The 60,948-nt window shown below is 45.6% G+C and overlaps 1 protein-coding gene across 1 annotated transcript; it reads right to left on the reverse strand.

Annotated features, from left to right (window-relative positions):
* Positions 1-17,587: 17,587 nt before the first annotated feature.
* LOC121817884 (liprin-alpha-1-like) lies at positions 17,588-60,684 on the reverse strand. The gene is made up of 7 exons (XM_042240411.2): positions 60,495-60,684; positions 28,742-28,965; positions 26,749-26,971; positions 21,818-21,898; positions 21,029-21,180; positions 20,015-20,187; positions 17,588-18,732 (listed from the first exon to the last, which is right to left on the reverse strand). Exons 3-7 carry the CDS (start codon positions 26,755-26,757, stop codon positions 18,677-18,679), a joined length of 471 nt encoding a protein of 156 aa, XP_042096345.1. The 5' UTR covers positions 26,758-26,971; positions 28,742-28,965; positions 60,495-60,684; the 3' UTR covers positions 17,588-18,676.
* Positions 60,685-60,948: the final 264 nt, after the last annotated feature.

Below are 60,948 nucleotides of genomic sequence, written 5' to 3' on the forward strand. Positions count from 1 at the left end.
AGAGGGGCTCCACTGACCCCAAGACCACACAGACCACTACAATTCAGACTGGCCTTCAGCCTCCCCCTCGACCTGGCAGGCACACGGTACGGGAGAACCCAGAATCCAAGCCTGCCTTCTCAAGGCCCAGGACGTCTGAGAAGCTTTCCAAAAGATAAACCTAACAACAAAGTGGATAAAGACATTCTTAAATGACACACAGACCACTGACCTAGAGCCACTGGGGAGAAGGAAGAAAAAAGGGAAGCCACCAGGCTTTGGAGTGTCCCTCTGGGAAAAAGGCAGATGGCACCCCAAGGCCATCTGTTAGCCTGACTCCACGGAAGCCACCCAGTCATTCAATCAACTGGATAAAATGTAAAATTGATGTTATATGTATTTTGCCACAATTTGCGTGCACGCGGGGCCGTCCACGTGGTGAACTTGCTCAAGGTGAACCACACGTTCTTCTATTTTTCTTTGCAGAAATTCAAAAACCCTGGGCTACGTATCCCCTACTACATACTGAGTGTGTAGCACCCAGAACAGTGCCCAGCACTCGTGAGAGGCATGTAGTAGACATGTGTAGCTATGAGGGTGTATGTCAGACACGGAAGCAGTAGGTACCCGTGATTAAAATACTGGACACACTGCTCTCTGCTTTGGAAGATGGGAGACATTAATGGGCTTAGCGTTTCTGCATCAAGGACTGACTCAGTAGCTCAGTCCACGTGCCCCAGTGATTCCTCCAGCCAGTGTTTCCCTTCTTGTGGGGCCCCCGCCCACCCTCCACGCAGCACCTGCACAGCGTCTTACAGGGTAAACTGCTGGGGTCAATGCTGCGCACTAAGGCCAAAACGCCCTGGCCAGCAGGGCCCACAGCCATGCTAATGAAATGAAACACAACCCTGACGCTTTGCCAGGTGAGGGCCAATCCGACGGGCCCAGCTGCGGGCTGCTCTCACCTCAGGCCACTCTCCTTCCAGGACTTGGGCGGAGGCCAAGTTCTTCCTTGTCTTGGCCTGTGCCTTGGGGTTGCAGCACTGGAATAACGCCCACAGGTGGGCCCTTCGGTGACCCATCCTCGCTGATGGGGGCAGCCCTCCACTCGGGGGCAACCATTGTTTCACGGTAGGATACCTCAGGTCCCGAGCTAGCACCACCGATCTCTCACTACGACCACCACTATTCACACTACGACCACCGCTCTCACACACACCGCTCTCACACTAGGACCACTGCTCTCACACTATGACCACCCGCACCGCTGTCTCAAGGAGAAATGGCACCAAGGCTCTGCCTCCAGCACGTCTCCCAGGAGCCCAGAACCGGAACCCGCTCAGTCACAAGGGGCTCCGTGGTAACAGGGGGGCTGGGTTCAGGCCCAACATCAAGGGTGCAGAGAGGGGGGAGGGGCTGCCAGAAAGACGACAGGGGAGTGTGGGGTGCGGGAGAAGGAAGGCTGTGCCCACGGCTCAGGCCCCCTGTAAAACATGACCCTACAAGATACTGGGTCACAGTCGAACTGACCAGTATAAACTGCTTCAGAAACCACCACCCCTGGTTATGAGCACGTCTTCTAAGTGGGCTTCTGCCCCCTCTAACCCCCAAACAACCCTCCAGGGAGGCTACTGAAAGGCATCCCTGAAGTCAAGGGTGTCGCCAGATCCCACCCGGCTGAGGAGGACTCACCACGCTAGCTGCCCCTCACTCTCACTCTAAGCTCAGTCCTCCCTGTCAGACTCCCTCACTCGAGCTCAGCAAGGGCTTGACCAACCTCACTCCAGGCCCTTAAAATGAACCCACAGTGGGTACAGGGGTTCATTCAACCTGCTGCGAACTCGTCCTCTGAACTTTGCTCATGGTCTGCCAGATGACTCTGCCCCGAGGGGGCTGCACGGTGGAGGTTCAGGGGTGTCCCTGCCTCCAGCCACGACAGCCAGTGCCTCCCAGACCCCGCCAGATGCTGCCCCACCCTCCGCCCCCGAGTCTCCCACCCCTCTCCTGACCCCACTCCCACCCTTGAGGCTCTCCACTCACCGGGGCACAGGCCCCACTGCTCCTGGCTCAGCTCGGACGTCTGCTGTCACTTGAGGACCTCAAGTCCCCAGGGTGCTTGGGGTCCTATATCCACCCATCTCAGCGATTACACACTCTGGGAGAGACAGAGTGCAATTTGGGGTCCCGCCCACAGTTCACCCTGAACACGTTCTCTGTTTTGGGCTTTATCTACTGGAGTTCTCTGAGATGTGTTTTTAAAACCTCAACTGTTGCTTTTAAAAAGACCGTAAAGTCACTGTGCTCAATTTCAAGAATAAAATCTTCAGTTTCAAGCTTAAAGTGAAACTGGAGGGAAGACTAAAAGCAGTCATTTTTTCAAACTGAAAAAGAAAACCCACATGTGACCATGTCCCAGAACACAGGTCACGTCACCCCTCCCTCCTCAGCCTTCTCCTCCACCACCAGCAGCCCGTCATCACAAGGTCTGCCCTGGGCCGGCAGGGGCAAGGGAAGAGGGCAGACCGGCCCCTCTGTCTCCAGACCGCGTGGGCCGCTTGCTCCACCTCCTTCCCAAGTTCACGTGGCACTGAACCAGCCCGGGCAAGCTGGGGGTTCTGATCAGAAACACAACCGTGGGTACCAAGCAAGGACCCCTGGTTCTTGTTTTCCCTGGTATCAAATAACCTTGATCAATACAATTACTGGGCCTGTTACATGTGGCTTCAGATGACAGAAGACCCCCAGGGTGTCCCCACTTCCAGTGACAGACGCAAGCAGCTGGTAGTTCAGCCTACCAAGAGCTAGAAAAGTGAAATACGGTTTAAAAGAGGTTCTTAGGCAGCCACAATCCAAGACTTCAAACAAAAGGGAAGCCCAGTGAGGGAGCTGGAGACTGAGAGGGCCGCTCCTTCCCTCCGGGCATCTGAGCAAAGCCCACTCTGCGAAGAAAAGGCAGGGAAAAAGTCAAGCAGAGGGGGCTGGCTAACACAGCTTTGGACGGTTCCTTGGGCTGGGGTGACAAAAATTCGAGTACTTGCCTGACGAGTCAGTCCGGATGTCAGAAAACGTACCCAACACTCTGCCCAAACCAGCTGAGTGCTGAGTATCAGTCACCTCATGGTGACTCAGGAGACAGACGGTGGGCTTCAGGACCTGCCGAGAAGGGGGGGCCCTGGGAGGCACCCCAGGCTTCCAGACCGAGATGCTGGAAAGCTCCTCCCAGGGGTCAGGGTAGAAGGTGGCTGAAGGCTGCTGAGACTGAGCTTACAAGGACCCCCCCAGCCTCAGGTCCCTCAGGCCCTGAGTGAACAGACAGCTCTGTCCACACTGGAGGTCTGCATCAGAGGAAACTCTGGAGAAGACAGCATCACTCAGAACCTCTAGGGTTTTCCAAACATAATGTCCAACATGCAACCAAAAAAGCACAAGAGGGTGTAACAACAAACAGGACCAAGAGAAAACGAACTGAACCAGATCCAGAGGCATCAGGCGTATATCAGCATATCAGAGAATGCTAGAGGTATCAGATGCAAACCTCACCAGTTCAAAACATATACTGGACAAAAGGAAACATTTCTGAGAATCAAAACTGACTCTAGAACTTTACAATAACAGTGACTGAATGTAAGAAGTCAGTCTCTGGGCTTAACATCAGATTGGACGTAGCTGAAGAGAGGATCAGTGAACTGAAGGATGGATCGGTTAAAACATATATATATATATGTATATATATATAGGAGGGAAAAAGTATAGAATATATTGAAGGAGCCTGTCGTTACACTACGTTGTTAAAAACTGTCAATGGGGACCCTCATGGTGGAGAAAAGACAGAAAGGGGAATAAGAAATGCCTCCAGGGTTTGAAACTAAAGAGCCTCTTAATGAAAGTGAAAGGGGAGAGTGAAAAATCTGGCACAAAACTCAACATTCAAAACATGAATATCATGGCATCCGGCCCCATCACTTCGTGGCAAATAAATGGGGAAAAATGGAAACAGTGACAAACTTTATTTTCTTGGGCTCCAAAACTACTGCAGATGGTGAAATTAAAAGATCCTTGCTCCTTGGAAGGAAAGCTATGACAAACCTAGACAGCATATTAAAAAGGAGACATATAACTTTGCCAAAAAAGGTTCATTTAGTCAGAGCTATGGTTTTTCCAGTAGTCATGTATGGATGTGAGAGTTGGCCCATGAAGGCTGAATGCCAAAGAATCAATGCTTCTGAACCGGGGAGTGGGAGAAGACTCTTGAGAGCCCCATGGACTTCTAGGAGATCCAATCAGTCAATCCTAACACAAATCAGTCCTGAATATTCATTGGAAAGACTGATGCTAAAGCTCCAATACTTTGGCCACCTGATGCGAAGGACTGACTCATTAGAAAAGAACCTGATGATGGGGAAGACTGAAGGCAGGAGGAGAAGGGGACGACAGAGGATGAGCTGGTTGGATGGCATCACCGACTCGATGGACATGAGCTTGAGCAAGCTCCAGGAGTTGATGATGGACAGGGAAGCCTGGCATGCTGCAATCAGTGGGGTCCCAAGGGGTCAGACACTGAGCGACTGAACTGACTGACAGGGACAGTGGCAAAAGTTGGTTCAAGAATCAGACCATTGACTCAAAAATGAAAACCACACATTGGTTTCAGCAGCTCTGCAACAAGAAAATGTTCAAGCACTCAGAGGAAAAAAGGTGTGGCTTTTAATGGCACAACAACACTGAGACCTGACTTTCCCAGAACAAGGAAGTCAGAAGATCATGGACTGGCATCTGTAAAATGCTGAAAAGCAAATAACCCCCAACCTGGAATTCTACACCCAACAAAAACACTCTTCAAACGTGAAAGCAAAAGAAAGACTTTTAGGGCAAATGGAAATGACACAACTCATCACCCACACACATGAACTAAAAAAAAATATTAAGGCAGTGCTTTGGGAAAAAGAAAAGTAGTCTCTGACGGAAATATAAAAAACAAGTAAAGACCAACAGTGAGGTAACTGTGAGGGTGAATATTAACTCTACAAAACAATGATGTTAACGCCAAAAATATATCTAACAGTTTAAAGGAGAACAGTGACAAGGAGGAAACAGCCATGTCAGGGAGGCGGTAAGAGTACTAAGTTAGGCTTGAATGTAAAACACACGCCGTGTCTGCGAATGTGAACCCAACAACCTGGCAGAGGAGCCCAGAACTAGAGAAACACCTCATACTTCTCAAAGAAGGCAAGAGCAAAGAACACAGACTAGGTGGGCCAAACAGAAAACACACAGCAACTGGGTGTCTACACACTGAATATCAGCATTATAAACAGAGCAAATACTCTCATTAAAAGATAAAGTGTCAAACTGATTCCAGTGAAAACTATACGCTATACATAGAGGCCCATGTTAAGATGGAAGGTCTTTTAGACAGGTGAAAGTAAAAGATACCCAGGCCAACCAGGACAAAAACTGACGTGGCAACATCACTGTCAAATAGTGTCTAAAGAAAGAAGCATCTCTAGCAATAAAAAGGAGCATCTCATACTGATACAAGTGCAGTCTAGCAAGAAGATGAGGATTCTAAATTGGAGTGTACCTTGCCATGGGCGGAGTTCCTCACACGTGATCAAGTGTACCTAATAACATGACCTCAAAATATCAATACATAAAACTGAGAGAAACAGAAAAGGAGTAACAGCCGAGTTCATAATCCCAATGGGAGACATTAAAGACACATCTCTCGTGGAACCAGGCCCCCTGGTACGTAGTCACCTGCAGCCATGAAGTACTTGAAATGCGGCTGGCTCTACAATGAGATGCGCTGCAAGCCTGAAACACACACTGGATATTAAAGACTTAGCATGAAAAAAAGAACGTGAACTATTTCATTAGGGTTTATCATATTGATTGCACACTGAAATGATAATATTTGGGGTGTGTTAAAATAAAATGTATTACAGGTAATTTCACCTACTTCTGCTTTTACTCAGCGTGGCTACCGGAGTCTGAATTACATGAGTGACAAACCTGATGTAACTGATACACTCGGAACATTGCGTTCCCATGGATACATATTCTTTTAAAGAGCCCAAGGAACGTATAACAAAAAGAATATGCATTGGGCCATTAGGAAAGCTCGAATTGTTTCAAAGGACTGAAACAATGCAGGGTATACCTAGGGATTGCAATGGGCTGACGGTTTATGGGCCCTCAAACTTCACCCCACACGTGGTGATGATCCTAGGAGGCAGGCACTCTGGGAGGAGAGGGGTCAGGCCAGGAGGGAATGGGCTCCCATGCCGCGAGGACAGGGAGAAGCAGCAGGCAGTCTAGGAACCAGGAAACAGGCCTCACCAGACGTGGCACCTGCTGGTGATCTTGGGACTCCCCAGCCTCCAGGCCTACAATAAACAACTCAAAAAGACGAAGACGGGGCTCTTCATGGAACTAAGCTAGAAATCAGAAAAGGGTCACTAGAAAAACCTCCCCAAACATTGGGAAGTTAAATCACATACTGCTTGGAAGAATTTCATGAGTAATAATTTAAGAAAACAATGAAAATGAGAAAATACTTTTCCATAAAAACAATGAAAAGCTGGCTTCTTCAAACTTGTGGGATGCAGGAAACTGTGTTTGAAAAGCTGGCTTCTTCAAACTTGTGGGATGCAGCGAACTGTGTTTAGAGGGTAACTTGAAGCCTTAAGCACATATACTGGAAAAGAAGGAAGGCTAAAAGTCAATTAAGCCTCTATCCCTACAAACCAGAAAAAAGGCAAAGCAAACGAAACACAAGGCAGATGGGAAAAAATGGAGCAGAAAATAAGGAAACAGAAAGCAAATATGAATTTTGTTAAAAACAAAGCCAAAAGTTGGCTCTTTGGAAGGACTGATAAAACTGATAAACCCCTAGAGAGACTTATTAAGAAAAAGAGACAAAGCACAAATCACCAGCATCGAGGAGTTTTAAAAGGGGACACAACACATCTTGCAGATAAGAAAGATATTATGAACCATAGTTCACTTACTAACTGGAGAGTCTGCTCGCCTCAATAAATTCCTAGCAGGGGGGAAATGCTTTATTGAAATAGACCCAAGAAGACATACAAAATCAGAAAAGTTTATTTGCAGGAAAAAAATTACATCTGAAATTAAAAGCCTCCCCACAATGAAACCAACTGGTTTTGCCAATCAATTCTTCCAAAAATCTAGGGAAGAAAGTAATCTCACAGGAATTCTCGGGGTAAACAAGGAACACTCTCCAACCTTGTTTTATAAGACTAGCATAACCTTGACACTAAAACCAACCAGGAAGAAGTACAAGAAAGGAAAATTACAGACTCTGAGTATGATGAAATAATCCTAAATAAAACGCTAGCAAATATGTCCAACAGAAGGAGAATACATCGAGATCAGGTGGGGTTGTTTTAGAATCACAGAATTTTTAACAGTTCAACCATGACATAAAAGAAAAATCACCTGTTTCAAAATCTGCAGAAAATAAACTTAAGAAAATTTAATGTAATAATTTTACTTCATGACTAAGAAAAAACTCTCACTAAACTAACACAAAAGAATTTACATATTTTGATTAAAATATCTACAAAAAAGCTAATATCCTCTGTGATGGTGAAATACTGAAGGCTTTTCCTCTGATAATGGGACAGAGACAAGGATACTTATTCTCATTACTTCTGTTCACCACTGGACTGGAGATCCTAGTCCGTACAATAAGGCAAGAAAAAGGAAAGGGTTATCACAGATGCAAAGGGGGGAAAAAAAGCACTTATTTGCAGACATAATTGTGTATACCTAAGAAAATACAACTAGAATGATTTGAAGTAAATGGATTTACCAAGGGAATATAGAAAAGTCAATTCTATCTCTATCTATTAGGAATTTATAATGGCACTGAAAATATCAAAATATCTAATTAAACGTGCAAGACATACAGTAAACTACAAACTTCTAAGATAAATTAAAGAAGATCTTAAAAAATGGAGAGCTATCTATATTGTGTTCATGGATTATAAGCACAACATAAAAGGCACACACACACAGAGTTAACCGTGTGAGGCGATGCATCTGTTGGGCAATTATTCCATGACGTCTACGGGCATCAAGTCATCAGAGTGTAGACTTCAAATACACAAACGGTGTCCGTCAGTGACCCCTCAGTGAAGCTGGGGGTCTAAAATCAGCGCCTGGCACCTGGTAGCTGGCAGGTGAGGGAACCAGGGTTCACGTGCAGGCTGTACACACTCTTCATCACAGGTGAGACCGGAAGCAACCCAGCAACTCTCCATTTTTCTTTCCTGTTTTGCGCTGTTCCCCTTGCCATTTGTGTCTAACAGATTCCCAGCATCGAGTGAGCAGCGTCAATGCAGCAATGATGTTTCCCCATCTAAGGCAGGAGCGTGTCACACCAGCAGACTTCCCAATCGCCCTGAGATAACTGGGGTGCCCCATCACAACAGAAAGCAAAGAAACACGGCATTCCCCCAGAGAGAGCTGCCCGAAGACAGGGGGAACTAGGTCCACCAGACGTCTCAAGGGGAACCCCGAGGCATGGAGCCCACGCTGCGCCCCTCAGCTTGAGGCCACACTTGCCTTTCCCCCATTCTGGGGGTCCTGGCAGAAGAAAGCCACGCCATGGGAAGGGGTGGTGTGGCCGGCCCGGGGGACTCAGGGCAGGACTGACTCGGGTCTGCACTGAGCTCCACATCCAGTCACCACCCTTGGAGTGTACAAAGCTCTTGGGATCATTGTAGGTTTTTGGCAAAAAGCAATGGAGCCAAACTCACTAAGGAAGCCTTTTAAGGAAAAAACCTCACTGAGGATTCCCTCAGCACCAGCCTCAGCCCCTAGTGAGATGCAGACTCCTGGTCATCCATGGCTGTGCCCACAACCCACCAGCTCCAGGGAAAGACTCTGCCTTCTCTTCTCTGTGCACGATGAACCTGCACACAGTGGGCCTTCAGAACCTCAGGAGACTCACCCCACCCCCACTATAGCCAGAACCCTCCCCAGGCATTAAAACAGCTGGGGAGTCACTTTGGCCCAAGCCCTGGTTACAGATCCCTGGAGCCCACTACAGCCTCAACAGCGTGATTAGTCAGGTCCCTTTATGCACAGATTCCTGCCTCTCAGATCCGAGCTTGGATTCATGGTCAGCTGTGTCCCTCCCGTGGCAGCCAGGTGGGCCGCAATGCAGACAAAGGAGCTCAGGAGCTGAGTGTCAAGGGAAGCATTGAAAGGACAGCGATGGATGCGACCTGTTGCAAACTGAAGGAGGGTCCCTGCATGTCTCAGAAACGGCCTCTGGTGCGCAGGTGTGGAGGAGGGCCCCCACGGTGCAAAGGAAAGAGAGGTACTCAGGGACAAAGGCTCCTGGCCTCTCCGGTAGCAGCTGCAGGTGGTAGCTCGTGAACAGTGGACAGCCAATGTGGTCACATGAGCGTGACGCTTATTCCCTCACAAAGACAGAGAAAGGGGGCAGGGTGTGGGAGTACCCGGAGGGTGTGGTGGGAGGATGAAGGGAGGTGTCCCTCCTCTCTTCAGTCAAATTGCTTTTGTGAGTCTCAGAGCTGCCCAAAGGCAGTTACCAAGTCAGGTCCCCACAGTATCCAGTGTGCGCTGGTGCCTTAGCCCATGTCACATGGACAAGCCGCACCATAGGCCTTCCCTGAGTTCTAACAGAAGGATCTGGGGGTTTTGTCTAGGTACACGCTCCCTTGCTGTAGCTGTGTTACCCCCTTCTTTGAGCCCCCGTTTTGTCCTCTAGATAAAGGACATCGATTGCTACCTTAGCAGGTTGCCAGCTTAATCCCATGAAGACTAATTAGGGTAATCCTGCAATGAAGAGCTGGCCTTAAGAGATACTGGGCTTCCCTGATAGCTCCACTGGTAATGAATTTTCCTGCCATGAGGAGACCCGGTTTGATTCCTGGGTGGGGAATGCTGACCCGCTACAGAAGGGACAGGCTACCCACTTCAGTATTCTTGGACTTCTCTTGTGGCTCAGCTGGTAAAGAATCTGCCTGCAATGCGGGAAACCTGGGTTCAGTCCCTGGACTGGGAAGATCCCCTGGAGAAGGGAAAGGCTACCCACTCCAGTATTCTGGCCTGCAGAATTCCATGGACTGTATAGCCCATGGGGTTGCCAAGAGTTAGACACGACTGAGAGACTTTCACTTCACTTTCAAGAGATATGACCTGAATCCAGATTAAACTGGAGTCGCCCAGTGTCATCTGGCATTTCTTCCCTGATGCCAGCAAAACCCACACAGGAGCATTTCCAGGGTCTCCAGGTAGCCAGCTGGACAGAAAATCCAGCGTGGTTCACACAAGCTGACAGACAAGCAGGGGAGGACTCACAGGCAGACGGCCTCCCTCCGGTCTCAGGGGGAGCTCCGGGACCACAGCAGGAACCGGCACTCTCAGCCCCTGGGCTCAGCAGCGCCCTCCTTCTCAGGCCGGCGGCTCTGCCCTAAGGGGCGTGGGAAGGTCACTAACTGCCCCAGGCTGACCTCACGCCCCCTCCCAGGGCGGCAGCCTGACCTCACACGACCCCACCCCTTCCGGCAGACCCAGCCCTCCTCTTCCCTGGATTCCAGCGTGAGGCCCGGCCCTGGGCCCCGATTGGTCAACGGCCCAGTCCTGAGCCACTCACGGTGGCCAGGGAGGATGGAGCACACCGATTGGCCAGGTCCAGGTCATGTGACCTTACTCTCCAGGGTACGTGCGAGCTGCTCACCCTGTGTCAGGGGTAGAGATAGTGTGATGCCCCCAGAGCAGGGCTGGGAGTCCAGTCCACGTGTCCGTGTGCTCAGTGTCCTGGGACGTGAATGCACATCCTCTCTACACACTGCTTTGTCCTCTGCAGACGAACTATTCATGACCCAGCTCTTCCCTTCCCAAGTGCTGTTTCACACACCCACATTCAAGGGAGCAAGACCTCCTGTTTGAAGGTAGGTTTGGAGATCCTCTCTTAACCTCTGGGCTTGTTTCTTGTATTGCTACTGCTGCTACTGCTAAGTCACTTCAGTCGTGTCTGACTCTGTGCGACCCCATAGACGGCAGCCCACCAGGCTCCCCCGTCCCTGGGATTTTCCAGGCAAGAACACTGGAGTGGGGTGCCATTGCCTTCTCCGGTTTCTTGTATTATGTTAGAATGTATTCAGTCTAAAAACCCCCACGAGCACCACTATATGCTTCTTTGCCTATTCAGGACTCTTAGCTGTTCTGAGGGAGAAGGCAATGGCAACCCACTCCAGTACTCTTGCCTGGAAAGTCCCATGGGTGGAAGAGCCTGATAGGCTGCAGTCCATGGGGTTTCAGAGAGTCGGACAGGACTGAGCGACTTCCTTTTCACTTTTCTCTTTCATGCATTGGAGAAGGAAATGGCAACCCACTCCAGTGTTCTTGCCTGGAGAATCCCAGGGACAGGGGAGCCTGATGGGCCTGGTGGGTCTATGGGGTCGCACAGAGTCAGACACGACTGAAGCAACTTAGCAGCCCCAGCTGTTGTGAGGGCATGGCCCAGGGGCCTCCCAAAGGGAATGAATTTTGTCCAAGGAAGCACCTGAGAGGCTGAATCACTGAATCACTGTACACCTTAAACAAACAAATTATTGTAAATCAACAATACCTCAATTTAACGCAAAGATAGTCCCTCATCAAAAATTGTTCCAAATTTTGTAAAGTTTTTCCTTCAATTGTTGGTTTTTAGTATGTGTCTAACTGGTTTGGTGGTGTTTTTTGTGAGGTAGGGATCCAACTGACCTTCCCACATGGATACCAAATTATCCCAATGGGACGATTCCTTTGTCCTTGAATAATTGAATATTTTTAATTTAATTACTGAAATTATTAAATTAAATTATCAATTTAATTATTAAATATTTAATAGCTTTATTACATTATTTTAAATTAATTTATTTTGTTGAGTATATTAATTAAATTATTTATTAAATATTACATTAATATTTAATTTAAATAATATTTCCATTATTGTGCTTGATTTATTCATATTTTCCATTTCTTCCCGGTTCACTCTTAGAAGATTGTACTTTTCTAAGAATTTGTCCATTTGTTCCAGGATACCCATTTTATTGTCATGCAGTTATTTCTAATTGTCTCTTATGACCCTTTCTCTTTCTGTGTTGTCTGTTGTAACGTCTCCTTTTTCATTTCAAGTTGCTTTGTGTCTTCTCCCTGTTTTTCTTGATGAGTCTGGCTAATGATTTGTCAATTTTGTTTATGTTCTCCAAGAGATATCTTATTCCTTTATTGATCTTTGGTAGTGTTTCCTTCATTTCTGTTTATTTCTGCTCTGCTCTTTATGATTTCTTTCCTTCTGCTAACTTTGGAGGTTTTGTGGCCATTTTCTTCTTTTTCTAGGTTCTTTAGGTGTTAGATTAGGTGTTTATTTGATGTTCTTTTCATTTCTTGAGGTAGGCTTCTTGTATTGCTATAAACTTCCCTCTTAGCATTGATTTATTGCATCACATAGGTTTTGGGTTGTCATTTATTCATTGCCATTTGTTTTTAGGTATTTTTAAATGTCCTCTTTGATTTCTTCAGTGACCTGTTTGATTTCTCCATGTGTTTGTGTTTTTTACAACTTTTCCTATAAATGATCCCTATTTCTTTGGAAGGAATGATGCTAAAGCTGAAACACCAGTACTTCGGCCACCTCATGCGAAGAGTTGACTCATTGGAAAAGACGCTGATACTGGGAGGGATTGGGGGCAGGAGGAGAAGGGGATGACAGAGGCTGAGATGGCTGGATGGCATCACTGACTGTATGGACGTGAGTCTGAGTGAACTCCGGGAGTTGGTGATGGACAGGGAGGCCTGGCGTGCTGCGATTCTTGGGGTGGCAAAGAGTCGGACACGACTGAGCGACTGAACTGAACTGAGCTGAATCATGTATCAGTGTGATCAGAAAAGATGCTTGGTGTGATTTCAGTTTCTTAAATTTGGCAAGGCTTGATTTGTGACCCGAGATGTGATCCATTCCCTAGAGTGTTTCATGTGCACTTGAGAAAAAAAAAAAAAATGTATCCTGCTGTTTGGTGGTGGAATATGCTAAAGATATCAAAAGGTCCATCTAGTCTAGTGTGTGATTTAAGGCTTTTGTTTCTATATTCATTTTCTCTGTGGATGATCTGTCCCTTGGTATAAGTGGGGTGTTAAAGTCCCCCAGTATTATTTTCTTCCTGTCGCTTTCCCGTTCTATGGTTGTCTGTGTTTGTCTCCCGTATTCAGGTGCTCCTGTGTTGGATGCGTGTGTCTTATTATTGCAATATTTTCTTCCTGGATTGATCTCTGTATCATTATGTAGTGTCCCTCTTTGTCTCTTGTAATAGTCTTTATTTAAAAGTCTATTTTATCTGATATGAGAATTGCTACTCCAGCTTTCTTTTGATTTCCATTTGCATAGAATCCCTTTTTCCAGGCCCTCAGTTTTAGTCTGTGTGTGTCCCTAGCTCTGAGGTGGATGTATTATCAACAACATTTATATGGGGCTTGTTTTTGTTTCCATTCAGCCAGTCTGTGTTTCAGTTGGACCATTTAATCCATTTATAGGTAAGGGAATTATTGATATGCATGATACTATTATTATTTACTTTATTTTTTTGTTTTTTTTTCCCCATGTCTATTCACTCCCTTCTATTTCCTGCCTACAGAGCATCCTTTAATATTTGTTGTAAAGCTACTTTGGTGGTGCTGAATTTTTTAACTTTTGCTTATTTGTAAAGGTACTGAGTTCTTTGCTTCTGAGTGAGGTCGTAGCTGGTTGGAGTAATCTTGCTGGTAAGTGTTTCCCTTTCATAACTTTATCATGCCACACCCTTCTGGCCTGCAGCGTTTCTTCGGGAAGATCAGCTGTTAAACTCATGGGGATTCCCTTGTTATTTGTGGCTTTTCCCTTTCTGCTTTTAATATTTTCTCTTTTTGCTGAGTTTTTCTTAGTTTGATTAGTATATGTCTTGGCATGTTTCTCCTTTGGTTTACCCTGTGTCGGACTCTCTGTGCTCTTGGACCTGGGTGTGTTTCCTTCCACAATGTTGGGAAATGTTCAGCCATTGTTTCTTCAAGTGAGAGTTTATCTTTCTCTCTCTTCTCCTTGAATTCCTATAATGTGAATGTTAGTCTGCTTGATATCATCCACGAAATGCCTTAAACTATCCTCAATTTTTTGGCTTATTTTTTTCTTTTTGGAGCTCAGATCAGGTGATTTCCACTACTCTGTATTTCTTTTTCTTCTTTTAAATATAAATGTATTTATTTTCATTGGAGGCTGACTGCTTTACAGTGCTGTAGTGGTTCTGCCGCACATTGACATGAATCCGCCGTGGGTGCACTGTGCTCCGCATCCTGACCCCCCGCCCCCTCCCTCCCCGCCCCTCCCTCTGGGTCAGCCGGTGCACCAGCAGGCACTGCTCTGTGTGTCAGCTTACTGATCTGTCCTCTGAATCATCCAATCTGTTGACTCATCTGCTGTATTTTTCATGTCAGTTATTGTATTCTTCCATTATAATCAGTTCTGTTTTATACTTATTGCCTCTTTGTGCAGTTCTCACTCCATTCTGTCATGCTTCCCCTGATAGAAGTAAATGTCTTTTATTCGTTTATTTACTGGGTCCACTGGGTCTTGCTGTGTCATCGGCTTTCTCTAGTTGCATAGAGTGGGGGCTGCCCTCAGTTTTGGTGCATGGGCTTCCCATCGTTCTGGCTTCTCTTGTGGTGGAGCACAGGCTCTAGGGTGCATGAGTTCAACAGCTGTGACCTGCAGCTTTACTTGCCCTGCAGCCTGGGATCTTAGTTCCCAGACCACGGGTTGAACCCTTGTTGGCTACATTGTCAGGAAAATCTTAACAAATGAACCAGCAGGGAAGACCCAGTAAATATCTTTATGACCCTTACTTTGCAGTCATTTGATGTAGATTACTTATCTCCATCTTGTTTAGTTCTTTTCCTGAGTTTATGTCTTAGCTGTTCCTTTAGCCTAGATTCTTTGTCTCTTTATTTTGCCTTTTTGTTTTATGCATTAATATCAGGTAGATGAACTATGTCTCCATGTTGAATAAGTGGATTTTTGTAGAGTGTCTCCTATGCAGCCCAAAGGAACAGTTCCCCCAGGTCACCAGAGACAGGAAATCCAGGGTGTCTCCTGTGCAGGCTGAGTGTGGTGTCCTGTTAGATATACCCGCATTGCTTTGGGCATGCTGGTGGGTCTGGCTGGCCCCCAGTGCAGCTGAATGTGAGCCCCACCTCAACAGTTGCAGATGTACTTCTGGCTGGAGCTGACCTGGAGTGGGAATCACCTTGAGGGGATGCAAGTCACAGCTGAGTCCACCCACTGTGAGTGGTAGGAAAGGAGGCTATTGTGGGGGAATCCACGCCTTTGGGGTGAAGCCATTTTGGAGGAGCATTGTGGGCATGGCTGGGCTGGATATGTCTGTTCCACAGGGAATACAGAGACATAGCAGGGCAAGCAGTGCTAGCAAGGTAAGTGGGGAATGTCAGAAAAGGCTCCTGCTAGCACTGGGATAGCTGGCTACAGGGAGGAGCTTTTTAAATGTCATCAGTGATTTCATCCCTGGAGAAAGTTTCAAGAAATCCTTGACCCTTTGGCTCCTGTCCTAAAATTAGTACATACTTCTCTTTCCCATGTGACCTGTGGCTACATTGAGCGTCATTACTGACAACATTCAGCTTCAGTAAGTTTGGCACTAACCTGTTAAGCATCTGGTCTTGGCTTACCACAGCCCCCTGCTCTCTCCCAGACGTAGCTCTGCTGGTTTCAAACCGAGATATGGGGACTCGTCTTCCTCATTAGGGTCACCAGGGCTCAGGTGCTCAGCATGTCCTCCCAGGGAAGATACCAAGTTGGTGATGTCCCCTCCTAATTCTGGGTCACCCATCAGGAGTATGGGTCCTGACTAGACTCCATCTCTCCCTTCCAATGCATCTCCATATTGTTTTTTCTTTACATCCTTAGTTGTGGAAGAGCTAGTCTGCTAATTTTCAGGTTGGCATCTGGGTTTTCCGTGTGAGGAAGCTCTCAGAATAGAATAGAATAAGTGTCTCAAAAAGAGCCGTTTCAGTTTCTGTGGAAGCTCTCTCCTTGTGTAAGTCAGTGGTTCTCAGAGTGTCATCACTAGACCAGTGTGTTGGCATCACCTGGGAAGTGGTTAAAACTGGAGATTCTCAAGGTCCACCCTGATCTACTGTATGAGACACTCGGAATCATTCCTCCAAGCCTTACACATGCTCAACACTAAATCAACCTGAAACACATCTTGCCCAAGGTTCTGGGACCACTGTGCCCCTTAGCTTTAACCAGCTGCTACTGTTTTGCAATTCTGAGGAATTTTAGGAATTTGGGGGGCATGTTTCACCACTCTCACTTGGAAGGTACTAAGGAATATCTAATAAGTTGGACACGATACTTCTCTCTCGTCACTCACTGTGAGAGTTCTTAGTACATAAAGTAAAACTAAAGGACAATTTGATTGGTTAAGAAAATCCTACATCAGGTTGGAAAGGTGCAGATGCCGCATTAAGATCAAGGTCTTGTACAAGGTTCATGGGAGTACAGGATGTACGGATATTTTGTAAACTTCATGGAAAAGAAACAAGGGAGGGGCAGAGTAGCCACTGGGCTTCAGTGACCCCCTACTGCTTAGCTGGGCACCTTCGTGCAGGTGTGATCACCACTGGACCCTGGGAAGAGCGCTTCACCCCTTGAACTGTGAGGCTCCCCGGCAGGCTGGCCTGGGACCTCCTGGGCACCCTCACCTTCTGCTGCTTCCTGAACTGGCCACGTTTTCTCCCTCTGCCTTCATCTCCTCCGCCTTCATCTCCTCCTCTCTTGTGGGGTTGCCAGTACCTTGTGGTCTGTGCTGGGCCAAGGAAGACTCACCTTTGCCCTTCCGAACTCTACTGGCCGCCTGATGGCACATCATCCTCCCGTGATCGTGACTCTGCCCTGATGGGAGAGCGCTGTGTTCACTCACCACTGATGTACTCTCTTTCAGCTAAAGAAGGAATCTGTTCTAATCATGCCTTGTAGGTGGCTGGATTTACCAAACAGAAATACAGGAATCCCAGTTAAATCTGAATTTTAGGCAAACAGTGAAAACTTTTTTTTTTCTTTTTTTCTTTTTAGTAAAAGTCCATCTCCTGCAATACTTGGGATGTACTTAGACTAAAAACTATTCACTGAAAACCAAATTTAACTAGATGTCTTGTGTTTTACCTGACAGGCTTACTCCCAAGGTAAAGGGGTTCCCATTTTAGCTTCCCATCCTAGGAGTGGCACTTTGTCTTAGAAAGGAATGTATTTAGTCCCTGAGGCGGACCCGAATGATGCACTAGGGAGTGTGCGAGTGCACACTTGTGTGTGGGAGCTGTTCATGTTATGTTATCAACAGCCTATTATTCATATATCCATAGAAACAAAAATGTAGCAAGGGGAGGTGGGAGGGAGAGTCAAGAGGGACTGGACATACGTAACCTACGGGTAATTCAGGCTGATGTATGGCAGAAATCGAGCGATACTGCACAAAATTATCTTTAAGTTAAAAAGAACATAGCATGGTGGTGAGGAAAGTATGAAAAAAAGATTTCTCATAGAGATTTATCCTCACCGCCATGTACATCTGGGAGCAGACTGTCCACCATCATCAGACCTTCCCCCAGCATCAGGCCTTTCCCAAGCATCACGCCCTCCTCCAGCGTCAGACACCTCCTCAGCATCAGGCCTTAGTCCAGCACCAGACCCTAGTCCAGCATCAGGCTCTAGTCCACCGTCACATCCTAGTCCACCCTCAGACCCTCCCGCACCCTCCGACCCTTCCCCAGTATCAGGCCCCTCATCTCCAGTATGAGGTGTGGGAGCCCCACTTGTCTGATGCTCCTGAACACACTCAGGCAGCCCCAGAGCAGCAGGACAATAGCTCTTGCAGGAGGTGCATCTTTAGGAATCACCTGCGGAGCAGCAGCAGCTGGGGTTTGTCCAGGCCAAGGAGAGGCAAAGAGAGGCACTTGTGCAGGAGGCACTGGAGGCTGTGGGCACGTTCCCCAGCTCTGCTTCCTCCCCATGCGGGCTTTGCTCTCCTGCTCCCACGGTGCTGTCCTTCCAGATTCAAGGTCTCCTTGACATCTCAAGCCTAAGTCCTGAGTCGCGTCCCAGTCCAGCGTGGCAGAGGGCTGGGAACACCCAAGCTCAAGGGCTGAAAGGATCCCAGGGCGAGAGCCGGGCCCCAGTGGGTGGCAGGGCAGGGGATGAGGGTGGCAGGGCAGGGGATGAGGGTGGCCGCCCACAGAGGGCCCGAGCAGCACTGGAAGGAGAGCAGTGATGCCTTGGCTCACACGGGGACGCTGCCCGGCCTGGCACTCAGAGATGTTACCGCCAGCAGCTCTAGGGACGTGGGAAGCCCAGTAAGGGACACCACGCCACCCGGGCCATGTGGGTGGGCACTGCTGACCATGGCCTCGGTTTTCAATCCGGTTCCAACTGCCCCTCCAAGGGCGGACGAGCCCCTCTTCCAAATGGCACAGGTGTTTCCTTTATGTGGGTGACCGCATTCCTGCCTGTCTCTGTGGGCGCTGTTGTCGCTCATCCTGTGTCTTTGTCTTTACAACCTGTGCTTGCTGCTCTCCCAGTTTACCTTGGGAGCAGCCCGGATTTTCTGCACTTCTAGTTGTCAGCGTCCACTGGGGCTTTCCAGGTGGTGCCAGGGGTAAAGATCCTGCCTGCCAATGCAACAGATAACAAGAGATGTGGGTTCGATCCCTGGGTCGACAAGATGCCCTGAGGAGGGCATGGCAACCCACTCCAGTATTCTTGCCTGGAGAATCCCATGGACACAGGAGCTAGTGGGCTACAGTCCCCGGGGTCGCAAAGAGTCAGACACGCCTGAAGCAGGGGAGCACACACTCAGGTTTTAGTTCAGTTGCTCAGTTTTGTCCGACTCTGCCACTCCGTGGACTGCAGCACTCCAGGCTTTCCTGTCCTTCACTAGCTCCTGGAGTTTGCTCCAACTCATGTCCATTGAATCATCATGCCACAGAACCGTCTCATTGCTGCTGCATCCACCAGAGAGGTGGCTGGGGCTCGGGAAAGTGCCTGGGCCCGCTGTATGGATGTGAACCAGCCCTCACCGCTCCCTGACTGCGTGACCGAAACTGCGTCCTCCTCTGTAAGTTGGGAGGGGGCAGCACCTGCTTGGTAAGGGGCACACACAGCATCAGTATAGAATCAATGCACCATCCATCTCAGCATTGTATTTATTAATATAGGGATAGCATTTAATAACCTGCTCCTCTTCTCTCTTGCCACTTAACTGTGCTCCAGACCACATCTGCTCCACTTACCCCTGTAAACCCCACACCCAGCACAAACAAGACTCAACACGTTTCTGGCTGAAGAGGCAGGAATATACTGTCCTCAAGGAGATGAAGCCAAGTGAGAGGAGGGCCTAATGATAACTCTGTGTGATGAGGGGACCCCAGGAGGACCTGCGTGGCTGTGGGGTGGGATTGGGGGCATGAGAAGAACCCATGATGAGCTCCTGGGGAAGGTGGCAGGAAGGAGGGCAGGCTGTTCATTGTGGGGTGTCCACAGATTGTATTTCACCCCTGACTGATGAGCACTTAGGCCGTTTCCAAACACGTGTCACTGTTAGGAGGAAACAATCATTGCCCAGCTCCTACTCAATCAATTTCGTAGAATATGTTTCTAGCATTGGAGTACAATCATCTGCTGTATTCATTCCATGCTCCGTTCATCCACCCATCCAACCAGCCATCTCTTCATCCATCCACCCACTCACTAATCCATCCCTCCATCCATCCATCCATCCACTCATTAACTCATCTGATCATCTCAGACCCACTGAGAAGACAGACACCTCCTCCGCTCCGGCTCCCAGGAGGACCCCCAGTGTGAGTGACAGGAGCCTCGTAGGGACAATGGGGGAGACACAGAAGGGACATGCCTGCAAGCCCTCCTCCCTCTGAACAGTGAAGCACCCACCTGGTGCTAACGCCTCTTTGCTGGGGCGTTCAGGCCGGCCCTTTTCCTTCCTATTAAACCAGCGGCGGATGGAGGACGTGATGCCCTTCTCCTTCGGGGCTTTCTGCAGTGAGTCCTGCCTGCTGGTGCTGCTGCTGCGATTGTTCTCGGGGCTGTCCTCAGAGCCTGTCGAGCTTTGGGGAGAGAAAACGACCTTAACGGGCACCCTCATGGAAACACACACCCCTCCACAAGAGCTACTGAGAGAAACGAGCACCCAGCAACACCCGCGCCTCAACCTCGCAGCAGACGGTGGAGTCTCCTTCACCAAACACGCTTCACACGAGCAGTGCAGGCTCCCGGACACAGACAACAGCTCCAGGAAGCTGAGATTCCCTGCCTCGAGCTCTCCCCTGAGGAGGGCTTCACTCCAGGCCAGCTGGTGCAGAGGGCGCCCCGACCCTCCCTCAGGGTCTTTGCTCGGCAGGTGACAACACTCCAGGAGAAGGCGAGCTCCCCTGCTCTGGGCGGTTTCCCCCGCCTCCTGCAGGGTGGCGGGCCCTGGCCGTGGCAGGAGAGTGACGGTCACCATGCAGGGCTGCTGGTCAGGTGACCACACATGCCCTCGATCGCGTGCTGCCTGGCTCAGGACTGGAGCTCAGGTGGTGGTCTAAGTGAGGACAGTGTCAGTCACAGGAGGGGACAGAGTCTCCTGAGAGGAAACCCCTGAGGAAAAGGGAGGGACCCTCAAGAGCGAACCCGAGATGTATGGGGCTGTCACCGTCAGGAACGTGCCCCAGGCCAGGCAGACCTCTCTCAAGAGCAGGAAGAAAGCTCCCACAGGAGTCAATCTCCAGAGAAGGACATTTTCTAAAATCACTGAGGTCACTGAGCTCTTCTTCCCCAGCACCTGAAGTTCACCACTAAAAACAGGCACTGAACCCAATGGTATTCCTTTAAAATCATCCTTGCAACTCTCTCAAGACAAGAGGTGCAGGGCTCCTGAAACTGACAACGTGCACACAGGCCGCTTACTTGTGGGCGTCCCTGATGTCCTCTTGGTTGGCTGTGCGCAGCGACCCCGTGTGCAGGCGGTCCAGCCGAAGGGACCGCGGCGTGGCGGGGGTAGAGGTTTTAGATTTGATAGCAGTCTCGGCATCTCCTACCTCTTCCCGTAAAGCTGGCAGCTGAGGGAGTGACGCAAGTGTAACATTGACTAACAATAGAGTGTTTTGAAAATGGCAATCACAGGATTTACATCATAGCCAGAATCTTATCTGAAAATCTATTAGCTATGCTTTCCCACAATTAAAAAAAAAAAAAAAAAAACCTTGTTCTAGCTTAATGCCACCTTAAGGACTGTCTCGTTCAAGACAAGCGGGGCTATGGGGCAGAGAGAGCATTTGACTGAGTGCAGAGACCCTGGACGGGAGCCTCCCTGCAGCCGGGTTCCGCCCTCCCTGGAATCCAGCGACCGGATGGCCCTTCCACGCAGGACAGCAGAGCGACGCCAGCCCGTGAACCCTGCATCGCATGAACTGCCCTGATGAAAGGACTGTCCTCATCGCCAGATGCTGCTCAGAAGCACCACAGCGAGAGTACGAAACCTCTCAGCAAAGCCGTCCAGACCTTTCTGTTTGAAGGAGAAAAAGATACAGCTTGTGCCACCACCCAAGATCATTTGGAGAGATGATGCAGGTTACTGGATACCATGACAACAAGAGAGACACAGAAAAGGTACCTACACCTCCACGTGAACACCACGCGCCTGGATCACATTTCTCGGTAACAGACAGACTGGGGGCTACCCACTGAAGTACTTACACGCAGTTCGAGGGTCATGCGCTCAGAGCGGTTTCCATAAAGCACCCCCAGGTCTTCACTACGAGATGGTCCTGTATCACCCTAGAGGGTCGGAGGTTCAAAACGGAGGAGATATATGGGTACCTATGGCTGATTCATGTTGGGGTTTGACAGAAAATTCTGTAAAGCAATTAACTTTCAATTAACAAATAAACTAATATAAACACAAAAAGAAGGTGATCTCTCCTGGACTTCCAGCTTTTCTGCTGGTCCTGGGTGTGAGGACAGGAAGGACAGTGTAGGGAACAGATTAACCCCTCAGGGTCCAGACAGGTCTCACTGATACATCTGGGTGTGTGATTAAGCCAGGGGAAGTTTTAGGAGATATGCATGGCATATATTTTTATAAACAATGAGTGCGTTGTTTTAACCAACTAACCTGTGCCTTTTCAGTGGGATTCTGTAAAGTATACTGGTCCCATGCAGCTCCACAGGAGCTTGGTGACAACAAAGTGACTTACTACAAAACACAGCTGAACTCATTTAACAGCAACTGGATAAACTGGGCACCCTCCCCTGCGCTCTAACAAGAACCCTCCGACACCAGAAGGCTACAGAGCCTAGAAATTATCCACATGGAATTGAACAGGGATCAATCTCAAATTCAAATTAAAATAAGCATTTCTAAAGATCAGAAAACAACGAACAGAGCAGGGAAGTGACGCACCTGGGCTGACTATGGACTCAGTGGAGACAAATACCTGCCTCAAGGTCAGGGACCACGCCAGCCCCTTACCCCGGGCCTCCTCCTGAGCAAGGCCTCTGGGTCCGCAGCCTGGCCGCCCTCCGCCAGGATGGGAGCTGCCGCACTGGTGCCCACGTGGCCAGGATGGGCAGCACCGTGTCCACTTAACAGGAGGGCAAAGCAGGCCACAGAGTGGGCGAGTGCCACACCCAGGTCATCAACCCCAGGGGGACCGTGCTGCTCTGCTGTGCCCAGCAGAAGGGCTCCTGGGCACTGAGTGGCCTGAACTGGATCGCGGCCACCCCAGTCCTGCAGAAAGGCCCAGGAGTGCTCGGTCAGCGGGCTGGGAGCAGGAGAGGGACAAGGCAGGCCAGCCCGTGGGGCAGTGGACTCCAACTACAGGGGCTCATCCAAGTGACCCGAGGGGAGAGGCAGCAAGTTCCCTCCTGAGGCTCCCTCCATCAGGGATGCCGTGATGGACACAAGAGCCTCTGGAGGAAAGCGGGCTGGACGGCACCACAGTTAAGTGTCCAGGCTCTGATCAGACCAGTCCACACCGTGCGGCTTGGTATGAGTGCCTGGGCAGGGTGCCCGGCCTCGCTAAGCCTCAGTGTCCATGTCTCCTGAACGGGGATAGCAGCAGCCTGGACCTCACCTGGGGAAGGGATGACAGACACGGAAAGCACCTGCCCGGCGCACAGAGTCTCCTCCACACTGCGACCCACCATCATTAAACTGGCTTCCCGCAAATCTAACATCTATGGCTCTCATTCAGTCATTTCTTATAAGAAAACACTAAGCGGAAATGCCATGGTGCTCCAGAGGTTAAGACTTGGCACGTTCACTGCTGGGACACTGGTCTGATCCCTCGCTGGGGAACTAAGATCCCATAAGCTGTGCAGCATGGCCAAAAAAAATAAGTAAAGAAAATTTAAAAATAATAAATAATACTCTATTATAAACAACCATGAGATGATCAGAAGGCAAACAAGTGGGAGAAAGGCAAACTGTTCCAATTGTCCCAACGAATGACCTATTTCCAACAGAACCATCAACACAGTTTAAGTGGTAGGTGAGTTTCATTACTTCCATTAAAACGTTAGTTATTCACCAGGACATAACCACACGGTGTTCATTCACGTTAAACCAAAACGACTCTTTAATACTTCACAGAGAAAGAAAGGCCTGCTCAGTTACTAAATAGTTTACCTTTCGACGCCGCTTCCTTAAATCATGAGGCTGATAGATGCATGCAAAGAAATGAAGAGAAACCAGATTCACTGCGACTTTGAAGCTAAAATTTCAAGCATCCGAATAGGCAAATACAGGAAAGCAAAAATGAGGGCAAACTTGTAAGTGACATGAAGATTCAGAGAACACGTGACTGGAAACAGATCATTTTTTTGACCACAGAAGTTAAATAAGCTATTCAAGATTTACTAGAGAAACACTAGAAATTATTACTCAGGAAGATACAATTCTATTACATCATCATGATTTATTAAAACACAGGATTCCGTACAACAAAGGCCCTTAACACTTGTCTATTCTCAGGCAAACTTCTGTATAAGTTATTTTCCCTTAATAAAAAACATCTTATACTTCAAATTAGTAAATTAACTGATAAGGAAGTTACCATAATACCTATTTTAACATTGAACAAATCTAACCACCTCTTGGACATTAATGTAAAATCCTGACATAGAAATTTGATTTAAAACTTCTCAAAATAAATTCATTAAAACAGGCTCCCTGTGAAAATATGTAAGAATGAAAGCTAGCATAATAGCAGGTGCCGTCTTTTCATTTTATTAACCGTAAAAGACAGGTTTCTGGAGTCTAATAGAGACGTTAACTGTGCAAAAGCTGATGAGATTTACACTCTTAAATACAAGCACCAACACAGAAAGGATATTGTGTCAGCTCAGTTCAGATCAGTCTCTGTGTCGTGTCCGACTCTTTGCAACCCCATGAATCGCAGCACTCCAGGCCTCCCCATCCATCACCAACTCCTGGAGTTCACCCAAACTCATGTCCACTGAGTCGGTGATGCCATCCAGCCATCTCATCCTCTGTTGTCCTCTTCTCCTCCTGCCCCCAATCCCTCCCAGCATAAGACTCTTTTCCATTGAGTCAACTCTTCACATGAGGTGGCCAGAGTACTGGAGTTTCAGCTTTAGCATCAGTCCTTCCAAGGAACACCCAGGACTGATCTCCTTAAAATGGACTGGTTGCATCTCCTTGCAGTCCAAGGGACTTTCGAGAGTCTTCTCCAACACCACAGCTCAAAAGCATCAATTCTTCGGCGCTCACCTTTCTTCACAGTCCAACTTCCATGTCCGTACATGACCACTGGAAAAACCATAGCCTTGACTAGATGGACATTTGTTGGCAAAGGAATCTCTCTGCTTTTCAATATGCTATCTAGCTTGGTCATAATTTTCCTTCCAAGGAATAAGCGTCTTAATTTCATGGCTGCAATCACCACCTGCAGTGATTTTGGAGCCCCCAAAAATAAACTCTGACACTGTTTCCATTGTTTCCCCATCAATTTCCCATGAAATGATTGGACCAGATGCCATGATCCTCGTTTTCTGAATGGTGAGCTTTAAGCCAACTTTTTCACTCTCCTCTTTCACTTTCATCAAGAGGCTTTTTGTTCCTCTTCGCTTCTGCCAGAAGGGTGGTGTCATCTGCATATCTAAAGTCCATTAATTCTACACTTAAGAGGATCATTTCTTTATGTAAGCACAATCTCATTTATGAATTATACATGATATGCCGTTTAGGATCCATCTACATTATGCTTGTAACTGCATGCTGCTGCTGCTGCTAAGTTGCTTCAATCGTATGTGACTCTGTGCGACCCCATGGACTGCAGCCTACCATGCTCCTCTGTCCATGGGAGTTTCAAGCAAGAATACTGGAGTGGGTTGCCATTGCCTTCTCCTGGAACTGCATAGTGATTCACCAATTCAACTTACTGCTATGGGGAAAAACACCGTTTAATGAGACATGAAGACAAAGCACAGACCCGACTAAGGGCACACACGCTGTGGACCACAGCACGGCCATGACCAGAGCAAGTGGGGGTACGGGGGAGGGGAGATGGATGGGAAACTACAGCTTCGGGGGCGGGGGAGGGGTCTGGATTGATGACAACCAAGCAGACAACAGGATGAGACAGGAAATCTAAACCAATGATGAAAGCAGACAGACTACCAGAGAACTCCAACAGCAAGGAAAACATACAGAACTGTTCTGCAACAAATATTCGGAAAGAAATAAAGCATCAGATCACAGAGAAATCCTCAAAGAATTTTAAATAGCAACTAATTAGCCAATGATGCAAATTATAAAAACGGCGTGTCAAAAGACCACAAAATGGACTAGTTCCCACTTCACAGGCCGCTAAAAGGATTCACAGTTAATTTAATGATAACCTGACTAACAATGCAGCTAACATGAAATGGGTGGTCACAGAAGAATGTGATAATACATGTCCAGTTACAAAGCAGAGTGTTGTACACGTGATTTCATGGGATAACAATGCACTCACAAAACCCAAGCTAAACACGCAAGAAAGCTGGAACATGTGCTTTGGAGCTGCACACTCTGTCACCAGCAGCCCTAGGTCGTCATCCCATTTTTAGACTCATAAAAGTGAGGCAGCCCAACCTCTTCCCTGGGGCCCTGGGGCACCAGGCTCTTAACCTGGTTTCACACGCAGAGCTGGCCTGAGCCCGTGGCCGGGTCCATCTGCAAGCAGACCATGGACATTCTTGGTTTTGTTCCCACCGCATGCCCTGCACCCTGCAGCCAGGCAGCCCCAATGGAACATGTGCTGCACGGCTTTCCCACGCCATGAGGGCTGCCTATGGTTACTTTCACGAAGCTGTCTGCTCCCTGAGAACAGAAACTTCCCTGCAGCTGCTGTGCCCAGCACAGGCCAGGCCCAACGTTACAGAGGTAGGCTCTGGCTGAGTTCATGATGATGTGCTAAGCCTGTGATCCAAATATCAAGACTATGTCACTGTGCCATTGTGCAATGATTAAAGACTAGGCAGTTTAAAAACGTGTAGACCTCTGAGTGTAGCAAATGTACCCGATTTTCTTCTAAGTAAAAAGAGAAAAACCAAAAAACAAACAAAATAAAGAAAACCCATGTCCTGGGGGAAGGATGGGCAGGGAGGAGGCAGACACATACCACAGTCATGATGCCCAGCCGGTCTCCCTCCTGCACTGGGCGGTGCCGCCTCCTTCTGGGCTTGGGCAGGAGCGGGCAGGAGCCGGCATCTGAGGAGCGGGCAAGCAGGTTGAGGGAGCTCACCAATTTACAACGACAGAGGCTGCCTAAGCTCCCCCTGCCCTCCCTGCTCTCAGTGTCCTCGGCCCAGTGCTCCGTTTTCTCCTTCTCTTCTTCCACCAACCTAAAATAGAATAAAACCCGTCACCTGCCCTTGTCAGCAGAGAAACGTGTCTGGACAACAAATTGGGCTGGCATTCTGTGTCATGATTAGCAAATTCCAGAAACAGTTGCTCAATTAACATCTCAAGTAAAAGGTTCGACTTTTCCTCTTTTGAATATTCTCAAACTTAGAATAACTTAGCATTGAGTCTTACAAACTGGTCCCTGATCATTCACTCTTCATTTCATGTCTCTCCTCTAACATTCTGAAGGGGCCCTGGTGGCGACGCTCTTCCTGTGAGGAGATCCTTGGTGTTGACAACCTTTACCTCCCTGCTCTCAGGGCAGAGATACATGTCAGTGCCGCAAGTCTTTTCCACTGGGAATCGGGAACTCGGTACACTCAAAACAGCAATTCACGAACAAGCTGGAGTTTCTAATCACAAGTCTACAGACCAGATGAAGTGCTGAGTTGATCTTTCTTTTTTTTTTTTTTTTTATGTAAGGTTGAATATGTACACACGCATCCCTTGAGGAAGTTCTGCACCAGCTTTGTGTGAGTTTCTGGATTCAGGTCAATGTGCTGCATTAACCTACAATTCACAGTTTCTGCTCTTCTCCCCTAATGTGTTGTGGATGATTTTATATAGCAGTTTAAATACACGAGGATGCAAATAAAATGATTTTCAAATTAAAATAAAACATTCTTATAGGAAGTAAACTCTCCAGCTTCACTTCCACGTATACAACTTGAAAGATTTTCCCTGTTGATAACAAGTTGATGGACAGAATGTACCATTTACATCAAGTCAACTTGTCACATAAGGAAAAATCACTTTTACATGACAACTTGCTGTAAAAACAAAAATATTAATACATAACCGTTCCACATTTCCTGAGGAGACATGGAAAGACCATGCTTCTGATCTCGTCTGTGCTCAAACATGGCCCACAAAACGGTCTGTCTCGCCGTCAAATGGGCAGGCGGCACCACCTGCGTTTGCTGGTTGTCCCGTTCGCCCCCTGCCTTTCTCCCTGCCCCCCACAATCGGTGGACAGGAATGGGCACCTCGGCCTGGGCTGACGTGATGAGAACAGTCTGAGCAGCAGTCTCTGCCTGGTCCTGTGCAGGGTCACCGGCCTGCGGCCACTCTGAACATGGACTCAGGACACGGGCATAGCTGTGTGGGTGTGGCACCAGGCAGGCCTCGGGGCCCCCAGCCACCCGGCTGCACCCAGACCCAAGGGCCCCTGCTCACCACGAGGCAGGCCTTTGGATTCTATCCCGTTTTGTACATTGTCATCATTGCCAAGATGGTGTCTAAAGAAAACATCTTACATATACTGATGAGATGAGAATAACTCAAACACATGTCCTTGGACCACTGTCTTACAACAAGCCAATCTTCACACCGTTTATTAAGTGAAAAATGAAAATGCACATCTGAGTGAGAATTTGCCAACCCCCAAACCTGAGCTTTTCTGTTCCAGGTGGCCTTTCACCAGAAATTGGTGGGCTCTGAGGACACAGGAGGGTGCTCGGGCCACAGCGGACACTGCCTCGGCACCTCACCCACCTTGGGGCTCAGAGCTGAGGGGGGACACCCCAAAACGCCTTGGACAGAACCCCCCGGCTGACTGAGCTCTATCATCAAGGGCAATCTCAAAACTGAAAATTCTTGAAGCAGACCTGAGGTCAGGTTTCTTACTATGGAACACTCAGACTTCCCTAGGAGAAGGCAGCTCCTCAGAGAAATTGAGTTTCCGGGGAGCTGAGTTCGGGATCACCCACCTGATCTCTTCGTTGATGGCGTCCAGCTGCTCCTGCAGCCTCACACTCTGAGTCTTGGCATCGGCCTGCCCGCTGGGCGACAGCTGAGTGGCTGAGCTGAAGAGGGTAACCCTGTGGCCCTTGCCGTCAGACACGCCCTCATCACTCTGGAACACTTGGGCCACGTCCCCCAGCACGCTGGCTTTCTGCACACGCTCCCAGTCCTGCTCCTTCGCGGTCTGCACCTGGGCATGAGAGGACCACGTCTCGTCAGCGACATTCAGGGAAGCTCAAGTTTATCAGGAACTGAACCCAATTTTACTTGGAGGCCCTGACTCTGGAGAAATGTGGATAAACCAAAAAATGGAATCAGACTAAACAAATAAGTAAAGACAGCAAAACCCCACCTGGATAAACTCAACTCGAAACTGAAAACACAACATAAAAAGAAAATACATGGGGATGCTATCCATCCCGAATACCACCAGGTGATTAGAGTCAGAATTTGTCTTCTCCTGGACAAAGGGGTACTGAAGACATCCTGCAGCTCTGAGCCACAAGGCTAGCTTACTAAGCATTAAATAACCCAGGTGGGTGGGTCCTCAATCAGAAAGAGAAAGAACACCTGATGCCCACCACTACAGCCTTCATTCTTTTTTAAATGAAAGGATTCAAAGGACAAACCCTTAACTGAAATTCCAGGATGACTGATCAAGCTTACCTCTTTATGTGTGGCACCTAATTCGAGTGTACGCGTAACCACACTCTCAACTCAAATCAAAGGGGCCGAGTCACTGTGTGTTGCTGTGTGTATGTGCGTTAGTACACTCTTAGTGTATACTCACCCTCATACGTGGATACTGTGATAGAATACCGTTAACGTCTCTCACTGATCTTAACGTCAAGAAAATCTTCTTGCTAACAGCTTTAAATTCTAAGCTTGAGAGAACAAAATGTTATCCTAAATTAATTCTATTACCCAGTTTTTCACTGCAAGTTGATATACAAAATATAATACATCTTGAGACATTCATGCCAACTAATACTTTTTAACTGGGGTCTTCCCAGATGGCTCAGTGGTAAAGAATCTGCCTGCCAATGCAAGAGGGCAGGATCGATCCCTGGGTCGGGAAGATTCCATGGAGTGGAAAATGGCCACCCACTCCAGGATTCATGCCTGGGAAGCCCCATGAACAGAGGAGCGTGGTGGGCTACAGTCCACAGAGTTGCAAAGATTCAGACATGACTGAGCATGTACGCAGGCAACGCTTTTTAACCATATAAAACTCTGACTTCTTACAGAAAAAAAAAAATGTATATACAAGAATTCAAGAAGCTCAAAAGTCAACTAGTTACATAAATAAGTGCATCACCCACTGAACAAGGCAGCAAGTGTACAAATCCAGGACGGCCGGGGGGCTGGTACCTTCTCATCCAGGGCCTTGTGGTGCTCAAAGAGCAATCTCAGTGCCCTGAGCACCTCCACCTTGCTGGTCATGCTGGCTGGGGACTGTGCCTGCCGCCTGCCCACCATCAACTGGAAGGATGGCTGGTACTGGGAAACCAGGAACTCCAGGTGGTGCAACAGCAGCTGCAGGGTGGGGCCAAAGGAGCACCTTTAACCTCCTGCTCGAATTCAGGCCCGATAACTCCTCTCAGCCTCACGCTATAGCCAGAAACATGCTAAGACACGTCGGAATCCAGCCAGTTTGGTCGAAATTTAGAGTGGACTTCCCCAGGGGCCCAGCAGTTAAGACTCCACACTTCTGCAGGGGTCACGGGTTTTAATCCCTGGTTGGGGAACTAAGATCCCACACAAAGTGTAGTGTGGACAAAAATCTAAGTGACGAGCACTCCCCCCTCAAATGTACTAAAATTACATTGTCTCATCATAAATTTGAAACAAGGTATGAGAACCCCAAACTGATCCACCCAGGTCTGCTCAGTGGGAAGATGTGAAAAACGACTTGAAAATCAGACAGAGGTTAAGGACAGCAACACGGAGGCTAGCGGTGACCCACACGGGGCAAATGTCAACACGTGAGAATCCCCATTCTGACCCTGGTGTTGTTGATTTCGGCCTTGAGCACTGATATTTCTTCTTCTCGTCTCTGAAGATGCTCCCTAAGTATTTGTATATTCTTCTCCTAATAAACAAAGAAATGAGAAACTAAATGCAAACATAATTTAAAAAGACAGTGAGACTGTCAAGACTGGCCCTGTCAAGTCTCTCCAGGCTCCACATAAAGGCTCTCCTAGCCCCTCCAGAAAAGAGGGGCTCCACTGACCCCAAGACCACACAGACCACTACAATTCAGACCGGCCTTCAGCCTCCCCCTCGACCTGGCAGGCACACGGTAGGGGAGAACCCGGAATCCAAGCCTGCCTTCTCCCCAGGACGTCTGAGAAGCTTTCCAAAAGATAAACCTAACAACAAAGTGGATAAAGAGATTCTTAAAGACACACAGACCAGTGACCTAGAGCCACTGGGGAGAAGGAAGAAAAAAGGGAAGCCACCAGGCTTTGGAGTGTTCCTCTGGGAAAAAGGCAGATGGCACCCCAAGGCCATCTGTTAGCCTGACTCCACGGAAGCCACCCAGTCATTCAATCCACTGGTTAAAATGTAAAATTGATGTTATATGTATTTTGCCACAATTTGCGTGCACGCGGGGCCATCCACGTGGTGAACTTGCTCAAACTGAACCACAGGTTCCTCTATTTTTCTTTGCAGAAATTAAAAAAATCCCCTACTACATACTGAATGTTCAGCACCCAGAACAGTGCCCAGCACTTGTAAGAGGCATGTAGTAGACATGTGTAGCTATGAGGGTGTATGTCAGACACGGAAGCAGTAGGTACCCGTGATTAAAATACTGGACTCACTGCTCTGTGCTTTGGAAGAAGGGAGACGTTAAGGGGCTTAGCGTTTCTTCGTCAAGGAGTGACTCGATAGCTCAGTCCACGTGCCCCAGAGACTCCTCCAGCCAGTGTTTCCCTTCTTGTGGGGCCCCCGCCCACCCTCCACGCAGCACCTGCACAGCGTCTTACAAGGTAAACTGCGGGGGTCAACGCTGGGCACTAAGGCCAAAGCGCCCTGGCTGACAGGGCCCACAGCCATGCTAATGGACGGGCCCAGCGGCGGGCTGCTCTCACCTCAGGCCCTTCTTCCAGGACTTGGGCGGAGGCCAGGTTCTTTCTTGTCTTGGGCTGTGCCTTGGGGTTGCAGCACTGGAATAACGCCCACAGGTGGGCCCTTCGGCGACCCATCCTCGCGGATGGGGGCAGCCCCCCACTCGGGGGCAACTGTTGTTTCAAGGTAGGATACCTCGGCTCCCGGGCTAGTACCACCGATCTCACACTACGACCACCGCTCTCACCCATACTGCTCTCACACACCACTCTCACACACGCCGTTCTCACACTAGCATCACTGCTCTCACACTATGACCACCCACACCGCTGTCCCAAAGAGAAATGGCACCAAGGCTCTGCCTCCAGCACGTCTCCCAGGAGCCCGGAACCGGAACCCGCTCAGTCACAAGGGGCTCCGTGGTAACAGGGGGGCTGGGCTCAGGCCCACCATCAAGGGTGCAGAGAGGGGGGAGGGGCTGCCAGAAAGACGACAGGGGATTGTGGGGTGCGGGAGAAGCAAGGCCATGCCCACGGCTCAGGCCCCCTGTCAAATATGACCCTGCAAGGTACTGGGTCACAGTCAAACCGACCAGTATAAACTGCTTCAGAAACCACCACCCCTGGGAATGAACACGTCTTCTAAGTGGGCTTCTGCCCCCAATAAACCCCAAACAACCCTCCAGTGAGGCTACTGAAAGGCACCCCTGAAGTCAAGGGTGTCCCCAGAATCCACCCGGCTGAGGAGGACTCACCACACTAGCTGCCCCTCACTCACACTGAGCTCGGTCCTCCCTGTCAGACTCCCTCACTCGAGCTCAGCAAGGGCTTGACCAACCTCTCTCCAGGCACCTAAAATGAACCCATAGTTGGTACAGGGGTTCATTCAACCTGCTGCAAATTCATCCTCTAAACTTTGATCCTGGGCTGCCAGACGACTCTGCCCCGTGGGGGCTGCACAGTGGAGGTTCAGGGGTGTCCCTGCCTCGAGCCGCGATAGCCAGTGCCTCCCAGGCCCCACCAGGTGCTCCCCACCCTCCGCCCCTGAGTCTCCCACCCCTCTCCTGGAGCCACTCCCACCCTTGAGGCTCTCCACTCACCAGGGCACAGGCCCCACTGCTCCTGGCTCAGCCCAGACCTCTGCTGTCACTTGAAGGCGTCGGTCCCCAGGGTGCTTGGGGTCCTATATCCACTCATCTCAGTGATTACACACTCTGGGAGAGACAGAGTGCAGTTTGGGGTCCCGCCCGCAGTTCACCCTGAACATGTTCTGTTTTTGGCTTATCTAGTGGAGTTCTCTGAGATGTGTTTTTAAAACCTCAACTGTTGCTTTCAAAAACACCATAAACTCTCTGTGCTCAACTTTAAGAATAAAACCTTCAGTTTCAACCTTAAAGTGAAACTGGAGGGAGGACTAAAAGCAGTCATTTTTTCAAACTGAAAAAGAAAACCCACATGTGACCATGTCCCAGAACACAGGTCACGTCACCCCTCCCTCCTCAGCCTTCTCCTCCACCACCATCAGCCTGGCATCGCAAGGCCTGCCCTGACCCGGCAGGGACAAGGGAAGAGGGCAGACTGGCTCCTCTGTCTCCAGGCCACGTGGGCCACTTGCTCCACCTCCTTCCCAAGTTCACGTGGCACTGAAACAGCCCGGGCAAGCTGGGGGTTCTGATCAGAAACACAACCGTGGGTACCAAGCAAGGACCCCTGGTTCTTGTTTTCCCGGTATCAAATAACCTTGATCAATACAATTGCTAGGCCTGTTACATGTGGCTTCAGATGACAGAAGACCCCCAGGGAGTTCCCACTTCCAGTGACAGATGCAAACATCTTGTAGGTCAGCCTACCAAGAGCTAGAAAAGCGAAATACGGTTTAAAAGAGGTCCTTAGGCAGACACAATCTAAGATTTCAAACAAAAGGGAAGCACAGTGAGGGAGCTGGAGACTGAGAGGCCCGCTCCTTCCCTCGGGGCATCTGAGCAAAGTCCACTCTGCGAAGAAAAGACAGGGAAAAAGTCAAGCAGAGGGGGCTGGCTAACACAGCTCTGGACGGTTTCCTTGGGCTGGGAGACAAAAATTGGCGGGCAGGCCTGAAGAGTCAGTCCGGATGTCAGAAAACGTACCCAACACTCTGCCCAAACCGGCTGAGCGCTGAGTATCAGTCACCTCGTGGTGTTCAGGAGACAGTCGGTGGGCTTCAGAACATGCTGAGAAGGGAGGCACCCCAGGCTTCCAGATCGAGACGCTGGAAAGCTCCTCCGTGGGGTCGCGGGAGAAGGTGGGTGAAGGCTGCTGAGACTGAGCTTACAAGGACCCCCCAGCCTCAAGTCCCTCAGGCCCTGAGTGAACAGACAGCTCTGTCCCCACTGGAGGTCTGCATCAGAGGAAACTCTGGAGAAGGCAGCATCACTCAGAACCTCTAGGGTTTTCCAAACAATGTCCAACAGGCAACCAAAAGAGCACAAGAGGGTGTAACAACAAACAGGACCAAGAGAAAAGGAACTGAACCAGATCCAGAGGCATCAGGTGTATATCAGCATATCAGAGTATGCTAGAGGTATCAGATGAAAACGTCACCAGTTCGAAAATATACTTGACAAAAGGAAACATTTCTGAGAATCAAAACCGACTCTAGAACTTTACAATAACAGTGACTGAATTTAAGAACTCAGTCTCTGGGCTTAACATCAGATTGGACGTAGCTGAGGAGAGGATCAGTGAACTGAAAGATCAATCATTTAAAATATATATATATATATGAGGGAAAAAGTATAGAATATATTGAAGGAGCCTGTCGTTACACTACGTTATTAAAAACTATCAATGGGGACGTTCATGGTGGAGAAAAGACAGAAAGGGGAATAAGAAATGCCTCCAGGGGTTGAAACTAAAGAGCCTCTTAATGAAAGTGAAAGGGGAGAGTGTAAAAGCTGGCATAAAACTCAACATTCAAAACATGAAGATCATGGCATCCAGCGCCATCACCTCGTGGCAAATAAATGGGGAAACAGTGGAAACAGTGACAAACTTTATTTTCTAGGGCTCCAAAACTACTGCAGATGGTGAAATTAAAAGATCCTTGCTGCTTGGAAGGAAAGCTATGACAAACCTAGACAGCATATTAAAAAGCAGAGACATAACTTTGCCAACAAAGATTCATTTAGAATCATATGAGAATCATATGAGAATTTACACACAATTAGAGCTAGCAGAAGAGTTCAGCAGGGATGCTCAAGATAAGGTCAACATATAAAACTCAGTGGCATTCTTGGAGACCAGCAATAACCAACTAGAAAGGATCTCATTCACAATTGAAACAAACACTGTAAGGTACCTAGGAACAAATTAATGAATACACACATAAAGAAACAAAAAGATAGTAAAACTCAGTATCACAAAGACAGAAATTTCCCCTGCATTCAGTTAAAACCTAAAACAATTTCAACAAAATACAAACTGTTTCTCATGAAGAAATTATTCTAAAATTCAAACAGAAGAGTGCCAGGAACAGTTAAAATAATTTTGAAGACGCATAAGGTAGAGGAAATGTGGGATTGAAACAAGGTTGTTCAAACAGAGCAGTAAATAAGGGAGCCTAAAAATGGAACTTGTATATTACAGTAATGCAGCACCATTTATATGAAAAACTAAAATTGTACTCATAACATAGATAAAAATGAATTTCAAGAGATTAGAGTCGTAAATTAAAAGATCAAATTGAAAAAACTGCTGGAAAAAAACGGCAGACCATTTTGATGATTTTTCAGATTTCTTAAAACACAAAAGGCAAAGAAAACACAAAGTGAAAAGACAAGCTAGAGAGCAGGAGAAGATATGTGCAATGCAAGTAACTGAAGAAGAATTAAAACAGAATAACAGCAAAAGGCAAATAACCTGACAGAGCAGAGGACAAAGGCAACAAATAGGCGAATCACAGAAGAGAAACCCCAAACAGCCAATAAACATAGGCAAACACCGAGGCACAAGGGAAATAAAAACAAAAATCAAGACAGGCTTGAGATACCGTCTCAAAGGTTGACAAAAACTCAAAAGCCTGAGAACACCAAGATGGGGTGCAATGGGGAATTCCACCTCTATACTGCCAGTGGAAATTAAAGGGACCACTTGAGCTGAAGATGCCTGTATGTTAAAATGCCATGACTACACTTTTAGGTATACACCCCATGAACATTCTTGGTGCTGTACAAGGGACATAGGTATCACAACAGTAAACCACTTGGAACTCTATGTCCCTCAGCAAAAGAATGAGTAAAGGCATTAAAGTACGTTTGCCCATTAAATCTCTCTACTGCAGTTATAATGAACAAGTTGGTGGTACACACACTGTCATGTATATTCTCAATAACTTAAACATGGCATTTGCTAAAGTTTCGTACTGAATGGTTTAAAAAACAGTTTATGTACGCACGTGTGTGTGTAAATACCAGCAACAGCAGCAACAATAAATGAAAAAATGAGTAACAGGACTAACAGTCGAGCACTTCTTATACAGAAGGCACTCTCCTAACTGCATGCAGAGGAGACAGATTCTCCTACTATTTCTATCTAACACGATTACTCTTTTATTACTGTGAGATTCCATTACTCATTCTACAGATGAGCAATTGAAGTGGAAAGAGATGAAGCTGATCAAAAACTATAAAGCTAGTAAATAATAAGAGTGAGATATGAAGCCAGGATTCCTGACCCAGACTTTATACCTTAATAACTCCGTTAGCTATTATACCATTTTCTATTCTTTCTAGGATGTTGGAAATCCAACATTATTGCTGTAAGTTGGAAATTAAAAACATTTATAGAACCTATGACTGTAAACAAATGAATACACACACAGATTTTTATATAGCTCAAACTGGTTCTAAAGATGCTAAAGATTCTTAGAAAAGTTGTGGCGTCACAACTGCTCCAATTTACTGATTTACATGTTTGAGGTCTGGTATTTTTCAGATCATTCTTTCAGAGCCAAACATTATTTCTTTTATAGTCCTAAGATAATATATATTTGGAATCCTAGAAACCTTACATGGAGAAGCACATGATGTAATTCAATCATCTCTTTCTCTCTCATTAGAGGCAACATTTGATTACTTAGCTTCAGGCCTGAAAACTCATATTCAGAGTTTTTAATAAGCAATTCTATCAAGAAATGTACTAAAATTTCAATCATTCATTTTTTCTGGTCCCTTAATTACAGGTTTTTTAAAACCGAATATTTGTAATATTATAATATTATATTATATATAATATAAATGATGATGATATAATAATTAAAATGTAATTTTGTGTAGAATTATTTATACCACAAAATGAAAAAGGAGATGGCATTTTCAGTCATGAAGTATTTACAAGAATTGACTATGTGCTAATCACACACTCCTGTTTCCAGGAAAACTGGAACGTTTCTGAAAAGTGTCTTTTCTTCTCATTCTACCCATTCCCATTCTCAATGCCATCATCTACTAACCTATAAAACATGCTTTGAAACAATCGAAGTAACAAAGACTAAACACAAAGAAAGAATATTCAAAGCAGCAAGGGAGAAGCCACAAGTAACATACAAGGGAAACCCCATACACTTGACAGCTATCTTTCAGCAAAAACTCTGCAGGCCAGAAGGGAATGGCAGGATATATCTCAAGTACTGAAAGGGAAAAATCTACAGCCAAGATTACTGTACCTGGCAAGGATCTCATTCAAAATTGATGGAGAAATAAAAAGCTTTTCAGACAAGCAAAATTTAAGAGAATTCAGTACCACCAAACCAGCTTTACAACAAATGTCATAAGGACTGATACAGTCAAGAAATAGAACAGAAGAAAAAAGATCTAAAAAATCAACCCCAAACAATTAAGGAAATGGCAAGAGCAACATATAGAGCAATAATTACTTTAAATGTAAATGGATTAAATGCTCCAACCAAAAGACACAAACTGGCTGAATGGATACAAAAGCAAGACTCATATATATGCTGTCTACAAGAAACCCACTTTAGACCTAACGACACATATAGACTGAAAGGGAGAGGATGGAAAAATATATTGCATGCATACAGGAAGGAAAAGAAAGCTGGAGTAGCAATCCTCATATCAGACAAAGTAGACCTTAAAATAAAGAAAAGCACAAGATTTAAGGAAGGACACTACAGAATGATCAAGGGATCAGTCCAAAAGGAAGACATAACAATTATAAATATCCATGCACCCAACATAGGAGCACCTCGATACCTAAGACAAACACTGACAGACATCAAAGGAGAAACTAACAGTAACACAATAGTAGTAAGACTCTAATGCCACACTCACACCAATAGATAGATCATCAAAGCAGAAAACTAATAAGGAAACACAAGTCTTAAATGACACATTAGACGAGATGGATCTCATTGATATCTTCAGGACATTCCATCCAAATGCAGAAGGATACACCTTCTTTCCAAGGGCACATGGAACATTCTCCAGGCTAGACCACATCTTAGGTCACAAATCACACCTCAGTAAATTTAAGAAAATTGAAATAGTATCAAGCATCTCCTCCGACCACAACGCTATGAGACTAGATATCAATTACAAGAAAAAAACTGTAAGAAACACAATCACATGGAGATTAAACAACGTGTTTCTAAATCACCAACAGGTTACTGAAGACAAAAGGGAAATTAAAAAAAAATTCCTAGAAACAGATGACAATGAAAACATGACAACTCAAAACCTATGGGATGCCGCAAAAGCAGCTCCAAGAGGGAAGCTCACGACAGAACAGTCCTACCTCAAGAAACAAGAAAAACACGGACTAGACAGCCTGACTTTACACCCAAAACAACTGCAGACAAAAGAAAAGCCCCAAAATTAGTAGAAGGAAGGAAATCACAAAGATCCAAGCAGGAATAAATGAAAAAGAAATGAAAGAAACAATAATAAAGATGAATAAAACTGAAAGCTGGTTCTTCGAGAAGATTAACAGAACTGACAAACCTTTAGCCAGATTCATCAAGACAGAGAGAGAAGAATCAAATCAACAAAATCAGAAATGAAAAGGAGAGCTTACCTCAGACAATGCAGATATACAAAGGATAATGAGACTATTATGAACAACTATGGTCATAAAATGGATAACCTGGAAGAAATGGACAGATTCTTAGAAAACTTCTATCTTCCAAGACTGAATCAGGAAGAAATAGAAATTATGAACAACCCAACTACAAGCACTGAAATTGAACCTGTGATCAAAAATCTCCCGAAAAACAAAAGCCCAGGACCAGATGGCTTCAAAGGAGAATTCTATCAAACATTTAGAGAACATCTAATACCTATCCTTCTCAAACTCTTTCAAACATTGCAGAGGAACGAACACTTCCAAACTCATACTACAAGGCCACCATCAACCTGATACTAAAACCAGAAAAAAGACAATATATATATTTAAAAAAAAAAAAAAAAAACACTTCAGGCCAATAACACTGATGAACAGAGATGCAAAAGTCCTCAACAAAATTTTAGCTAACAGAATTCACCAACACATCAAAAAGCTCATACACCATGATCAAGTTGGGTTTATACCAGGAATGCGAGGATTCTTCATTATATGCAAATCAATCAATGTGATACACCATATTAACACATTGGAAAAAAGATCATTATCTCAATGGATGCAGAAAAAGCCTTTGACAAAATGTAGCACCCATTTATGATTAAAACTCTTCAAAAAATGGGCACAGAAGGAACCTTCCTCAGCACAGTAAAGGGCATATATGGTAAGTCTACAGCAAACATTCTTCGCAATGGTGAAAAACTGAAAGCATTCCTGTCGGGAGCCGAGTTAGGCATTACTGACAAAATGGAGGCACAGCCCCCAGCCCCCTCTCCTCATTCCGCAGGCACAGACCGGGAGGAAGGAGGTAGGCCTTGTCATTCTTACTTGTCTTTTCCTTTCCTCCACTGAGTTGACTGAAAAGGAATACTAAGGTGCTTATTGTTCTTGAGAGGAGCATGAGAAGGCACAAAGCCTTCTGCAGCTGTGCTCAGAGAATAATTCATAAAGTTAATCACTGACATTTGTTTTAAGGGCTTTTACAAAAGAGTGTTCCAGGATGAGCACATAGGCTGCAGGTTGAGGTCATGGGAGGGATTGCTATCTGAAGCTTTATTGTGAGGAAAATGTTTATGGCAAAGGAGTTTACTGAATTTAGGGCTTCAGTTCAGTTCAGTTGCTCAGTCGTGTCCAACTCTTTGCCATCCCATGAATCGCAACACGCCAGGCTCCTTGTCCATCATCAACTCCCTGAATTCACTCAGACTCATGTCCATCGAGTCAGTGATGCCATCCAGCCATCTCATCCTCTGTCGTCCCCTTCTCCTTCTGCCCTCAATCCTTCCCAGCATCAGAGACTTTTCTAATGAGTCAACTCTTCACATGAGGTGGCCAAAGTATTGGAGTTTCAGCTTTAGTGTCAGTCCTTCCAAAGAAATCCCAGGGCTGGTCTCCTTCAGAATGGACCGGTTGGATCTCCTTGCAGTCCAAGGGACCCTCAAAGAGTCTTCTCCAACACCACAGTTCAAAAGCATCAATTCTTCCATGCTCAGCCTTCTTCACAGTCCAACTCTCACATCCTCACATGACCACTGGAAAAACCATAGCCTTGACTAGATGCACCTTTGTTGGCAAAGTAATGTCTCTGCTTTTCAATATGCTATCTAGGTTGGTCACAACTTTTCTTCCAAGGAGTAAGCATCTTTTAATTTCATGGCTGCGGTCACCATCTGCAGTGATTTTTGACCCCGCCCCCCAAAATAAAGTCTGACACTGTTTCCACTGTTTCCACATCTATTTCTCATGAAGTGATGGGACTGGATGCCATGATCTTTGTTTTCAGAATGTTGAGCTTTAAGCCAACTTTTCCACTCTCCTCTTTGACTTCCATCAAAAGGCTTTTCAGTTACTCTTCACTTTCTGCCGTAAGGGTCGTGTCATCTGCATACCTGAGCTTATTGATATTTCTTCTGGCAATCTTGATTCCAGCTTGTGTTTCTTCCAGCCCACCGTTTAAGAGATAGGAACCTGGAATGTCAGGTCCATGAATTTAGGGCTTAGAAATAATTAAAACAATTAGAAGTTAAAGATTTTAAGGAATGCTGTAAAGTTAGCACATTTTACTATCGCTGATAGAAGTTAGGAATTTTTAGAGACACTACACCTAGAAGCCTTTTTAAGAGATAGTGAGCTCAGGATGCTAGGGGCAAACAGGATTTAGGAAGATAAGTAGTAAACTGAGGAATGTAGCATGAGTTACAATGTAATCACAAGTTAACTACAGGACACATTAGAGGAGGTAGATAGTAGATGATAAGGCTGATTCTCAGAGAATCACTGAAGGAGGAACTCTGTTTGAAGGGCAACAATGATTTATGGAGATAATAATCTGGGAGAGGGGGATCTGAAAATGTCAAACCTCTGGCCTAATGTTTTTGTAAAAGTATAAAAGAGAATTTTAAAATTGAAATAAACAGGCAGTCCAAAAGAAAACTGAGAGGCTGTCTCATTACTCTCCGACACCATCCATCTCTTCAGGTTGAATCCCTGGCACATTCCCCCTAAGATCAGGAACAAGATAAGGCTGTCCACTTTCACCACTATTACTCAACAGAGTTCTGGAAGTCCTAGCTACAGTAATGGGAGAAGAAAAAGAAATAAAAGGAATTCAGATCAGAAAAGAAGTCAAGCTCTGTTTGCAGATGACATGATACTGTACATAGAAAACCCTAAAGACAGTATCAGAAAATGACTAGAGCTAATCAGTGAATTTAGCAAAGTTGCAGGATACAAAATCAATCCACAGAAATCACTTGCATTTCTATATACTAACAATGAAAAATCATAAAGAGGAATTAAGGCATCAATCCCATTCACCATTGCAACAACAAAAATTAAATATCTAGGAATAAACTTACCTAAGGAGACAAAAGAACTGTACACAGAAAAGTATAAGACACTGATGAAAGGAATCAAAGATGACACAAACAGAGGGAGCCATCTTCCATGTTTCTGGGTAGGAAGAATCAATATTGTGAAAATGACTATGTTACCAAATGCAATCTACAGATTCAACGTGATCCTTATTAAATTACCAATGGCATTTTTCACAGAACTAGAACAAGAAATTTCACAATTCATATGGAAACACCAAAGATCCCGAATAGCCAAAGCAGTCTTGAGAAAGAATGGAGTTGGAGGAATCAACCTTCCTGACTTCAGATTATACTACAAAGCTATCGTCATCAAGATAGTATGGTACTGGCATAAAAATAGACCGATGGAACAAGATAGAAAGGCCAGAAATAAATCCGTGCACCTATGGGTCACTTATTTTTGACAAAGGAGGCAAGAATTTACAATGGGGCAAAGACAGGCTCTTCACTAAATCGTGCTAGGAAAACTGGACAGCTACACGTAAAAGAATGAAATTAGAACACTTCCTAACACCTACACGAAAATAAACTCAAAATGGATTAAAGCCCGAAATGTAAGACCAGAAACTATAAAACTCATAGAGGAAAACATAGGCAGAACACTCGATGACATAAATGAAAGCAAGATACTCTATGACCCACCTCCTAGAGAAATGGAAATGAAAACAAAAGTAAACAAGTGGGACCTGATTAAACTTGAAAGCTTTTGCACAGCAAAGAAAACAATGAGCAAGGTGAAAAGACAGCCCTCAGAATGGGAGAGAACAATAACAGAGAAAACAACTGACAAAGGATTCATTTCCAAAATATACAAGCAGCTCATACAACTCAATGCCAGAAAAACAAACAACCCAACCAAAAAGTAGGAAAAAGACCTAAAGAGACATTTCTCCAAAGAAGACATACAGATGGCTAACAAACACATGAAAAGATGCTCAACACTGCTCATTATGAGAGAAATGCAAGTCAAAGCTACAATGAGATATCACCTCACAGCGGTCACAATGGCCATCATCATAAAACCTACAAACAAGAAATGCCCGAGAGGGTGTGGAGGAAAGGGAACGCTCTTGCACTATTGCTGGGAATGTAAACTGATACAGCCACTATGGAAGATGGTATGGAGATTCCTTAAAAAACGAGGAATAACACCACCATAGGACCCAGCAATCCCACTCCGAAGCATATACCCTGAGGAAACCAAAGTTGAAAGAGACCCATGTAGCCCACTGTTCATTGCAGCACTATTTACAATAGCCAGAATATGGAAGCAACCTCGATGTCCATTGACAGGTGAATGGATAAGGAAACTGTGCTACATATATGCAATGGAGTATTACTCAGCCATCAAGACGAAGGCATTTGAGTCAGTTCTGATGAGGTGGATGAACCTAGAACCTATGATACAGAGTGAAGTGAGTCAGAAAGAGAAAGAGAAATATTGTATTCTAATGCATATATATGGAATCTAGAAAAATAGTACTGAAGAATTTATTTATAGGGCAACCGTGGAGAGACAGACATAGAGAAGAAACTTATGGACACGGGGAGAGGGGAGGAGAGGATGAGACATTCTTCACCACGTCAAATCCTGTTTTATTATGCCTGTGTTAGAGCCCAAGAAATCTGCACTTTGACAATTTTCCAGACTTGAGAAAGCATCACACACACAGTACAGAAAAACCCGGGACGTGCTGCAGACACACTCACATGATCGGAAGTACTGTTCTCATGAACTTCCTGCATTTTCAGTTTTCTTGGCAGCATCAGTTTCAAAGCCTTCAGACTCCCATCAACAAGATATTCAGTAGTTACATGCATCAAATAGTTTCCAAGAAACTGTCACTGATATTAAGTTTGCCAAATACATATAAAACCTTATACTGAAGCGGATTAATACAAACTATTTTCTTCACAAGGCTTGGATTATAAAGCCAAATGACAGAAACATTGTGCAGAGGCATTTATTAGAACTCTGCAATAAGCCAGGGCTTTAAGAGAAAAACACCTAAAAAACACTCTATCCTTGAGTCCAAAAGAAGGCACCAACTTGGAACACAACACAAGATACAGCAGCATGACGTATGAAGCAATCAAGATTGCTGAGAGAAATACCAATAACCTCAGATATGCAGATGACACCATCCTTATGGCAGAAACTGAAGAGGAACTAAAAGCCTCTTGATGAAAGTCAAAGAGGAGAGTGAAAAAGTTGGCTTAAAGCTCACCATTCAGAAAACGAAGATCATGGCATCTGGTCCCATCACTTCATGGGAAATGGATGGGGAAACAGTGGAAACAGGGTCACACTTTATTTTCAGGGGGCTCCAAAATCACTGCAGATGGTGACTGCAGCCATGAAATTAAAAGATGCTTACTCCTTGGAAGGAAAGTTATGACCAACCTAGATAGCATATTGAAAAGCAGAGACATTACTTTGCCGACTAAGGTCCATCTAGTCAAGGCTATGGTTTTCCCTGTGGTCATGTATGGATGTGAGAGTTGGACTGTGAAGAAGGCTGAGGGCCGAAGAGTTGGTGCTTTTGAACTGTGGTGTTGGAGAAGACTCTTGAGAGTCCCTTGGACTGCAAGGAGATCCAACCAGTCCATTCTGAAGGAGATCAGCCCTGGGATTTCTTTGGAAGGACTGATGCTAAAGCTGAAACTCCAATACTTTGGCCACCTCATGTGAAGAGTTGACTGATTGGAAAAGACCCTGATGCTGGGAGGGATTGGGGGCAGGAAGAGAAAGGGACGCAGAGGATGGGATGGCTGGATGGCATCACCGACTCGATGGACGTGAGTTTGGGTGAATTCTGGGAGTCGGTGATGGACAGGGAGGCCTGGCGTGCTCCAATTCATGGGGTGGCAGTGTCGGACACGACTGAGTGACTGAACTGAACCGAACTGAGGACTAAAAATATTGATCTAATACTAATAAATCATCTTGGTATGTGTGGTTGTCACATAGGATTCACAGGAGACTTAAATTCACAGTTGTTGACGTAAAGGATTAATTCTACTTAGCTTCATGACTCTATACCATGAGTATTCCACTGAGGGAATGACAAGGATGATAGGCATCATACTACGCTTCAACTCATGGATTTCTAGGCATTGCTCACAATGCAGATCTGACTTTCAACATTAGGATTCTTTCAGTGTTCTTGAACAGCATTTGTTTTTCTGTTCAGTTCAGTCGCTCGGTCGTATCCGACTCTGTGACCCCAGTGAACCGCAGCACGCCAGGCCTCCCTGTCCATCACCAACTCCCAGAGTCTACCCAAACTCGTGTTCATTGAGTCGGTGAAGACACCTAACCATCTCATCCTCTGTCGTCCCCTTCTCCTGCCTTCAATCTTTCCCGACATCAGGGTCTTTTCACATGAGTCAGCCCTTCTCATCAGGTGGCCAAAATATGGGAGTTTCACCTTCAACATCAGTCCATCCGATGAATACCCAGAACTGATTTCCTTTAGTATGGACTGACTGGTTGGATTTCCTGGCAGTCCAAGGGACTCTCAAGAGTCTTCTCCAACACCGCAATTCAAAAGCATCCATTCTTCTGCGCTCAGCTTTCTTTATAGTCCACCTATATATTCTGTATACAGAAGAAAAACATTCATGAGTATAAAACTTGTTCACATAAAACGAGTATATGAATTGGTATCTTCCCGACCCAGGGATCAAACCCACATCACTTCCATCTCCTGCCCTGGTAGGCAGATTATTTACCGACAGTGCCACCTAGGAATCGACATACATTTCAAGAACCACTACCATCAGCTTCTCCTGTTCATGACCGAAGTAGGAGAAAGAACACTGGAAGAAGTACCCGTAAGCGTATTATTTAGTCAAGGAACTGGGTCCTCCAGTTATTACTGGGGCAAGTCAGTTCCTCCAATGATGATCGGTATAACTGGAAAATTCTGACAAATTCGTGGGATGTGATGTTTCCATGATAAAATGTGTTCATCTTATGCTACTGCTTCAGGTATGCGCACTTCAGCCTGAAGGACTGCACTCAAAGGGATGCCTACTATTCCAGCTCAAGCAACAGATACTGAGGTGCAGATCACTGTCCTTTGTTGGAAGTGATCAGCAGTTTGTCAGCATATGTAACACGCCAGGGCACGCCTTGGCATGCAACTCTAAAAACAGGTTAGGCACTCTTTCTGCCAAGCCCTGCGATAAAATACAAATCAAACAAAGAAAAATAGCAAGGATTTTGTCAGGACTTCCTCACCTTTTCTTTCTGGATGGCAGGAAGCAGACGCTGAAGCCAGATGACTGCAGGATTGAATTGTGAGCTAATTTTGGGTGGGGTGGACGCTCATCACTCTAGCGAGAACGTGGCTCAATTAAAGCGTTTGACTTTCATTCACTTCATGTAGATAGAGTTCCATCATCCTTCATTAAGGAATTCAGTAAGTTCTACTTCCTTACACCTTCACCGTCTCTCGGTTTGTACGAATGTCACTTCCTAGTCCAGCACTTATACAATGAGTGTTACAGGTAGTAACAGTGCATAAATGATGATGAGCAATCACAGGAAGTTTATGTCTTCTCTGTTTGACTTCTCTACTACTTTTATATAACCAAGCAGTGAAATATACTTACGGATGTGAATATGTTAGTGGCGTGTATTAATATATGTTGACTGGTGCTATGATAACTCATAGTGTTGGCACAATAAGTATCATGGTATTAATTCTTTTTCAGGAGAAGGAAATGGCAACCCACTCCAGTATTCTTGCCTGGAGAATCCCATGGACAGAGGAGCTTGGTGGGCTGCAGTCCACGGGTCGCAAAGTGTTGGGCACAACTCAGCAACTTCACTTTCACTTATGTCTTTTTCATGTATTCCTCTTGAGATTCTGCTCCATTATACGTTATCATAAGATATTCAATACACCTTCCTCAACTATACAGTAGGTCCTTGTGGTTTCTTTCATATATAGTATTATGTATTTGTTAATAATTCAAAGAAAAACTGGTACACAAATATTTGTAGGGACCATATTCACAATAGCCCAAAATTCGAACCCATTCAAGTGTCCCTCGGTGAGGGAATGAATATGCAACACAGCGTATATTCAAAAGCTTGAACAGTATTCTACCATACAAAAAGATAAACTGAAACGGTTCTGCCACTGTGCAAGACTTTACAGAAATTGCTCCAAAACTAACACATGGAATAAATCGACATTTCAATTCTAATTCTTGCTATGTACCCAAAAGGTTTGGAAAAGGGGGCTGAAAAAATGCATATTTCTGCATCAGAGTCACAACAGCATGACTCACACTGGCCAACACACAGAAGCAATCTCAGTGTCCACGGACAGCCAAGTCCATAAACAAACTGGTATACACACAATGGGATCTGACTCAGCCCTTCAAAGTCCATAACTCTGACAATGCTACCGTGTGGATGAACCTTATGGTCATTATATTAAGTGAAATAAACCAGACCAAAAAAGGACAAACGTTCTGTGATTCCACTAGTATGAGATATCCAAAGAAGTCAAATCCAAAGCTAAAAGAAGCAGAAAGTGATCCCCAGGGATCAAAGATGGTTCATGTTTCATGGAACCCACCCAGTTTCCCTTGGGGAAACTGACTTCCCGTGACATCTGCAAAACCGATTATACAAATAATTGGAAGCCATATCCAGTCAAATGAATGTAGACATCATTTTACAATTACACCAACCTCACTCAAACTTCTCAACAGACAAAAGGCAAAACTGTATCTTTGGTACCTCAGCTTTGCTTACAACTGTATCTACAGTACCTTAGGTTTGCTTATGAAATTTAACCAAACCAAACCAAACCAAACACTAAAGTCTATCCAAAAAAGGACATAAAATTTATACCATGAACTTTAAAAAATTATAAATTTAAACTGTGAAAGACCTTATTCACAAAACTTAAACACAAGCCACAGAAAAATATATTTACAAAATACAGGTTTGATAAAGGATTGTACTCGAACTATATCAAAAAATCTGGAGCAAACAACCTCATGAAAAAATGTATAAATCTGAATGCCTGGCCAAAGAAAAGATACAGGTAATAAATCAGCATATCAAAAATACCCGAAATCATATATCATTAGGAAACTACAAACTAAAACAACAGTGAAGTAGCCCTGCACACCTATTGGATCCAGTAAACTCAACAAAGGGCAGGGGCGGGGCTTCTCTGGTGGCTCCCTGGTAAAGAATCTGCCTGAGGATGCAAGTTCCATCCCTTACCCAGGAAGATCCCACACGCCAGAGAAACTTAGCTGGATTTTTCCACAGCTAAACGAGGCTCACCTATGACTTGAACACTACACGTCTAGCACTTAACCAAACAGCTTTGAAAAAGTGTCCAGAAAAAAAATATCACACAATTATACACAGCAGCTCTACTTGTAACAGCTAAAAACTTTCAAATATCAGGATGTCTTGGGTAGATGACTGTGTAAGCAAATTGGGATACATCCAAAGTGAAGGGGAGCACATGCTACCCCAAAATATACCTCTGCAGCACGAGAATTTGTTGGACCTAATTAACTTATTTTTTTTTAAGAGGACACATGATCATCTCTGAACCCAAGTTCAAGACGGCTCTTCTGTGAGTCACATTTAAAAGAGAAATCTCATTTCAAAGGAATCCTCGGCATATACCAGATAGAAGGATGGCAGTCTTGTGAAACTCTTTTTTTTTTTTTTTTCCTCTCTCAACAGGGAAAGCTAAGATGTAAATCTGTACAACAACCATACCCTTCCTTTCCTTTGGTTTTATTTTTTTTAATATTTATTTATTTATTTATTTTTATTTGGCTGCGCCAGGTCAACCTTCATAGAAGCAAGCCAGATATTTAGCTACAGCAAGCCAACTCTTTGTTGTGGCATGGGGGATCTAGTTCTTGGATCAGGGATTGAACCTGGGCCTCCTTCTTTGGGAGTGTCCAGTCTCAGCCACTGGACCACCAGGAAGCCCCTGTTTTGTTTTTTAGATGAAGATGGTATCTAAGGTGATACCTTGGGCCATTTCAGTCACTGACTCAGTTTCCTGAGTTTCTCCAAAGCACACACAAGGTGCACATTATTAAACTGGTTTGCAAAACAAGTAAAGGTAATTCATACTACAACACTGTATGCTTACAAATATCTAAATGGTATACGGTATGTTATTCATTTTTAATTACTATGGGTGAAAAAAGGAATGCAGGATTCATACATGTTATAACAGGAATAAACATTAACACCATCTTGAGTGAAAAAATCCATATAGAAAAGGCCACCCAGATCCCATATTCACCATGTCTGCTTTAAATCCATCTAGTTTGTCCAAATCACTGAAAATCTCAGTAACATTCTAAAAAAAAAAAAGGATGAGGAAAACGATGGGAAGAAAAGATGTATTCATAGAACTGAACAATTGCTGAAAGGGATTGAAAGCATATGTATGGAGTCATTAGTTGAAATGATTGGTCCTCTCTGTCCATTCGACCACCTGTAACATAGGGGGGCTGGGTATTAGTCCAAGCTAGAGCGGGTGGGCGGGGGGGGGGGGGGGGTACAGGCCAAAAGACTGAGCATTGCCAGGAGAAAGTATTCAGGACTCAAAGGCAATCCCTGTTGAGAGACCAAATTTTCAGCTTGATTTGTATGGTTTTTATTTGTCTCCAAGTGAGGAGATCATCGGGGTGATGCCACCGAGGGTGGTGCTTTCTGGAGTTCTTTAGAGCAGACATAGCCCATATTGGAATTTCTTCTTCCTGGGGTTCTTGTTTCATCTCCATTTTAAATGCCAGGGGCCCCCTTGGCTCGAATCTAAAGAAGAGGTTTAAAAAAATGAAAACAAATAAAGCTGTATTAACAATAGTTATAGGTTTAGAAAATATGTTAGAATCTAGTAAAATCTGCTTTAGATAAGGAAGACAGTAGTGTACCTGTGTATTCCCCCTTTCTAATTATTTTTATTTGTAAGTTTAGTGTGTGATGTGTTTGTTTTGACTATGTCTTGTGTCTGTGGATTATAAGGAATACCTGTAATATGTATTTATTGATAGTATTACAACTTTATGAGGATCGGAGCCAATTAGAGTTTTAGTCCTAATTCTGCCATTGATAACGATTAGGGCAATTAAATCAAGGTAGGGTGTAAGTGACTTTATTTCCCTAAAACGGGTATACATCCATTCTACTGGGTGTTCTTGTTGGGCAATAAGTCCTGTGGGAGAATGAGGGGGGAGTATAAACAATTCTAGAGGTCAATCTATGTTGATGCGAGTAAGAAATTGTTTTTGTAATTTATTTTGCACCAAACAGAGTTCTTCTCATGCCTCTTGAGAAAGTGAACGAGGGCTATTTAAATCAGGATCTCCTTTTAAAGTATTAAATAGGTTATTCAGTTGATAATCAGCAATGCCTAAAGAAGGTCTAATCCAATTAATATCACCTAAGAGCTTTTGAAAATCATTTAAGGTTGAATATTTATCAGCACAGATCTGAGTTAGTTGGGGAGTAATGCGTTGCCTATTAACAATGAACCCCAAGTAATGGTAAGTTGTAGAGGTTTGAATGTTTTCAGGGGCAATGATTAATCTAGAGTTTTTAAAGGATAACTGAGCTATATCAAACATGTGTTCAGTTTTTAAGACAGATGGAGCTGAAAACAATATATCATCCATATAGTGAATAACAAGAAAGTTAGGAAATTGCTTTCTCACGGGCTCAAGGGCTTTGGCTATGTAGCACTGACACATGGTGGGAGAATTCATCATCTCTTGTGGCAGTACAGTCCACTGGTACCGTTTGTGAGGTCTATTATGATTAGGATAAGAGAGAGAGAAAGAGAAAATTTCTCTCGGTCTAAAGGGTGCAAAGGTATATTAAAAAAGCAATCTTGTCCTGGTTGTAATGCACCCATAGGTTTCATAGATGCATTAACTTTCCTAAGGTCTGTTAGGAGACGCCATTTGTTAGATTTTTTTTTTTTTAATGAAAAAAATAGGAGAGTTCCAAGGAGAACAAGATTCTTCAAGATGTTTTAATTCTAGTTGTGTATCTATAAGTTCCTTAGCCGCCTGTAATTTCTCTTTCGTGAGGGGCCACTGCTCTGCACAAATAGGCTCGTCATTCTTCCAAGGTATTTTAATAATTGTTGTTTGTTAAATGAGCAGTGGCCCCCAGGAAAAATGTGGAATGTATATCGGAGTATGTCATACTTTATATCTTTTTATTAAAAGCATATATCTTACTTTTCCTTAGCAACTATAAAGAGTCCTCCATATTAGCATTTTATAGATTGGTGAATATATTTATTTTATCATATTATAATATATATCTATTACATATAAATATATATTTGTATTTATATATATCAATATACATTTTAAAATATATTTATTAATAGTTTAAAATCCCTTTAACTTTTTGTAAGAGGAAGTTAATGTTTAGTAATTAATGTTTTAAAATCTTGTTTTATTTGGAAATGACCTAGCTATTTAATAAACTTTTATTATTTAGTTTAGTACAACTCTAGAAATTTAAGTTATTCCAATCATAAGAGATTTTAGATTATAATAACAGATTATAATAATAGATTATACTATTAAAATATAATTATTCTTAATAGAGTTTGTCTAAAAGTTTTAATCTTATTTATATATTTATGTATATTTATATATATATTGAGAGAGTTACCTTTTTGTTGACAAATTTAGTTTACCATAAACCTAGGCATAATAAAAGTATCATATAATGTTGATGACTTAAGACATGTCTTAATTAGATTAGCAAAACTTTATAGTTAAATTATATTTATATTTAAATAATTATATATATTTAATATTTTTCAGTTCACGTGAATTTGAATTGAAAGAGAGCTCATTAACTTCATAGTATCTAAAAACAAAGCTGCTATATTGATGGCAGCACTGCCAGATGTTGAGGGTTTCAGGTAAAAGATGAAATTTGTCCCAGGTTTTTGAACTCAAGGGCGTCCCCAGAACCCACCCGGCTGAGGAGGACTCACCAGGCTCGCTGCCCCTCACTCACACCCTGAGCTCCCTGTTGGACTCCCTCACTCGAGCTCAGCAAGGGCTTGACAAACCTCACACCGGGCACCTAAAATGAACCCACAGTGGGTACAGGGGTTCATTCAACCTGGTGTGAACTAACCCTCTAAACTTCGATCCTAGGCTGCCAGACGACTCTGCCCCGTGGGGGCTGCACAGTGGAGGTTCAAGGGTGTCCCTGCCTCGAGCCGCAACAGCCAGCACCTCCCAGACCCCGCCAGGTGCTGCCCCACCCTCTGCCTGCGAGTCTCCCACCCCTCTCCTGGCCCCACTCCCACCCTCGAGTCTCTCCACTCACCAGGGCACAGGCCCCACTGCTCCTGGCTCAGCCTGGACCTCTGCTGTCACTTGAGGGCCTCAAGTCCCCAGGGTGCTTGGGGTCCTATATCCACCCATCTCAGCGATTACACACTCTGGGAGAGACAGAGGGCAGTTTGGGGTCCCACCCGCAGTTCAACCTGAACACGTTCTCTGTTTTTGGCTTTATCTAGTGGAGTTCTCTGAGATGTGTTTTTAAAACCTCAACTGTTGCTTTCAAAAACACCATAAAGTCACTGTGCTCAACTTTAAGAATAAAATCTTCAGTTTCAAGCTTAAAGTGAAACTGGAGGGAAGACTAAAAGCAGTCATTTTTTCAAACTGAAAAAGAAAACCCACATGTGACCATGTCCCAGAACACAGGTCACGTCACCCCTCCCTCCTCAGCCTTCTCCTGCACCACCAGCAGCCTGGCATCGCAAGGCCTTCCCTGGGCCGGCAGGGGCAAGGGAAGAGGGCAGACCGGCTCCTCTGTCTCCAGGCCACATGGGCCGCTTGCTCCACCTCCTTCCCAAGTTCACGTGGCACTGAAACAGCCCGGGCAAGCTGGGGGTTCTGATCAGAAACACAACCGTGGGTACCAAGCAAGGACCCCTGGTTCTTGTTTTCCCCGGTATCAAATAACCTTGATCAATACAACTGCTGGGCCTGTTACATATGGCCTCAGATGACAGAAGACCCCCAGGGTGTCCCCACTTCCAGTGACAGACGCAAGCAGCTTGTAGGTCCGCCTACCAAGAGCTAGAAAAGCGAAATACAGTTTAAAAGAGGTTCTTAGGCAGCCACAATCCAAGATTTCAAACAAAAGGGAAGCCCACTGCTGGAGCTGAAGACTGAGAGGCCCGCTCCTTCCCTCGGGGCATCTGAGCAAAGCCAACTCTGTGAAGAAAAGGCAGGGAAAAAGTCAAGCAGAGGGGGCTGCCTAACACAACTCTGGACGGTTCCTTGGGCTGGGGTGACAAAAATTTGAGTACTTGCCTGACGAGTCAGTCTGGATGTCAGAAAACGTACGCAACACTCTGACCAAACCAGCTGAGTGCTGAGTATCAGTCACCTCGTGGTGTTCAGGAGACAGTCGGTGGGCTTCAGGACCAGCCAAGAAGGGAGGCACTCCAGGCTTCCAGACCCAGACGCTGGAAAGCTCCGCCCTGGGGTCAGGGGAGAAGGTGGCTGAAGGCTGCTGAGACTGAGCTTACAAGGACCCCCCAGCCTCAAGTCCCTCAGGCCGTGAGTGAACAGACAGCTCTGTCCCCACTGGAGGTCTGCATCAGATGAAACTCCTGAGAAAGCAGCATCACTCAGAACCTCTAGGGTTTTCCAAACATAATGTCCAACAGGCAACCAAAAAAGCACAAGAGGGTGTAACAACAAAGAGGACCAAGAGAAAAGGAACTGAACCAGATCCAGAGGCATCAGGTGTATATCAGCATATCAGAGTATGCTAGAGGTATCAGATGCAAACCTCACCAGTTCAAAACATATACTGGACAAAAGGAAACATTTCTGAGAATCAAACCCGACTCTAGACCTTTTACAACAACAGTGACTGAATGTAAGAACTCAGTCTCTGGGCTTAACATCAGATTGGACGTAGCTGAGGAGAGGATCAGTGAACTGAACGATGGATTGGTTAATATCTATATATAAGAGGGAAAAAGTATAGAATATATTGAAGGAGCCTGTCATTACACAACGTTGTTAAAAACTGTCAGTGGGGACCCTCATGGTGGAGAAAAGACAGAAAGGGGAATAAGAAATGCCTCCAGGGGTTGACACTAAAGAGCCTCTTAATGAAAGTGAAAGGGGAGAGTGAAAAAGCTGGTATAAAACTCAACATTCAAAACATGAAGATCATGGCATCCGGCCCCATCACTTCGTGGCAAATAAATGGGGAAACAATGGAAACAGTGACAAACTTTATTTTCTTGGGCTCCAAAACTACTGCAGATGGTGAAATTAAAAGATCCTCGCTCCTTGGAAGGAAAGCTATGACAAACCTAGACAGCATATTAAAAAGCAGAGACATAACTTTGCCAATAAAAGTTCATTTAGTCAAAGCTATGGTTTTTCCAGTAGTCATGTATTGATGTGAGAGTTGGCCCATGAAGAAGGATGAATGCCAAAGAATCAATGCTTCTGAACTGGGGAGTTGTAGAAGACTCTTGAGAGCCCCATGGACTGCTAGGAGATCCAATCAGTCAATCCTAATGCAAATCAGTCCTGAATATTCATTGAAAAGACTGATGCTGAAGCTCCAATACTTTGGCCACCTGATGTGAAGAAGTGACTCATTAGAAAGAACCTGATGATGGGGAAGACTGAAGGCAGGAGGAGAAGGGGACGACAGAGGATGAGCTGGTTGGATGGCATCACCGACTCGATGGACATGAGCATGAGCAAGCTCCGGGACTTGGTGATGGACAGGGAAGCCTGGCATGCTGCAGTCCATGGGGTCGCAAGGGGTCAGACACTGAGCAACTGAACTGACTGATAGGGACAGTGGCAAGAGTTGGTTTAAGAATCAGACCAGCGACTCAAAAATGAAAACCACACATTGGTTTCAGCAGCTCTGCAAGAAGAAAATGTTCAAGCACGCAGAGGAAAAAGGTGTGGCTTTTAATGGCACAACAACACTGAGACCTGACTTTCCAAGGACAAGGAAGTCAGAAGATCATGGACTGGCATCTGTAAAGTGCTGAAAAGCAAATAACCACCAACCTGGAATTCTATACCCAACAAAAACACTCTTCGAAAGTGAAAGCAAAATAAAGACTTTTAGGGCAAATGGAAATGACACAACTCATCACCCACACACATGAACTAAAGAAAATATTAAGGCAGTGCTTTGGGAAAAAGAAAAGTAGTCTCTGATGGAAATATAAAAAACAAGTAAAGATCAACAGTGAGATAACTGTGAGGGTAAATGTTAACTCTACAAAACAATGATGTTAACGCCAAAAATGTATCTAACAGTTTAAAGGAGAACAGTGACAAGGAGGAAACAGCTGTGTCAGGGAGGCGGTAAGAGTACTAAGCTAGACTTGAATGTAAAACACACGCCGTGTCTGCGAATGTGAACCCAACAACCTGGCAGAGGAGCCCAGAACTAGAGAAACACCTCATACTTCTCAAAGAAGGCAAGAGCAAAGAACACAGACTAGGTGGGACAAATAGAAAACACACAGCAACTGGATGTCTACACACTGAATATCAGCATTATAAACAGAGCAAATACTCTCATTAAAAGATAAAGTGTCAAACTGATTCCAGTGAAAACTATACGCTCTTCACAGAGGTCCATGTTAAGATGGAAGCTCTTTTAGACAGGTGAAAGTAAAAGATACCCAGGCCAACCAGGACAGAAAACTGACGTGGCAACATCACTGTCAAATAGCGTCTAAAGAAAGAAGCATCTCTAGCGATAAAAAGGAGCATCTCATACTGATACAAGTGCAGTCTAGCAAGAAGATGAGGATTCTAAATTTGAGTGTACCTTGCCATGGGCGTAGGTCCTCACACGTGATCAAGTGTACCTAATAACATGACCTCAAAATATCAATACATAAAACTGAGAGAAACAGAAAAGGAGTAACAGCCGAGTTCATAATCCCAGTGGGAGACGTTAAAGACACATCTCTCGTGGAACCGGGCCCCCTGGTACGTAGTCACCTGCAGCCATGAAGTACCTGAAATGCGGCTGGCTCTACATGAGATGTGCTGCAAGCCTGAAACACACACTGGATATTAAAGACTTAGCGTGAAAAAAAGAACTTGAACTACTTCATTAGGGTTTATCATGTTGATTACACACTGAAATGATAATATTTGGGGTGTGTTAAAATAAAATATATTACAGGTATTTTCACCTTCTTCTGCTTTTACTCAGCGTGGCTACCGGAGTCTGAGTCACATGAGTGACAAACCTGATGTAACTGATACACTCGGAACATTGCATTTCCACGGATACATATTCTCTTAAAGAGCCCAAGGAACGTATAACAAAAAGAATATGCATTGGGCCATTAGGAAAGCTCGAATTATTTCAAAGGACTGAAACAATGCAGGGTATACCTAGGGATGGCAATGGGCTGACGGTTTATGGGCCCTCAAACTTCACCCCACACGTTGTGATGATCCTAGGAGGCAGGCACTCTGGGAGGAGAGCGGTCAGGCCAGGAGGGAATAGGCTCCCGTGCTGCAAGGACAGGGAGAAGCAGCAGGCAGTCTAGGAACCAGGAAACAGGCCTCACCAGGTATGGCACCTGCTGGTGATCTTGGGACTCCCCAGCCTCCAGGCCTACAAGAAACAACTTTCTGTTGTTTATCAGCTAGTCTACAGTATTTACACAATAGCCCAAAAAGACAAAGATAGGGCTCTTCATGGAACTAAGCTAGAAATCAAAAAAAGGTCACTACAAAAACCTCCCCAAACATTTGGAAGTTAAATCACATACTGCTTGGAAGAATTTCATGAGTAGTAATTTAAGAAAACAATAAAAATGAGAAAATACTTTTCCATAAAAATAATGAAAACCTGGCTTCTTCAAACTTGTGGGATGCAGCAAACTGTGTTTAGAGGGTAACTTAAAGCCTTAAGCACATATACTGGAAAAGAAGGAAGGCTAAAACTCAATTAAGCCTCTATCCCTAGAAACCAGAAAAAAGGCAAAGCAAACGAAACACAAGGCAGATGGGAAAAAAGGAGCAGAAAATAAGGAAACAGAAAGCAAATATGAATTTAAAAAGAAACAAACAAAGCCAAAAGTTGGCTCTTTGGAAGGACTGATAAAACTGATAAACCCCTAGAGAGACTTATTAAGAAAAAGAGACAAAGCACAAATCACCAGCATCGAGGGGTTTTAAAAGGGGAGACAACACATCTTGCAGATAAGAAAGATATTATGAACCACAGTTCACTTACTAACTGGAGAGTCTGCTCGCCTCAATAAATTCCTAGCAGGGGGGAAATGCTTTACTGAAATAGACCCAAGAAGACATAAAAAATCAGAAAATTTTATTTGCCTCCCCACAATGAAACCAACTGGTTTTGCCAATCAATTCTTCCAAAAATCTAGGAAAGAAAACAGTAATCTCACAGGAATTCTCGGGGTAAACAAGGAACACTCTCCAACCTTGTTTTATAAGACTAGCATAACCTTGCTACTAAAACCAACCAGGAAGAAGTCCAAGAAAGGAAAATTACAGACTCTGAGTATAGATGAAATAATCCTAAATAAAACGCTAGCAAATAAAATGCAACACAAGGAGAATACATCGAGATCAGGTGGGGTTGTTTTGGAATCACAAAATTTTTAAAAGTTAAATCACCACATAAAAGAAAAATCACCTGTTTCAAAATCTGCAGAAAATAAACAAGAAAATTTAATGTAATAATTTTAGTTCATGACTAACAAAAAACTCTTAGTAAACTAACAGAGAAGAGTTTACATACGTTGATAAAAATATCTACAAAAAAGCTAATATCCTGTGTGAAATACTGAAAGCTCTTCCTCTGAGAATGGGACAGAGACAAGGATACTTATTTTCACTACTTCTGTTCTCCATTGTACTGGAGATCCTAGTCCATACAACAAGGCAAGAAAAAGGAAAGGGTTATCACAGATGCAAAGGGGAAAAAAAAAAGGCACTTATTTGCAGACATAATTGTGTATACATAAGAAAATACAACTAGAATGATTTGAAGTAAAGGGATTTACCAAGGGAACAGAGAAAAGTCAATTCTATCTCTATCTATTAGGAATTTATAATGGCACTGAAAATATCAAGATATCTAATTAAACATGTGCAAGACATACAGTAAACCATAAACTTCCAAGATAAAGAAGATCTTAAAAAATGGAGAGCTATCTATATTGTGTTCATGGATTATAAGCACAACATAAAAGACACACACACACACACACAGAGTTAACCATGTGAGGCGATGCATCTGTTGGGCAATTATTCCATGACGTCTACGGGCATCAAGTCATCAGAGTGTAGACTTCAAATACACAAACGGTGTCTGTCAGTGACCCCTTAGTGAAGCTGGGGGTCTAAAATCAGCGCCTGGCACCTGGTAGCTGGCAGGTGAGGGAACCCGGGTTCACGTGCAGGCTGTACGCACTCTTCATCACAGGTGAGACCAGAAGCAACCCAGCAACTCTCCATTTTTCTTTCCTGTTTTGCGCTGTTCCCCTTGCCATTTGTGTCTAACAGATTCCCAGCATCGAGTGAGCAGCGTCAATGCAGCAATGATGTTTCCCCATCTAAGGCAGGAGCGTGTCACACCAGCAGACTTCCCAATCGCCCTGAGATAACTGGGGTGCCCCATCACAACAGAAAGCAAAGAAACACGACATGCCCCGAGAGAGAGTTGCCCGACGGCAGCGGGAACTAGGTCCACCAGACGTCTCAAGGGGAACCCCGAGGCGTGGAGCCCACACTGCGCCCCTCAGCTTGAGGCCACACTTGCCTTTCCCCCATTCTGGGGGTCCTGGCAGAAGAAAGCTAGGCCATGGGAGGCGGATGTTGTGGCCGGCCAGGGGGACTCAGGGCAGGACTGACTCGGGTCTGCACTGAGCTCCACATCCAGTCACCACCCTTGGAGTGTACAAAGCTCTTGGGATCATTGTACGTTTTTAGCAAAAAGCAATGGAGCCAAAGTCACTTAGGATGGCTTTTAAGGAAAGAAACCTCACTGAGGATTCCCTCAGCACCAGCCTCAGCCCCTAGTGAGATGCAGACTCCTGGTCATCCATGGCTGTGCCCACAACCCACCAGCTCCAGGGAAAGACTCTGCCTTCTCTTCTCTGTGCACCATGAACCTGCACACAGTGGGCCTTCAGAACCTCAGGAGACTCACCCCACCCCCACGATAGCCAGAACCCTCCCCAGGCATTAAAACAGCTGTGGAGTCACTTTGGCCCAAGCCCTGGTTACGGATCCCTGGAGCCCACTATAGCCTCTACAGCATGATTAGTCAGGTCCTTTATGCACAGATTCCTGCCTCTCAGATCCGAGCTTTGGATTCATGGTCAGCTGTGTCCCTCCCGTGGCAGCCAGGTGGGCCGCAATACAGACAAAGGAGCTCAGGAGCTGAGTGTCAAGGGAAGCATTGAAAGGACAGCGATGGATGCGACCTGTTGCAAACTGAAGGAGGGTCCCTGCATGTCTCAGAAACGGCCTCTGGTGTGCAGGTGTGGAGGAGGGCCCCCACGGTGCAAAGGAAAGAGAGGTACTCAGGGGCAAAGGCTCCTGGCCTCTCCGGTAGCAGCTCCAGGTGGTAGCTCATGAACAGTGGACAGCTAATGTGGTCACATGAGCGTTAAGCTTATTCCCTCACAAAGAAAAGGGGCAGGGTGTGGGAGTACCCGGAGGGTGTGGTGGGAGGATGAAGAGAGGTGTCCCTCCTCACTTCAGTCAAATTTCTTTTGTGAGTGTCAGAGCTGCCCAAAGGCAGTTACCAAGTCAGGTCCCCACAGTATCCAGTGTGGGCTGGTGCCTTAGCCCCTGTCACATGGACAAGCCGCACCATAGGCCTTCCCTGAGTTCTAACAGAAGGATCTGGGGGTTTTGTCTAGGTACACACTTCCTTGCTGTAGCTGTGTTACCCCCTTCTTTGAGCCCCCGTTTTGTCCTCTAGATAAAGGACATCGATTGCTACCTTAGCAGGTTGCCAGCTTAATCCCATGAAGACTAATTAGGGTAATCCTACAATGAATAGCTGCCCTTAAGAGATATCAATGAATAGCTGGCCTTAAGAGATACTGGGCTTCCCTGATAGCTCCGCTAGTAATGAATCCTCCTGCCACGAGGAGACCCCGGTTTGATTCCTGGGTGGGGAATGCTGACCCGCTACAGAAGGGACAGGCTACCCACTTCAGTATTCTTGGACTTCTCTTGTGGCTCAGCTGGTAAAGAATCTGCCTGCAATGCGGGAAACCTGGGTTCAGTCCCTGGACTGGGAAGATCCCCTGGAGAAGGGAAAGGCTACCCACTCCAGTATTCTGGCCTGCAGAATTCCATGGATTGTATAGCCCATGGGGTTGCCAAGAGTTAGACACAACTGAGGGACTTTCATTTCACTTTCAAGAGATATGACCTGAATCCAGATTAAACTGGAGACGCCCAGTGTCATCTGGCATTTCCTCCCTGAAGCCAGCCAAACCCCACACAGGAGCATTTCCAGGGTCTCCACGGAGCCAGCTGGACAGAAAATCCAGCGTGGTTCACACAAGCTGACAGACAAGCAGGGGAGGACTCACGGGCAGACGGCTTCCCTCCGGTCTCAGGGGGAGCTCCGGGACCACAGCAGGAACCGGCACTCTCACCCCCTGGGCTCAGCAGCGCCCTCCTTCTCAGGCCGGCGGCTCTGCCCTAAGGCGCGCGGGAAGGTCACTAACTGCCCCAGGCTGACCTCACGCCCCCTCCCAGGGCGGCAGCCTGACCTCACACCACCCCACCCCTTCCGGCAGACCCAGCCCTCCTCTTCCCTGGATTCCAGCGTGAGGCCCGGCCCTGGGCCCCGATTGGTCAATGGCCCAGTCCTGAGCCACTCACGGTGGCCAGGGAGGATGGAGCACACCGATTGGCCAGGTCCAGGTCATGTGACCATACTCTCCAGGGTACGTGCGAGCCGCTCACCCTGTGTCAGGGGTAGAGATAGTGTGATGCCCCCAGAGCAGGGCTGGGAGTCCAGTCCATGTGTCCGTGTGCTCA

Source organism: Ovis aries, chromosome 24 (genome assembly GCF_016772045.2).
Source record: "Ovis aries strain OAR_USU_Benz2616 breed Rambouillet chromosome 24, ARS-UI_Ramb_v3.0, whole genome shotgun sequence".
NCBI lineage: Eukaryota > Metazoa > Chordata > Mammalia > Artiodactyla > Bovidae > Ovis > Ovis aries.

Excerpts from the sequence above, each read along its gene's own strand:
- LOC121817884 (XM_042240411.2), bottom strand. Across the intron at positions 21,181-21,817 it reads GCATGACCCTCGAACTGCGT|CTGCCAGCTTTACGGGAAGA; the intron begins GTAAGTACTTCA and ends TCACTCCCTCAG. Across the intron at positions 20,188-21,028 it reads GACATCAGGGACGCCCACAA|CTCGACAGGCTCTGAGGACA; the intron begins GTAAGCGGCCTG and ends CTCTCCCCAAAG.